The 59,592-nt window shown below is 35.0% G+C and overlaps 1 protein-coding gene across 1 annotated transcript; it reads left to right on the forward strand.

Moving 5' to 3' along the window:
- The first annotated feature begins 3,164 nt into the window (after positions 1–3,164).
- LOC123658617 lies at positions 3,165–58,813 on the forward strand. The gene is made up of 5 exons (XM_045593985.1): positions 3,165–3,248; positions 11,205–11,294; positions 46,431–46,581; positions 55,103–55,224; positions 57,369–58,813. Exons 1-5 carry the CDS (start codon positions 3,165–3,167, stop codon positions 58,482–58,484), a joined length of 1,563 nt encoding a protein of 520 aa, XP_045449941.1. The 3' UTR covers positions 58,485–58,813.
- The last annotated feature ends 779 nt before the right edge of the window (positions 58,814–59,592 follow it).

Raw genomic sequence — 59,592 nt, forward strand, 5'->3', positions numbered from 1 at the left:
ATACAATAGCTATAGTCTACTAGCTGACCCAGTGAACTTTGTACCACTTTTTTTGTAGAATTGCACGTTTCATTTTAATACACCGCGTATAACCTTAAATATTGAAGTTTTATACGTGATCGAGGTTGAGAGTGACAGCTTGGACACGTTTAATCATTGAGTTGAACAAGAATTATAATTTTTACGAACTTCCTGAATTCCAACTGTAAAGGAAAAAAATAAAAAATATTATCTAATTAATTCTATTAAAAACCTTGAAAAATGTAAATAAAGAGAGTCTAATCTATCAAAACAACGGTTCTGGTGTAGTGGTTCGTGTGGCGTGTAGCGCCTACACAACGGCTGGCAGGTTGGATTCTCTCTTTCTGGATGGATATTTGTATTTAAAAAAAATTATGTGGTGTCGTGGGACTCCAGGTAGGAACGAAGTTCCTTCGGAGAGCATAGAAGCAACACAATTTGAAAAAAAAATTGTTTAATTTTATATATATTTTCTAGTTCTTGATTTTTTTTTTTAAATTTTGTTGTTTGGTCTTTTATAGTAGTATTTTTTGTAAAGGTTTTATTTTATATTATGAATATTTCTAAATATCAGTTTCACCCTGAGCACTTTTAATGCCATCCCATTTAATATAAAATAACTTTGCCTTTCATAAATATGCTCGATTATTTATTTATTTTTTTCATAATTCAGTGCCTTTGCTAATTATTAACAAAAATATTCAATATATTATCATGTTTTGTAATAATTTCAATAATATTTGAATATAAAATGAATCTTACTCTCATCTATGGCTTATTAGTATTGTTCGCTATCTTATTTTCGGTGGTTGACTTCCGTACTTACGCCATATTTGTTTACCATTTAGGAGACTTCTAAAAAAATAATATACAAATAGACACTACACCCCAACGATAGCTATTTTAATTCATTATTTTACCAAAAAACGGTTTTACATACGTCATATTATACAGTTGTGTGACTGATATTACGTCACTGCCGTTATATATTTTTCTTACGGTTTAGTCTCACATTTTTCTCAGTTCGGTCGCCCAGCCAAATGTCAAGCCTGCCGTAAGGAACTTCGTTCCAATGTCTTTCTTGTTTAGGTGAATGTCCTAGTGGGTCTCCCCGCCGTGCCACGGAAAGCACGTTAAACTGTCGGTCCGGGTTGTTTACATTTTCATTTCGTTTAAACTACTATTATTTTAGAATTCCTTCTATTATTCTTATTTGTTACTTCTATGGTTTTTTGCCTTACGGGACACTGCTATCAAAGTATCCACAAGAATTCATCCAGAACGGTTTTACCTACCGCGTTGGTGTAGCGGCTACGCCTTGTCGGCACCTACACACCGGCGGTTACCGGGTTCGATTCCGCTCGGGAGGGATATTTGTATTGGTTAAAATATTTCTATCCAGTTTCAAAGTCTGTCCTTGTCGATCTCCCCACTGTGCCTCGGAGAGCACGTTAAGCCGTCGGTCCTGGTTGTTATCATAAATACTTGATAGCGATCGTTATTCATCGTAGTAAACATATCGCAGTGGACCAGCGTGATGAATTGAGCACCGATCCTTCTCCTACATGAGTAAAGAGACCTATGCCCAGCAGTGGGATGCTACAGACTAATGCGATTAAGACAGTAAAGTGGGTCGGTTATAGAGTTCACAAAATATTAAAAATACTTGTAACAGTGACTCATATAAAAGAAGCTATCGATTTCGTCTATGAAAATAGACATGTGACATAACACAATGTCCGTCTGGTCGCTGGAACGAGTTTTAGGCCGGTAACGAACTGTAAGATACTGTTTCGACTAGCCCGTTAAAGCAGTTTGCTGTGGTCCTGTATTGTTATTTAATAAATCTTTATAATAAATCTTTATTTCTTCAAACGTTAGTACATAATATTAACACATATTACATCAGTTATATTTAGTCACAAAAAGAACAGTATGTCTCTGGTCCGGTGGTCCCCACACTAGGATTCCCTGTGTCGTGGTTGATTTCAATTCCCGCCACGAGCCTAGGTGTAATATGTTTATTTATTTCTATATATGTATTACTTATATCTATACAACAAATAAATAAAATTGGAGTATCTGCTTGTAATACTAAAATAACCAGTTTGTACTAAATGCATATGGATGTATACACAGTACATATACCAAAATAACATTCTTTACAATTTTTGTCTGTCTGTCTGTCTGTTTGTTCCGGCTAATCTCTAAAACGGCTGGACCGATTTTGATAGGACTTTCACTGGCAGATAGCTGATATAGTAAGGAGTAACTTGGGCTACTTTTATTTTAGAATTGTATTTATTTTATAACTCTACGAACTGAACAATAACTATATTGTTATATTGTGGACGAAGTCGCGGGCACAGCTAGTGTTAATATATATACACAAAAAAATATCTGCATCAGCAGACTCTTTAAAAAAACCTTTTCAATTATTAATTGACTCATATCTTGCCTGAATCATGGTTTAATTGTCATTTTGATACGGTGCTTTTTAGAAATATTCTTACTACAAAATAGTCTGACACTTTGTAGCTAACCTTATATTCTAATTCGATTTTAAGGCAATTAAGTTTAATAGGCTTATTCTTAGACAATAAAAAACATGTCTTTGATTCACCGTAAAACCATTTTTGGTCATCTTCTATGTTTTACACTGTAAACGTAATCAACTTATTAATTTCAAGGTTATAACCAATTATGGATATTAAATTAATAGCTTTTATTCGCTGTGAGGTAATATGAGCCAGTGGGTTGAGACGGCTGATTTAGATCGACTTCAAAAAAGGAGTAGGTTCTCAATTCGACTGTATTTTAATGAACCTCAAAACAATTTACTGGTGGACCGATTTTGATGATTCTTTTTATAATCGAAATCTAGTGCTTGTAGTGTGGTTCCATTTAAATTCAATCGGGATCCTTTTGAGGTTTCTTTAATAATTCGTATTTACTTGACTATTTTTTCGTCTACCTACGTTTTTTTTTATTTCCGAGTAAATACAATTAAGGGGGTACTTAACATTTTTGGTTGGTATTATAAAATCTTATAATTATCGTAACACGTGGTAGGAAGTCCTTAAAATCGTATTTTAATCTCTACCGTGAGATTGATTTCCTTCGTGTCTTCTCATTTCAAAAAAATGGGGTCCTGGGATTTTGGCACCATTAATCCAGGAATTTGGAAACCTTTAATCCAGGATGATTCGTATGAATACATACACATGGTATACATATACGTAATGTTCGTTATAATTCCAACGGTTGTGGATTATGATTCATTCCATCTTATTATATATATATATATATATATATATATATATATATATATATATATATATATATATATATATATACAAAATAGGTCAACTTTCTGCTTTATGGAGAGAAGACATCTAAAGGTCGTGTCAAGTCAAGTGGGTAGAACATGTAAATGACAGTGACAGCAATAAATGTCATTCGTTTTAATTCGGACTTCGTTGTACTTTATCTGTTAATAATGTTGAAATGCTTTTTAAATTCATTGTGTACTTATTAGTTAATATAAATGGTCATCTTAATGTAGATCAGAAAGAAACTTTAAACATTTTTAATAAAACTTAACTGACTTAATTTATATTTGTTAAATAAAAAAAAAAAAAAAAAAAAAAAAACTATGCATAAGATCACATAATTAGTTCAAACGAACGCCTGCCAATTATTATTTTTATAACTAGCTGTGCCCCGTGGATTCACACGCGTTCAATTTGAGGAAAACATAGCCTCCCTCGGTAAATGGGCTGTCCAATACAAAAATATTTTTTCAATTTGGACCAGTAGCTCCTAGCGCGTTTAACCAAACAAACTTTTCAGCTTTATAATATTGGTATAAATCGATGGCTCCTAAGTATACTGAGTCAACTCTATTTTTAATAACATTATTTTCTTGTTACATAGGTAGATAGGAAGTCAAGTAAATGTTATTAATATCTTAAAAAATTAAATTATCTGAAGTTGTTAGTTGACTCAGTATACTTAGGAGCCATCGAAATAATCTTTGGTATCGCATAATGTCGTAGTAAAAGGTGAAACCAAAGCCTTTAAAAATGGCGCCGGGTGGCAGCTGCCTACTCTTTTACCGATGTAGGTGGTATATACGCCTACTTTGGCAAAACAATCTCATTTTACTAATATTATAAATAATAAAGTTTTACGCCAATATATTACGTAACTTGTATGAGGAAATTTAGTAGAATACTAGAACAGTGGTTCTCAACCAGCGGTCGGCGGACCACTGGTGGACTGGTAGTAGCACCTAGAGTGCGTAAAAGCGAGAAGCAGAATGAGCGAGTGTTACTAGGCTACAACTAAATCCTTCAAATTTTACCCCAAAATCAGTTGTTGGTCCGTCGCAAAACAAACATTTTGACAAATGTGCAAAACGTGATTGTTTTGAAAAAGAGTTAAAAAATTTCTGATCTAGAGTCATAGGTAGGTCATATTTTAGTCCGAAATTCTCGTCAAATCGGCTATGCTGGTGAAATCTCGAGATGATAATAATAATAATAATAAAAACTCTTTATTGTACACCAAGAGTGAGCAAAAATACAAAAATAAAAACAGGAGTTAAGTACAAAAGGCGGCCTTATCGCTAATGAGCGATGTCTTCCAGGCAACCTTTGGGTAAAGGAAATGGTATATATGTAGACAGTTTAGGTGTACAGTTTTACCTAAACATATACAATATATTTAGACAAATAAATAATGTAAAAAAAATGAGATGCTTTAACTTTTTAATATATCATAGTTATTTTTTTGTAGTTGGTGACCAATTTATGGCAATCATGTAGGCTTAACTTGTATTTATATGGTGGCAATTTACATATATCTTTTAACAAACAGTACAACAATATATTTAGGAAGCAAGTGATTTGTATGGAGTCGACATGTCGACAAAATCCGTGGAGTGTGTCATCTCGCAATTAATGTGTATTTGTTACATTGATGCCTTCCGGATTCCGTTTCCGGTGTTTATTTTGGTTTTGAAATTTAAAAAAAAATGCTATTTATATTGCAACGGAAATAGAAGATCTTAATATACATTTGAATATATTTTTAGCATTATTACAAAACTGAAAAGTCCGATTTTTTTGGGTTTAAAAGCTCTATCGACAAAAAAATTTGTTAGGCCGACGAAAAAAATATGTTAATATCGCTAAATGTGAGTGAGTTCATAGCTACTTGCAATAGTGCCAAAATATCGGGAACTCATCGGGGAATCTTTAACTGAGATAGAGCACAGCAGGGACTATCCTGATCAAAATCTGAAGCAACCCGACTGGGGAAGTACCTCTATCTTACAGAAGATCAAAGATCAAATAAATATCAATTAAAAATATAAACCATTGATGCGATTTCCTCAATGTATGATTGGCGAATTAATGGCGTCATATCTCTAGAAAAAAAGACATTTATTGTTTTAATTTGGATTAATTGCCTTTTATGTTGTTTCTATTTAATACGTATAATATTTTCGACGTTATTTATGAGACATCAGTAAATATAGATCTTACGACATGGCGCTGTGGTCAAAGTAAATTTTAGATTAAGTTCAAAGCTTTCAACATTTAAGATTTCTTCATACACAATTTTAATCTACAAAGCTTCTCAAACTTCAACAAAACTTAGTTAAAATATGAGAACGAAATGTAAATTGCATAATCGTTTTTTTAAATTTATTTCATAACTAGCTGTGCCCGCGATTTCATTCGCGTGGAATTTAACAAAAAGTTTAGTTCGTAGAGATATCAAATTAAATAAATGTCTAAAATAACAGTAGCCTAAATTACTCATTACATCAGCTATCTGATAGTGAAAGTCCTATCAAAATCAATCCAGCCGTTTCAAAGATTAGTCGGAACAAACAGACATACAAAAATCGTAAAAAAATGTTATTCTGGTATATGTATCTATCGTGTATTCATCCATATGGATTTAATACAAAGCGGTTATTTTAATATTATAAACAGACACTCCAATTTTATTTATTTGTATAGATAGACATTTAAAATGCATTAGAAATCGTCAATAAAATATGAACTTATAAATAACTGTCATATGCAACATAAAATATTATCATTGTTTTGTATGTAAAACAATGTGTGGGTGTCAACGAGAGCATTTTGTTACTAAATGTTAATTTATAGGTATTTATAAGTCAACATTCGTAATAATAAATGTTTAGATATATTTTTCAGAATAAATTTGGTCGAGTTTTGCTCGGTATTAATGGTAGCCAGATTTATTTATACTCTAGTGGTCGCCCAGTTGTCGTAATTCGACTTTAATTATAAAAAACTAAAGAGTACCTATTTGCGTGTGTTTGTCAAATACATGGTTGTGTTTGTTTTGTTTTTTATTGATTTAATGTTTTTTATATGCATAATTAAAAAAAGTTGCATTTTGCACTCCTTTTCTATATAAACTATAAGTATACGAAATTTCATGCTCCTCCGTCCGCCCAATTTTCATAAAAAGGTTACAAAGTTTTTGCTTCACGTATTAATATCGCTCAATTCAGCCTGTAATATCCCACTACTGGGCATAGGCCTCTTTCTCTATGTAGGAGAAGGATCAGAGCTTAATCCACCACGCTGCTCCAATGCGGGTTGGCGAATATATTGTCTACTATAGTAACGATCGCTATCAGGTGTACATGATAACAACCAGGAACGGCTTAACGTGCTCTCCGAGGCACGGTGGGGAGATCCACAAGGACTGCACAAACACCCAGACCACGGCAAACACGTGTATGGACAATACAAATGTAATGTGTAATATACATATAAATGTTATTGTATTAATCCTATATGTGATAGCTTGTTATTAGCTTTTTTTTATTCATATTCTGTATGAGGTATAGTTATAATAAGCTGTAAGCTATCCAAATAAAATAAAAATAAAAAAAAAATATATAAAGAAGATTATGTTATGATATCGTCGTAAATGTAAAAATTTAAATGAAAAATGTTTTTTGGAGATGGGTTGTTGCCTAATGCCTTATACTGATTAGAGGATATCGTTATAATTATAAAAATTTATTGAAAATAACATTGATTAAAATATCATGATGATGAGTGATGATGAACAACAATTGTGTTTGCTCGCAAACGAAAAAAAACCTTCCATACCTTTGGACATAGACCGCCGCGTGTGAATATTCAAAATACATAAAAAAGAGTCGATATTTTGATCAAAACTTACATAAACCAACTTTATATGGGAAAATGACCGTGCAGAAACAAATGTATATAGGTACAGTGTATATACAGATATTATTGAATCTGCAATCGTCATTTATGGAACTTCCGCCACAAAACCAGAACGGTTTAAAACATTTTAGTGTATCAAGCTACGTACCCCTTCATTCTCTAAATCTAGATGAGAAACAATGAAAGTACTAATGAAGGCTTCATACCGTTCATTATGAAGTACGATTGGGAAATTGACCATAATGAATAGGGCAGATGGACCTCGATCGAAAGATTGTTGGTTTTGTACTCCACATGCCGTCCATTGTTTGAAGATTGTTTCATCGCTCGTATGACTCGCCTTTCGTCACATCTGCGCCTAATTATGTGAAATTCATTTGCACTTATGTGTCGTTGGTAAATTCGTTCGCGTGATCTTGTCCGTTGTTTTAATTACGTGTATGTATTTATCATTGTTTTTTTTTTCTATTTGTTTTTTTGGGTAGTTTTCTCTGTTTTGCTGTTATTTGTAAATACTTCTTGTTTCGATATTTGTGTGAATTTTAAAATTTGTTTGTTACTTATGGATGTGTATTTTTTATTTAGTTTTTGTAAATCAGTAAAATTTACTTAAATTTTAAACATTTTAAATAATAGTTCAAAAAGAAACATTGTTAATTTAATTATGTGTATGTATTTATCATTGTTTCTTGTATTTGTTTTTTTTGGGTAGTTTTCTCTGTTTTGCTGTTATTTGTAAATACTTCTTGTTTAGATATTTATGTGAATTTTAAAATTTGTTTGTTACTTACAGATGGGTATTTTTTATTTAGTTTATGTAAATCAGTAAAATTTACTTAAATTTTAATCATTTTAAATAATAGTTCAAAAAGAAACATTAACAAACTTCAAAATGTTTCTAAGAATATCTATTTATATAGCATAAAAAATTCTCTGTTAGATATCAGTGCTCTATTTGCTAACTTGTAGCTATTGCTTAATAGGGTCTGGCTTCTATGTTTGTTTAACATAACGAATTATTTAATCAATCGCAAAATTAATGTCGCTTCCCGCTGTCTGTATGCTTAGATCTTTTAAGCTACCCAACGGATTTTGATGCGGTTTTCTTTAGTAAATAGAGTGATTCCAGAGAAAGATTTATACGTATAATACATTCATAATGTAGTAGAGGAACAATGATAGTTTATGCAAGCGTGCGAAGCCGAGCCGGGTCGCTAGTTTTAAAATATAACAATAATGACAAAAAGCGTAAAGAGGTCGTCACAATATCATCATACAATACAATACAATACAATAAAATACTCTTTATTGTACACTAGCTGTGTGGCTACGGCACCAAAGAATATAGCCACCCCCTCTCTTCCCGTGGGTGTCGTAAGAGGCGACTAAGGGATAACAAGGTTCCACTACCACCTTGGAACTTAAGAAGCCGGCCGATGGCGGGATAGCCATCTAACCGCTGGCTTTGAAACACACTGGCCGAAGACGGGCAGCAGAGTCTTAGGTGCGACAAAGCCAGCCCTGCGGTCACCAACCCGCCTGCCCAGCGTGGTGACTATGGGCAACGCACATGAGTTCACGCATTTTTGGCGCGAACTTGTGGAGGCCTATGTCCAGCAGTGGACTGCAATAGGCTGGAATGATGATGAATGATGTACACTATCAGAGAAAAAATTTTACACCGAAAAAGAAAATATAGACATGTATGTATCTTCCGTAAAGTTACTTCTCCAATTGGACTGTTCCGAATTTTAAGCAAAATAATTCCTACTGAAACATACCTCAATAAATATAGCCATATATGAATCTCGAAAAGATTGTCCAATTGCAAAAAAATACGTAACTATAGGTTGTATTGCATCCCATCTTAATTTAACTTTTACTTTAAAGTATTTAAGGAAACCTTGTACAATATTAACGTGGGAAAGTGACGACGGAAGCTGATTTCATTTTTTATTTCCGTTATTTATTATTTTTTATAATCAATCCGACAGAAATGCTTTAACCTTATTAAAAAAAAACAGAAAAATTGTGATTGTCTTTCGTTCGCCGACCTTAAATAAACATTTGGAAAATTTATAAGCTTCTATTATTATGTACAATTACACCTGAGATAACTGAGGTACAGCAGGAAATATGCTCAAAATCTGGAGCAGTCCGACTGGGGAAGTGCCTCGACCTTACAGAAGATCACAGCTAAATAATAATGCTTTCAAGCAGTGTTGTGTTCCTGTGGTGAGTAAGGTAACGGACCAGAGTTAATTGAGGGGAAGGGGAGTAGGGTCGGCACCGCGCTTGCGATGCTTCTGGTGTTGCAGGCGTCTATATAAGCTACGGTAGCCGCTCACTATCAGGTGAGTCGTAGGATTGTCGATCTAGGTGTACAAAAAAATGATAAGACGATTATCGGGAACGCACTCGTAATAGAGTAATATTGTTAATTACAATAATTGGACATGTGGAAGATATTTCATAAATCACGACAAACCTACTAAATAAACAGACGGCCCATCTTAAGCTGACGCACTTAATTAAAGGATTAGCAATCGCCAAGTCGCGGGAACAGCTAGTACTTGATTTACAATCTTTGTCAGTAATTTGACTTTCACAATTTTGCTTTAATTTTTTTTTTTTGGTTATTAAGTACACGACGCTCGCCAAAAATAATGATTAAACTAACGTAACATTAAAAAACGCAGATTCCGTGTTTCTGATATTTATTTATTGGGAAGTAGAACAGTTTCTGTTCTATATATTAATCGCCATTACTCATTCTTATCTTGGGTTCAAAGATCAGTTACGTCAGGATGTAACTAGACCGTTCACCATATAATTGAGACCTGACGTCTAATGTACCAATCACTGCCGTCCAGGCTCTGCAGTTCAGTCAGAATAGCTCTCGTGTTTACGTAACTATCTCGTGACTGTGTTACGAACGGAAGGCGTCACGGATAACACCGGTTACCGTTATATGGACCAGGTCGGTTGTGGCAAACTATCTTCCGTAAAGGATGGTTCTACTAGATTACCCAATACTTAAATAGTTGCTATTTAACTGATGTTTTAGTCTGTAAATCTTCGATATCTTGTGTTTTAATTATTAACTTTTTTATGCAGAACACTGCGCGCAAAAATATACCTTAAAATTTGAGCATTGCGTCGTTATTGTTATACAGCGGATACATACATATATATATACTAGCTGCCCTGACAGACTTCGTTCTGTCAAAAGTTAATAGTAAATTTTTTTTTATTTTTTTTAAGAAATAATACCTTCCATGGTGGGCCTGAGTAAAAAATAAATTAGCCGAATTAGTCGAGCCATTCTCGAGTTATGCGCAACAGTAATTTTTATTTATATAGATATATGTTTGATGTAACATTAAACATTAAAAAACAATATGTGAACCTCTTTCTTTTTTGGACGTCGGTTAAAAAGGCAAGAGCTAAAAACCTTGTAAATAACCACACGTGTCATACACCTGAATCTTATTTTAGTTTTATTAGTTAGGCGTTCGAATTTCGAATTTCCGTTTTGTACCTGCAAAATAACACTAAAAATTATACTTTTGGGATGCTTCGTAAGGTAGCAATAAGTAGATGTTTTTTTTTTTTATAATATTGGTGTAAATACAAACAAAATACGTTACTTTTACCTGTGAGTATCTTAACGATCCTCAAAAGCATGTACATTACCATGCATTAATACTACCCGGAACGGAACGGGACTGAAGTAATATCCTATTAATATTCCTAATAACTTCTGTTCCGGGGCCCCTAAGCTATGTGCATGCACAATTTCATGGTTATCAGTCAATCCGTTGAGACTTGGATATGTGACAAACAAACAAATTCACTTACAGATTTATAATATTATTTTGGATATTTAATTTACGATTTTTATTTTTATTTTGATGTTAATTTCTTTCGCAGACGGGCAGTCGGGTGAACAGTCCGACGACCAGGTTTACATGTCAAGGTCGAGTCTCCGGTTACTACGCAGACGTCGAGACCGGTTGTCAGGTGAGACCACATCTTTCTGCTTTTTATTGTTATTGATGTAAATCGAGATAAATTACAATGTCATCAATGGGTGACGGAGACATTTTTTTTTTCAGACAGGGTTTCTGAAGTTGTTTGACTTCAAAAAAGGGGGAGGTTCTTAATATGAGTTTTTATGTGTTACCTCATAATTTTTTACTAGGTTAGCAATTTTGATTATTCTTTTTTTATTCACACGCTGGTGCTTTTCGTGTAGTCCCATTTAAATTTGACAATATCTGACCCTAATAATGCGTATTTTGCCTACATTTAAATCAGTTTAGCGTTTATTATATTTAAATCAGTAAGTGAACAATTAATAATACCCTGTTTTCGTACCCTTGCGGTCGAATTTTTTTTATTCAAAATTTATACCCACTTTCAGGGTATAACCTATTCTATTTTTCTATTTAACTAGATCGGCAAACAAGCGTAGGGCTCACCTGATGGTTGAATAGTTACCGTAGCTTATACAGACGCCTGCAACACCAGAAGCATCGCAAGCGCATTGCCGTCCCTACCCCCAATCTGACAAGAGCTCTGTTTACGGCTACCTTACTCACGACAGGAACACAGCACCGCTTGAAAGCAGTATTATTTAGCTGTGATCTTCTGTAAGGTCGAGGTACTTCCTCAGTCGGGCTGCTCCATATTTCGATACGATATTTCCTGCTGTGCCCTACCTCAGTTAAAGAAGATTATTATTACTGAGGGACGGCACAGCAGGAATTTCTTGCTCAAAATCTTGAGCAGCCCAACTGAGGAAGTACCTCGACCTTACAGGAGATCACAACTAAATAATACTTGCTTTCAAGCAGTATTGTGTTCCTGCTGGTGAGTAAGGTGACCAGAGCTACCGGGGGGTATTGGGGATTGGGTCGGCAACGCGCTTGCGATGCTTCTGGTGTTGCAGGCGTCTATAAGCTACGGTAATCTCTTACCATCAGGTGAGCCGTACGCTTGTTTGCCGAACTAGTGATATATAAAAAAAAATATTATTAGTTTAATTAATTAAGGCGTGATTAAACATTCAAAAATATAAGCGTTGACTAGAGAACCTTCTCGGTTTTTTCATCAGTTGAAAATAAAAAGATCCGTCGTATTCTTTTTATCTTGAAAGTCATTAGTATAAATTAGTAAACAAGTGGTTCTGTGTTGTGAATTGTTGCATTACGAGTTATAAGGAAAATTCAATAAAACTTACTGTCTCAAAGGATTTAATGTCGCATTCAATACTTTATAATAATATTTATTGACAGAAACACCAGCTCATGCGAATGATTACTCAGTAGTGACTAAACGTCCACAAATGTAATTTTAATGTAAAGCTATTCAAATATACCAATATTATATGACACACGTGAAATGAAATATTATGACTTAAAGTTTATTTGGTAAATGGCATAAAATAACCATATTTTATTTTCTGACAATAGTTTTAATTTACATACAACTAGCGACCCGTCCCAGCTTTGCACGGGTGCAAGAACCATTAGTGTTCCTCTTCAATATTATGCATATATTGCATATAAACCTTCCCCTGGAATCACTCTATTTATTAAAGAAAACCGCATCAAAATCCGTTGCGTAGTTTTAAAGATCGAAGCATACAGACAGCGGGAAGCGACTTTGTTTTATAGTATGTAATGATGAGAAATTCAACGCACATTTTTACTGCACTAACTTTACTAGGTTTAATAGAAGGTTAGATTTAGCTTTTCGACTAAGTAGACTTCAAGACCAGCTTCATTCTTGGATGATGCATTCGGTGAAGGTCTGTCAATTTCTGAGATTTCTCTTTACTTTTCCCTACTTTCTACTCTCTGATATAAAAGATATAACAAAACTTTCTGATAGGTTATATATTTATATTTAACAGAAACATTAAAATATGTTGCTCAAGTTGGCCTTAAAAACACTTATTGTTAGTCGTCACTTGTCAGTCTGTTGAGAGCTATCTTCGAAAACTGACCAAAATACAAGAGTACTCTAAAAATTTTAAACACAAAATTTGTCACATGCCCTGCACGAAAGCTAAAGTTGCTGAACATTTTAGTCATACTTAGCGTTAATATTCGTCAGCCAAAAGGTTATTTCGTACTACGCTATGTAATTAAGCACTAAAACTTTAGTTGAGTTAGAGCCTTGTAAATTAAAAATTTAATTTTTGATGTCAAATAAATCAATACTATTAAAAATTTAGTTTATTTTGGTGATAAAATGAAAACTACAAAAAAAAGCAAAAAGGAACAAAAGCTATTTTAAAAAAAATTGTAAAAATTACGATAATAGTGCTAATATACGCTAATAGTCAAAATAATCACCAAGAAACGAAATAAATATCCAGATTTACATATAAATCAAAAGCGTACAACTTACTAAATAACAAACATCCTTATTCAATGCGCTACTAACTACTGCTAATTAGTGTATAGGAATAGAAAAAGATGGAAAGATAACGTACACTTCAAAAGCATCCTACAATTCCGTCATTGGATACGTAATTTTAAATCCACAACGAGACACAAATTGAGCATTTCCGCAATAAACTCAGATACACGCTATCATTCTATTGTTTGTTTTAAGGATTTTATTAATAGAAGCCTTGTCTAGAAATTGTCTTTTCACAAACAATTGTATGAAAACAGTTCTGACGAAGTTGTGCGAGTTTTTGTTTCAACCTGTAACATATATATCCCACGGCTGGGTTTAGGTATCTTTCTCCATATGCTGCTTTATTCGCCACGCTGTTCCATTGCTGGTACTCGTTTATTCTCTACTATGAGTATCGATTACTATCAAATGTTTAAAACCGATAGTTGTAATTGCAGCTCAGGGAAGTTGTTTGAGTTTGTGAAAATATACGTTTCTAGTCTGGGTAAATGTCTTTGTGGATTCCTTTCCTCGTGCCTCGGAGAGCATTCTAAGCTCTCGCTCCCTGTTGTAAAAAATCAAAATTTAAGTCAATAATTGTGTTTGCAGGCAAACGAAGAAAAACCGACTTCAATTATATCGACAACTAAATACGCATTATCAAAGATTACTCCAAAAGTTGTAATCAGATCTCGATGAAATTTAAATGTGACCACATGATAAACATCGGCTTTCGATTAAATTAAAAATCATCAAAATCGGTACACCCAGTATAAAGTTATGCAAATTTTCGAGAGTTTCCCTCGATTTCTCTGGGATCCCATCATCAGATCCTGGTTTCCTTATTATGGTACCACACCAGGGATATCTCCTTTCCAACAAAAAAAGAATCATCAAAATCTTTTAATAAACGACGGAGTTATTCCCGAACAGCAATAAAAAGAAAATACGGTCGAATTGAGTAACCTCCTCCTTTTTTTGAAGTCGGTTAAAAAGAACATTAAATAGGCTTCAAAATCATATTACTTATAATGAATTTTATTTATTGTTAAAAGTGAAGCTACCATCGATGCAGAATATAGTTTCAGCAGAGGAGAATCGGCAAGAAACTTCGCAGTCATTCTTTTGAAACAAATTGTGTTATAAAAACCTGATAGCGGTCATTCAATCAGTTTTATAATTTTTGTGGCAATCTTAAATACTTATATATATTAATGTTATCCGTTTAAAATAAAAAAATTATAGCCAATTATATCACTCACTCACTCACTTCAGCCTATCGCAGTCCACTGCTGGACATAGGCCTCCCCAAGTTCGCGCCACACATCCCGGTCTTCCGCAATCCTCATCCAGCCTACACCGGCAATCTTACGTAGATCGTCGGTCCAACGGGCCGGAGGACGTCCCACACTGCGTTTGCCAAGACGCGGTCTCCACTCTAGGACCCGTCTACTCCAACGGCCATCGGTCCTGCGACACAGATGACCAGCCCACTGCCACTTCAACTTGCTAATTCTGTGGGCTATGTCGGTTACTTTCGTTCTCTCGCGGATAGTCTCATTTCTAATCCTGTCTTTGAGAGAGACCCCAAGCATAGCCCGTTCCATTGCACGTTGAGCGACTTTAAACTTGTGGACCAGTCCCTTGGTCAGTGTCCACGTCTCGGCTCCGTATGTTAACACAGGCAGGACGCATTGCTCGAAAACTTTTGTCTTCAAGCATTGCGGAATCTTCGAAGTGAAGACTCGCCGGAGTCTGCCAAACGCCGCCCAGCCCAACCGAATCCTCCTATCGACCTCCTTCTCGAAGTTGTTGCGGCCTAGTTGGATAGTATGGCCTAGGTAAATATAATCCTGAACAACTTCGAGAAGGGTACCATCGACCGATACCGGTATCGGTATGACTTGGTTGTTAAACATAACTTTCGTCTTATCCAAGTTCATACAGAGACCGACACGTCGGGAGGACTCGTTTAGGCCGGCCAGCATTTGGCCTAACTCATCCAGCGTCTCCGCAAAGATGACAATATCGTCGGCGAAACGAAGGTGAGAGATGAATTCACCGTTGACGTTGATGCCCCGTTCCCCCCAATCCAAGGTCTTAAAAACATCCTCTAGCGCAGTGGTAAACAGTTTCGGTGATATTACATCCCCCTGTCTTACCCCGCGCCGGAGGGAAATAGGTCTTGTTCTTTGGTCATTGACATGAACGGTCATCGTCGCCGCGTCGTACATAGATTTTAGTACCTCTATATATCGCCAGTCGATATGACATCTCTGCAGAGAGTCCAGGACAGCCCAGGTCTCGACGGAGTCGAAGGCTTTCTCGTAGTCCACAAATGCCATACACAGCGGTTGATTATATTCTTCCGTCTTTTGGATAATCTGCCGAACAGTATGGATGTGGTCCACGGTGCTGTAGCCATTTCGAAACCCAGCCTGCTCTGGTGGTTGGAATTCGTCGAGTCTTCTGGCGAGACGATTCGTAACAACCCTCGAAAACAGCTTATAGACGTGGCTCAGAAGTGAGATCGGTCTGTAATTCTTTAACAGAGACTTATCGCCTCTCTTAAAGAACAGCACCACCACACTCCTGGACCACGCCTCCGGCGTGGTACCTCGGTGGATGACGGCGTTAAATAGTCTTGCCAAGGCTTTCAGGACAGGTCGCCCTGCGGCTTTAAGGAGTTCAGTGGTAACTCCGTCATCCCCCGGGGCCCTCCCGTTTTTAAGCTGCCCGAGCGCTGCACCAATCTCATCCTCTTCGAAGTCCGGAATACACTCCGAATAATGGCGCAACAATGGTGCCCGTGGATCTTCGGTGTCCCAAGTCGCAGGCTTGCGTGCGCTCGACGAGTACAGCTGTCCATAAAAATTCTCAACCTCTTCTCGGACCTGAGGGCGAGAGCAGGCGGTTCTGCCATCTGCTGTTTTAAGCTTCGCAAGAAGGCTTCTCCCCAATGGTCTTTGGAAAACTTTGGACCCCCTATTCTGCTCAATCAGAGTAGCAATCTCTCTCGTATTTGAGCAGCGGAGGTCTCGGCGAATAATTTTCCGTACCCTCTTGGAAAGAGCCCTCTGTTCTGGCGAAGCAGCCGGCAACTCGCGCCTCTGCCGCATCAGATCCAAGGCTTCGGGAGAAAGTTTGGACTGCTTCGTTGGCTTTGTTGGTGGAAAGTGCCTGCGACCCAGTGTACACACCGTCTTCACCACGTTGTCGGTTATCTCGTCCACGTCGCTAGTAGTTTCCAGCGAATCGAATCGGTTTTGGAGTTCCAACTGAAACTGCTCGGAGCCACATAGTATTTGGGGCAGCGTAGGTCGGAGAGTAGATTTCATCAAGCGGGTCCGCTCCTTTCGGAGACATATATTCAAAGTGCCCCGTACCAGCCGGTGGTCGCTGCCGGTGTTAAACCTGTTAACCACTGAGACATCTCTGAATATATGCCTTTTATCCAACCGTAGCGTGCGTCCATTATACGTAGCCAGGAATATTTTTCTATGGCAGCCTCCCGTACCCCGGTGATTCTTGGCACCCTCTACCCCACCGTTACCACGGCCGCTGCCGTAGCCGGGAATAGTGGGGCTGCCGGGAACTGAGGGCATTATTTTTAGGTTCGAACTCATGGGGGTTTTTGCCCATAGTCACCACGCTGGGCAGGCGGGTTGGTGACCGCAGGGCTGACTTTGTCGCACCGAAGACGCTGCTGCCCGTCCTCGGTCTGTGCATTTAAAAAGCCAGCAGTTGGATGGCTATCCCGCCATCGGTCGGCCTTTTAAGTTCCAAGGTGGTAGTGGAACTGTGCTATCCCTTAGTCGCCTCTTACGACACCCACGGGAAGAGATGGGGTGGCTAAATTCTTTAGTGCCGTAACCACACAGCACAACGCAGCTAATTATATATTCTAAAGATATTCAGTTATGTCCAGCGTTAACATGTTGTAAACTCAACAGGAAGTCACAGTCTTTAGTTACTTGTGAATATAAATAATTACAAATATTTATAAATCGGTTAAATTATTTTTTATAAAATGATTGTTTTAAATTTAAAATAATTATTATTATGCTAATAGTGTTAAGTAATTTGATATCTGAGAATGCGGAACCAAAGATGGTCGCTTATTTACTTCGATGTATTAATTTATAATTTTTATTATTAAACGTTTGAAATAAATAGCAAATTATAGATATCTAACTGTTAAAAGGTATGCGATAAAAACTCTTAAAGCGTTTTAATTATGAAGATGGATAAACAAGTCTATTAATAATAGTACTTTATTTATCCGGGAAATGAGTAATTAATTTTTATCATCTTGATAGTTATATAGATTCACTCTTATAAAATCATAAGTTAACGTTGACGCTTGGATGAGTCTTATGATGAGAAGTTATTGCTTTTTGTATTTGAATGAATGGAATACGTAAGTATTATACAACTACGTGAAGAAGATGCGTGGTTACGACAGTAATAATATAAAGCCACCCCCTCTTTTCCCGTGGGTGTCGTAAGAGGCGACTAAGGGATAACATAGTTTCAATGCCACATTGGAACTTAAAAAGCCGACCGATGGCGGGATAACCATCCAACTGCTGGCTTTGAAATACACAGGCCGAAGACGGGCAGCAGCGTCTTCGGTGCGACAAAGCCAGCCCTGCGGTCACCAACCCGCCTGACCAGCGTGGTGACTATGGACAAAACACATGAGTTCACGCCATTTTTGTCGCGAACTTGTTGAGGCCTATGACCAGCATTGGACTGCGATAGGCTGAACTGTGTGTGAAGAAGATATTGATCCGATGTTTTTGACAGATTATCGCGAATATCAATCGTGAGCGACTGAGGAATTGGAAAACTGTCAAAAATATCATTCATCATGCTAAAATTATTTATTAAACTTTTCATCAGAATGTCGTAAGTTACGCGCGAACTACTAAATTAGTTTCAAACACATCTAGATATCTATGTCAAATCGATCTAGCCTAAGTAAGTCCTCAAAGGTATCAAAATATTAACACAGACACTGACTGTTAAGATTCCGTTAACACCCTTCTTCACAAACTTTAGAACTACTTAAAGGCGGTAAAGATCTTATTTTATAAAAGTTGTAATCAGATCTCGGTGAAATTTAAATGTGATCACATGATAAACATCGGCTTTCGATTAAATTAAAAATCATTAAAATCTTAAGTTTTCCTCGATTTCTCTGGGATCACATCATCAGATCCTGGTTTCCTTATCATGGTACTAAACTAGGGATATCTCCTTTCCAACAAAAAAAGAATTATCAAAATCGGTACATCCAGTAGAAAGTTATGCGGTATAATACAACGTAGGTCGACGAAAAAAGCGTCAAGTAAAAACGCATTATTAGATATATCTCCAAAAGTAGTTGTTAGATCTCAAATAAATTTAAATGGGACCAATTGACACACACCACCTTTCGATTAAAAAAAAAAAATTGTCGAAATCGGTCCACATGGTCAAAAGTTCTGATGTAAGATACATAAAAAAAAACAGTCGAATTGAGAACCTCCTCCTTTTTTGGAAGTCGGTTAAAAAAACATATATACGGTCGAATTGAGTAACTTCCTCCTATTTTTGAAGTCGGTTAAAAAAAAATGTGTCAACTTTAGGTAGACCAGTTCACAACAAAATGGTCCGCTGGCTAGCAATATTATATAATATCTACTAGTCTCTTACCAGTTTTTCGATGTCTTAGACTTCCTTATGAAATTCGATGCGCTCCTTTTTCTCTGATCTTAAACAATCATCCGCTGCATTATCATTACATCAGTTAGCAGCATCTCATTATGTTAACTTAAGCTAGTGACGCAACACATCTTGCTGAAGGCGATCTTCTCTCCATAATCGGTAACAAGATTTTAATGAGACAACTCTTTAAAGAACAACTTACATTTTCATCGAATTTTATTTTTATCTGTATTTTGTTTACACTTTTTCTTTTACTTGCTTGGAAGAAAACGCTATTAAGCGATAAGCGCTTTTGTAATTTATTTTTTTATTATTAATTTATTTTTACTTGGCTTAACATTTTTTTAATTTTAGTTATTTATTTATTCGAAAGGCTGGTGTTTGTTATTCTCAACCTCCTCCTTTTTTGAATTTGCTTATTTTTTTCTATACAACTATGCCGGCAAACAAACTTACGGCACACCTGATAATAATCGAATACCGTAGCGTATAAGAAACCTGAAACACCAGAAGCATCACAAACGCGTTGCTCTGCTCACCTTACCACAGGATCACAACACTGCTTGAAAGCAAATTAATACAATTAGCTGTGATCTTCTGTAAGGTTTAGGAAATTTCCTACTGTATGTGAACACACGAACACTTTTCCATATAAAAGATATTTAAAATACTGTTCAAACAAGACATCTTACCTAACACATAATCGGCCGCAGTTGCAATGGCAAACAATTTGGTATTGCATATAATTTTGTAAGGTTTTATATCTTTCGTAAATTTCGACTGACAATGGCAATTCACACGGCAATACTCTTCACACGGAGATAGCATCACGTACAAACAAATGTTGCTGTGGTTATTGAGTGCTACGATAAACGGGTGCTTAATTATGTATTGACGCCGCGTTGGCGCAACGGTTACAGCCATGGATTGTACCTGTTGCGTTGGCGGTTGCGGGTTCGATCCCCGCTCATGACAAATATTTGTATTGGCCATACAGGTGTTTGCCGTGGTCTGGGTGTTTGTGCAGTCCTTGTGGGTCTCCCCACCGTGCCTCGGAGAGCACGTTAAGCCGTCGGTCCCGGTTGTTATCATGTACACCTGATAGCGATCGTTAGTCATAGTAGGGAATATATCCGCCAACCCGCATTGGAACAGCGTGGTGGATTAAGCTCTGTTCCTTCTCCTACATGGGGAAAGAGGCCTATGCCCAATAGTGGGATATTACAGGCTGAACGTTAATTATGTATTGACAATTTAATTTGTCTAGGTGAACTGTTACTCTACTGATGCCGTAATTTTAATGCAGATTTATCGGAGATACAATCAGTGTAATGACGAGGCTCAAGCAACCGGGATCAAAAGAAAGATAGATGGCGCTGTGCCAGTAACTCTTATCCACAGACTAAAGGTGGCGTTCGGAATATATTATTTTTTCATTATTATATTATTGAATAAATTACATGTTTTGAAGAATTGTTTTATCAACGTACGACAATGTACACCAATACTTATTTATTATATCGGCTACAATGTTCACATAGGTTTGTGGAGATCACGAACCTCATATTTTGGTGTATATTGTAAAACAGAACAAAAGTAATTTGTTACCAGCTATACATATAAACTAATATTAAAAAGCTTAAAAGTTTATTGTTTGTTTGTTTAAACTTGCTAATCTCAAGATCTATTGGTTCAAATTGAATTGTTCAAATTTTTGTTGGATAGCCCATTTACCAAGGAAGACTATATGCGCGGGGCACTGCTAGTGTATGTATATAATATAGTATACAAGTCTGTGGGCTTAACGCAGTATTAATAGGTACGAGTAGATACGAGACGTAAATACGCTTTGGAATTCAATTTGTTTTAATGAGGCATACCAGTTAGTTTTTGTGCTTAAATTATTAGAAAATATGAACAAAAATAATGGAGAAAAGAGAAAGCGTATATTTAAAGGAAACGCTAAGGGTTTGTTCTTGAATGAATCGGACATACGTTAGGGATTTTCATCTGGGTCAAAAAAAGGGGTGTGTCCTTGAATAAATAATAGCGCATAGTTGGTTACGTTATTTATTATTGATTTTTCCCCTTAATATGTGCACACTTCTAACCGCTGCTACTATATCGTGTCCAGTACCCAAAGGTTATCTGGAAGAAATTGCTATTTAGCGATAAGATCGCCTTTGTACATCTTGTATTGTAGCTATCTTTATATGTATCTGTATTTTGGAGTACATTAAGAATAAATAAATAAATAGCGCTCTAAGAAAGTACTCTAAAAATGGTTGTAACACATAAACTTTTCAGTTCATTGACCTTTTACTTTGTACATTTGTGTTTTAATAGTTGTCGCGTTTTGGTGTAAGTAATTCCTCTAAACCTGAGTCATTTCGGTACTTACTATAATATAATTAGTACCTTTCATAAAGATAAGAAACTATATTTAAATAAAGAAAAATTAAAAGTGCTACGGTAGTGTATAAAACTAAATTATTGACAAAGAAGTCCATAATAAATATTTAAACATCTCAAATTTAAAATTTTTTTACTTAATTCTCAGATATTTTTAGAAGTTATTTGTTTAAAAATACACTCTTTTAACAACGCATTTATTAACCATATTTTAATAAGACGAATTAAAACTTTTTAATATGCAATAAAAAACTAAAAATCGCTTGGTACAGCGGTTTATATCCACTGGGTAAGTAGTCTTACGTCACGAGTCAGTCGACCTTGACCTTACAACCACGCGCGCATTTTTCAAATAATCTCATTATCTAGTTCGGCGTCAGTTACAAATAAGATTAGTAATATTAGGACTTGATCTCTTACTACATACATAAATTTAATATTTATATATTTTTAATTTTCACATTAAGTTAATATAAATAAAATCGAATTAGTACATTTGCTGCTAAACGCAAAACTTAAGAACGGTTTGACTAATTACCGACCGATACCGATACCCGATTTGTTTAACCGCTTTGTTTAAAAGTTTTTTTTATACTTTGTATAAAAGGTTTACGGAATGAAAAATTTATAAAACTTTGCAGAAACTTAATTGCGGAATCAGTCAATCAACGTCATCTATGTCATACGATGTGAAGCTATTTTTAAGAAAAATGAAACTGTTTTAATACTGACATTACAATTTGTTAAATACATGTACTGTGTACTGTTTTATTGTTTAATTTATTGTTATTAAATGCGATCGTGAAGACATATTGTTATTTATGAGTACTAACGTCTTGTTAATGGATTCTTGACATTTTATATCGCGGCATCGAAGGTGCGTGCTGAGGAATGTAGGCATTAGATATTTACATATAATTATATTGACAATCGCTCTGGTGTAGTGGTGCCTGTCCCGTGTAGTCCACTAAACATCGGTTACGGGGTTGATTCCCCTTCAGGAGGGATACAATATTTGTTACCGGTCTGGGTGGGGTGGTGAGTCTCCCCATCGAGGCTTGCAGAGCAAGTTAAGCCGTTGGTCCCGGTTGTTATCTCATAGGCATCTAGTAGCGATCGTTACTTATTGTAGGGACTATATCTACCAAACCGCAGTGGAGCAACGTGGAGATGGACTGAGTTCCGACCCTTCTCCCACATAAAAACAGAAGCCTAAGCCCAGCTGTGGGATGTTACAGGCTGAATCAATTAAAAATACATTTATAATTTTCAGAGCTCCGCTCGATACTTCACGCTTGAGTTACACGATTTCAACTGTTTACACTCACACTCAGCGGTAACGTAGGATTAAAAATTCTAAAGAATAAACAAAATCGGTCCAGTATTAGAACAACATTCATGTTTAGTTTTGCTTTTTGTGACATGAAATTGACCTAAGTGTGACCTAAGTAAGAGATTGAGGTTAGTTTTTTTTTTGTGTATGAAAGTGAAACTTTTAATCTATGGCCCCAAAGTTTTTCGTTCATCTATCGCATGTCGCATGTCACCAGTGTTCCGCGGTATTTGTGTATTGTGTATTTTGATCTGTGTATTAATGTAAATATTTTTATTGACTAAATTTTCGCTTGCTTCGTAAATAAAATAAAACCACATAATTTTTTTTGTGTAACTTGTTTTATTGTTTTATTTCATAGACCATTGTGACGTTTTTGTTCAAACATATACGTAGTCGATGTTTTTGCGAAATTAAAAGTAATTTGGCGTAGACAATAATAATCGTATGACGTAAGGTCGCCGTTTGTTGTGGCCGTTATTTTCGAATGCCACGGATTCGCCTCACGTTAATAATTAAAATTACGTAGCATTTATGAGTCAGTTTATGATATTAAGATTTTGCTAAAATATCTACAATAATATATCTCAATGATTTTTAATAAATTAATTTGTAATGTAAGTCCTTTCTTGTGAATGTAACGAAGCTAAGAAGAAGGCCAAGTTAATAAAAATAACTTCTCTTTATTATTTTTAATCGTATTTTTATATTGATATTTAAATTTTTCCTATAAATCGTAAATATTACTTCGTGATTCGTGAGTAACGAGTCGGTACAAGATAACTGAAAACCCAGAATAACACAGGCCCTTTTTTCCGAAATTCCCATTAGATCAGAAATCACGCAAGTGTAAACGCGAAGCAAACCTAGTATTTTTTACCGAAGTCCAAAAAAGGAGGAGGTTCTCATTTATACAGTATTTTTTAAATGTTACCTCAGAACTTTTTACTGGGTGGAGCTGAGAGAGATTTTGATGATTTTTTTTTTCGAAATCGAATCGAAAGGTATTAATTTTAATTTTATTTGAGATCTGAGATTGAGAAACCAGGATCTGATAATGGGATACCAGAGAAATTGAGGGAAACTCTCAAAAATCCGCATAACTTTTTACTGGGTGTACCGATTTTGTGATTTTTAATTTAATCGAAAGCCGATGTTTTTCATCATTACATATCATCGAGAGCTGATTACAACTTTTGGAGTAATCTTTGATAATGCGTATTTACTTGACTATTCGTCTACCTACGTTGTATTACTTGTCGATATAATTGAAGTCGGTTTTTCTTCGTTTGCCTGCAAACACAATTATTATCTTGGTCACGTCTGTCATCCAGTTTCTCCAAACACCTGGACTATAAAGATTGTAATTAGAAACATCATTCGTGATAGGAAAATTATAAATGTTAAATTTCATTTGAAATTTTATCTCACTCCAATGACATTTTAATCGTCTCGTAATTATACAGATGTGTTGTCATATTTTGACATCGTTCACGAGATGTCAATTGAGGGTGTCATTAGAATAAGTCGTTACGTTATGTTGGGTTGTATTCCATAATAATCATGAGCCTTTTTAGCGGACTTCAATAAAAGTTAAACACGATTTCTTAGCTTAAGTACTGATTGTAGTGAATCTTGATACGTAGATAGATGTAGGTATGGAGATTGGAAGTTATACTAGTCAAAACTGAGAGGCAAGGCCTTTGTAAAAGATTTGTTTATAGAAGCTAAACAAAATTAGAATATTTTGCTATATATGTATTTATTGTCCTATCTCTGGATAGGAACATTGTTATTTGTTTGTGTATTGTTACAGTAATCTCGTGAGAACACATCCATAAATGTAAGATATTTTCATTTTGGATTTTTATTTATTTTTATTTCCTTAAAAGAAATATTTTTATGGTGACAGTGTCGTGTCGCAGTTATTGTTCAGGTGGAGATACAACTACCTAACTTTACTTAAATAGATAAGGTTATTGATTAAAATGTAATCATTTTAAATGTTAAATTTTTCACAAAGGCAGTATTAAACAAATGTTACGTGCGAAGACGGCACACGCCATTTTTGGCGCGAACTTGGGGAGGCCTATGTCCAGCAGTGGCTGTGCTAAGTGTGCACGTGCGAAAGTTCTGATACTACTCCTAAAGTAATTTTATAAATATAATAATAATCATTTATTTAAGGTGTATTTACACCCATACAAATTTTGTAACAATCTTATAACTTAAAAACTAATGTTAGTTTGACACACTGTGTAACAGGTGTGATTCTTATTTTGTGTGAATCTTTGTTTATTTTGTGTGAATGTTTGTTTATTTATTTATTTTGTGTGAATTACAATTAAAATTAAAATTAAAATCCAATCAAAATTTCAATTATAATCAAGTCAAACTTAAAAATACATCATAGTAAAGTAAATCAAAATATACGAAAAACGATTAATGAACTATTCGGCAAAGAACCACAAATTTCACCTAACATTAAGTAAACACAAAAACCGCAAGCGAAAACTTACTTTAGTCATAAGAATACGCCAATAAATCAGCTTCACGTATAAAATGTTACGCAAATTCATCAAAACGCATGCACATTGTAATGCAATGCATAATAATGTGTTTGCTCGGAAACGAAAAAAACCGTCTACAATTACATCTACAAGTAAATACAACGTAAGTAGACGAAAAAAATTAACAAACGTACTAATAGTCGTCACTACGATTTTTGAGTGTTTTCCTCGAGTTCTCTTGGATTCCATCATCCTGGTTTCCTTATCATATCACCGTTCCAACAAAAAAAGAATTATCAATATAACATCCATAAAAAAATATATACATTAGTATATACGGTCGAATTGAATAACCTCATCCATTTTCGAAGTCGGTTAAAAAAAGAAAATGGTCTACATATTGTCAATTTTTTTATACGATGGATACAAGCTAGGTGCAGAGTGCAGACAATTAAAAAACATAAATAATTAAATATCTAATGACATACACACGCTCGTCTGTTCCTATGGTAAGCAACTTAATGCTTGTGTTGTAGTTAACTGACTGATATAGCTAAATACTTTTTTTTTGATAAATATACGGTAAGGATAAAAAACGGTTTATCTCGATTTCCGGCTAAACTACAAGTCCAATGAAAAAAAGTTAAATGGCATAAGTTGTAGGTAGTAAAAAGATCTAAAACTTTTGTATGTATATACACTTTTTTCACATAACCTCGAAATTCATGTGAAAAATTAAATTTGGTGATAATTTACCTTTTTATGTCCAAACACACTGTAATTTTTTTGATTTAAAATATTGATTTTTTCATCTCTTTTGACTTCAATATCGAAAAATCACCCTAATATTCAATCGCAAATTCATACGTCAAAATATCAGCTTTTTTAAAAAAAATCGGTGGCCTGTTTGTTGAAATCTCCTTATTGATGGTGTGAAAAAAAAAATACATTACTATGGTAAATGTTCTCAGAAAATGCAAATTGAATGGATGAAAGAGAGAAAGAAAATGTGTGCTCGTACCTCTCTCTTGCTCCTTTCGCCTCGCCCGATCACACTTTTCGTAACGCTCTCGTCACGCATTCGCCAGCTTACTCCCCAAGTCAAGCATGGGTAATGAAATTTTACTTCCATAACCGAACCCGCGACCATCGGTATTTAGGCGTCTACAACACTACACAATACAAATCGTAAATATAAAAAGCCGCCGTTATTAATTTCAAATCGTTACCTCAATGTCACAAGTAAGTAGTTCAAGCGATTACCGCTGCTCTTAATACGTTTTGATGGATTACTAAGAGAGTGTTCACACGATGCAAATGGTATTTAATTTATTACTTTCAGTTTATTTATAAGAATAATTATATTTATTGACATAATTGTGTTTACTCGCAAACGAAAAAAAAAAATCGACAAAAATTATTATATCGACAAGTAATACAAAATAAATAGATATAAAAATAGATAAGTAAATACGCGTTATTAAATATTACTCAAAAAGTAGTCATCAGAACTCGATCGAATATAAATGAACTGCAAGCAACAAGCAGCAGCTTTCGATTGAAATAAGAATCACTAAAATCGGTACACCCAGTGAAAAGTTATGCGGTAACATACATTTAAAAAAATACATTCGAATTGAGAACGTCTACCGTTTTTTAAGTCCGTTAACGAAAATTATTCACATTTAATTACTGTTAATATTAAAAAATATATTTTCATTATAAAATAACTACGACGTGGTGGACAGTATCTAACAAAGCATGCATAATTTGAATAGCTAACAAATACCTGTACAGTGTGAACTTAGCAAGAAAGTGAGCGCGTCCGTCACCGGATCGGAGCTTCACCTTGAACTTTCGCTTCTCTTACGTAACCGACAGTACCCATTGCTGATCTTTTAAAGTAAGATTAACTCTCTGACAGACGAACACATTTCGTAAACGATTCACGAGATTAAATAAAATTAATGTGTCATAAACATATTTTGGAAGTCTTTAATTATTGTTGAGTATATTGGAATGAAGAATTTTTACGCAATTTTTATACAATTTAAAAAACTAGCTATACCCGTGCGAATAATTCGCACTAAGTAAAAAAAGTAAAAAATTTACCGAGCGTCAATCATGTTGACGTTGTTTCAAAATTAAAGTCTTCATATATATCATTTCAATAATTAATAAATTTACAAAAACAAAAGTAATAATATTTTTTTTTAGTTGTAGATGCCGGTAGAGCAAGCAGTTATCTATAAAATGATATATAAATTTATGTGGAGTAATTGTGAGGTTTTTTCTAAAAAGGGAGGCAAACATCTTCATTCGTCAACGTCACAGTTACTATAAACACTTTTTTGTATGGGACTTTACTGTGATTTAGGATTTTCAAATTTATTAAATTCCAAAAATCAAAATAGTTTTATTCAAATCGGCTTCAAAAGCACATTCGAATCATACTAAAAAATATAATTTTATCTATTGATAAAATTATGTAGATTCTGCAGAGAAGAATCGGCAAGAAACTAAGTTATTGTTTCCAAAAAAAATAAATTGGTATAAATACAGAATAAGTAATACTTTTTAATGAAATGTAGCGGTAATGAAATATTGCGATAAGTCGCGTCTCTGTTCACATTGGCATATCGTAATGTTATTCAAAAGGCACTTAGCACGTCAAATGTTTTAAGCGGAGTCATAACAATGATAGTTGAGTAAGTTGAATAGCAGGATATTCGTCCTAAAGCCTACGCTATCACCCATCGCTGGCTGTCGGGTCAAGGTGGAGCGCCTACCTGCAGTTCAAAGTATTGAACACGATTTGTTACGATTTCGATTGTTTGAAAGTTAGATTTTTAACGATACAGAAAAAGAGGTGTTGTGTTTTGATGACGTCTTCGTTTTATCCTTCGGCGTTGAGACGAATTCGATTGTTTGAAAGGTTTTAACCGACAGAAAAACGAGATTTTTCGATGTTAAATGCCTTATCTCCATTTTTATACATCGTCACGGAACCTGCATATTCCGTACAGGTATTTTTTTTAAATAAATGAACGAATGAAATCTTTTATTGTTCACCATAAAACAACAGATAACAGGTTATACAGATAATAAAATGCTTAGTATACAAACGGCGGCCTTATCGCCAACAGGGCGAACTCTTCCTGGCCTCCTTCCTCATGGTTCAGTTGGTCGGGAAGTATCACGTAGGAACATACGTTTCGGTGATTTATTTTTGTTTATAAATAATAGAAAAACTATATTTTCTAACACAATATAAGAATACTTAGTTACTACTAGTTATTACTAAGTATCGTTATATTATTACAATTTTTAATTTTGTAACACAATTGGAATGAGGAAGATGTCTGTGATCCAACAAACAGCGTTTAGAACCGTCAAAAATAATTGAAATTATTTTTTCAAGTTATTATCAACCATATAACAGTTTAAACAAAGTAAAAATTTCCGTGTCAAGTTCATAGCTTTTATCAATATTATGATGCGTTTGATCTGAATATTTCACTTATTTTTTGTGGCGTGACCTATACGCACTTCGTTCAGGAAGGTCAAATAAAAAAAAAACAATATGTAAATTTTTTTATTTCATTTTTAATACATTGTAATGGATTTAAGCAGTTTACTATTTGTTTTACTCAAGCGCTTTGTTGTTGTTTTGGTCTTTTTGAAGACGGGGACTAACCTGCAATCGCCAACGTCAGTCAGTTCTTATGATCAATGCGCCATGGCGTCGTTAATCTGAATATAGTTATCGGCACGCATAAAATGTAGATATTTAACGAATACTAAAAACATTCTATTTTTTATTTTTGTACCGGAAAAAAACTATTTTCTGCTTGCGATTCCTGCACGTTACGCAAAGCTATTTCAACTCTGTTGCCGAACCAGGCGTACATCCAGCTATTAAAAAAGGTTGTGTGGTCATAGCTACCAGAAAATCTATTGTAAGTTGTGACTGTCATTAGGTATAGAAATATATTAAAAAGTTAATAGATAAAGCGTAACTATTTGACTTAGTGATGCTGCATTTCATGCAAGATATTACTAATTTTGTGCTAAAACACTGTTACATATTATTTTCAAAAGAGTTAACTGAGGTAGGGCACAGCAGGAATTTCCTGCTCAAAATATGGAGCAGTCCGACTGGGGTAGTACCTCGACCTTACAGAAGATCGCAGCAAAATAATACTGTTTTCAAACAGTATGGTGTTCCTGTTGGTGAGTAAGGTGACCAGAGCTCCTGGGAGGATTGGGGATTGGGTCGGCAACGCGCTTGCGATGCTTCTGGGTGTTGCAGGCGTCTATAAGCTACGGTAATCGCTTACCATCAGGTGAGCCGTACGCTTGTTTGCCGACCTAGTGATATAAAAAAAAAAACAAGTAACTACGGAGTTTCTTGCTAATTAATCTCTGCGAATCTACATTCCGACTCCGTGGTAGCATCACTTTTAAAAATAATAATCACTTAAAAATTTCAATTTCTAAAATGACGATTCGAAGGTGCCTTTGAGGCTTATTTGAATAAAGTTTATTTTTGATTTTGATATTTCTTTTTCTAGTGGCCAATAAGCCAATGTTGTATATATATATATTTTTTTAATTTTATAATAAGCCTATCGATTTCAATAGACCGTGGAAATGTCGCGTTATAAGTACGTTAGGGTTGTGAGTATGCCCACAGTCCCTAACATGTCAATCCACATCCGCCCCTGCGCCGAACGGCCAATATTTATGCTGATTATTATTACATATTGATATATATTCCCATATATGATAGATATGGTCCAGAGGGTGGGGCCACTAGATATCTATCCGATAACTAGTTGGAACCGCTACGGGTACGCGACCCCGGACTACTCTAGCTGCTAGTGTCACACACCCCTCCCCGTGATCCGTGGCACTGGTATCCGTAACCCCAGATCCTTCTCTCACATAAATCCTTCTCACCTATCCTTCTTCTTACCTTAAATTTCCCAAGGAGGGTTGATGTCAGGCAGGCGGCCGGTCGTAAAATATACAAGCCAAATCACATTACAACATGGAAAACATGTTGTGCCGACCCTACATAAGTAGGATAAGGGCAGGAAGATGATGATGATATATTGATTATATTATTATATATTGATTATATTATTGTGATTTATTCAAATATAGGTATCGACCTATATATATCGATATTTGAATAAATCACACGTTGACTTGTCTAAGTTCAATAACCTTTTCATCTGTTAATAATAATAATAAGCCCTTTCAATCTGAACTTCAATGCATATCATATATGTTTTTCATCTGTTACTTGTCATTAAAAAGAAGTATTTATATGACAATATCGCATTCAAATCGTATGTATATTAGCTGTGCATTAATTAACATACGCCCTGAGAACCGATTACAATTCTGATTGCGGAAACTTTTTCAACATTAAACGTGTGTCTGCTCTGACACGCGACTTAAGTTTACTATACTCTTACATATATAACAAGCACATTTAACCTGTGATATTATAGTTGGTTGCTTTATACGTTTACATCTATACAAATAAATAAAATTGGAGTGTCTGTTTGTAATATTAAAATAACCGCTTTTTACTTAATTCATATAGACGGTATAATAGCGTGAACTCATAATATACCAAAATAACATTTTTTACAATTTTTCTCTGTCTATCGGTCTATCTGTCTGTTTGTTCCAGCTAATCTCTGAACTGATTTTGACTGGTCTTTCACTGGCAGATAGCTGATGTAGAAACTGTTAGAAATTTATTTATTTTCTAACTCTGCTAACTGAACAATAACTTTTGTGTTAAATTTCAAGTCGCGGGCGCAGCTAGTTGTAAATAAGTATCTACCATTTCGTTGTGACAATAACAATATCGTAACGTATAGTGATAATAATAAAAACGTAATAATGTAACTCTTAAAGATTTGCGTTAGTCCTAATTCTCACCGCATGTAACGGCTGATATTTATTGCGTGCGTTAATTACAATACTATTAACACATTGATTCACATTAAAAACTATGATTGAAGACTGTTTAAGTTGTAATGTTTGGATTTAATTAAAATGCAGATTGTGAGAGAACTGTCAAACAATTGCTTGCTTCAGTTTCTTAAGCAAAAACAATTTAACTGACGTAAATGTGTTAAATAATTTTGCTGTGTGGCTACGATTGCTGTGTGGCGACGGCATTAAAGAATATAGCCACCCCTCTCTTCCTGTGGGTGTCGTAAGAGGCGACTAAGGGATAACACAGTTCCGCGAACCGATGGCGGGCAACACACATGAGTACACGGCATTTTTAACCACATATTGATGGAATGTACCCGGAACAAAGACATCAGAGATACATGTCCTTTTATTAATGAGTTGGGAAAATGTAATACCATCCTGGCTGACCCACTCTCAGACTTGGCCCGAATTTTATATAAGTTAGTGGATAGGAGAACTTAAGTTGTGAATATGTAATAATTAAACTATGTCTCCTAACCAGGGCGACATAATCGCTCTTGCGATAAAGCCCTTAAACTTGATTAAAAAAAAAAAAAGGGATAACACAGTTCCACTACCACCATGGAACTTAAAAAGCCGACCGATGGCGGGATAACCATCCAACTGCTGGCTTTGAAATACACAGGCCGAAGATGGGCAGCAGCATCTTTGGTGCGAAAAAGCCAGCCCTGCGGTCACCAATGTGCCTACCCAGCGTGGTGACTATAGGCAAACACATGATTTTACGCCATTTTTGGCGCGAACTTGTGGAGGCCTATGTCCACCAGTGGACTGCAATAGGCTGAAATGATGATGATGATGAATTTTGATGAAGTGCGACAGTTCAGTTTATATATTTGTAATACTTGTTTTACGTTTAAGTTATTGCTACAACGACAAACAAACGTACGGCTTAACATCAGAAGCATCGCGTGTTGCCGACCCTACCCCGCATATTTTATACCATACGTACCCATTGTTTTATATTATTAAGATGGCAAACAATCATACGGTACGCATGATGGTAAACGGACACCGCAGCCTAAAACCACGAGTATTACAAATACATTGGCAACCCTATCCCCAATCCTTCAGCCTTACTCACCACAGAAACACAGCGCTACTTGTAATCAGTATTATTTAGCTGTGATCTTTCGTTAGGTTGAGATACTCACCTTTTCTTTGTAAGCACGCCTACCACAGTCCCAAAAACTTAAAGTTGTCCGTGTTGTCTGTTATCGTAGCCTCTAATTACGATCGTTACTCTTATTGTATTAGTAAGGAAATTTTTCTTCAGTTAAATGTGAACAACATTGGCTTGTTAAAAAAACATGAGTTTAGTTGATTTTCTCATTAAAGTTTATATATTATTTTCAAAAGAGTAACTGCGGAGTTTCTTGCCGATTCTTCTCTGCAGAATCTACATTCCGAATCGGTGGTAGATTCACTTTTACAAAAATAATAATTAATTTCTAAAGTTTTAATTTGTAAAATGACGATTCGAAAGTGCTCTTGGAGCCTATTTGAATAAAGCTATTTTTGATTTTGATTTTGAATGTATGTTTTTTACTTATGGTTTAAAAAAACGTCGTGTTGATATGAACACATACTAATCAGCCATTAATCATGATTGATCACCTAACCTTATAAAAAAGAGACCTTTGACATAGGATATTCAAAGAACATTAATCATTTAGTAGTAATTGAATATTGTACACATGTTGTCGTCTCGACGCACATACGTATGTATTTTTTGTACCATAAAGTTATAACAAGCATACGGCTTGCCCGATGGTACGCGGGTACCTTATAGCGGTAGCTTAGATACCTGCGATACCAGAAGCATTGCAAGCGCGTTGCCGACTCCATCCTCGATCCTTTCAAGCTCTAGCCAGTTTACTCACCACAGAACACAACACTACTATACAAATACACAGGCATACACACTCACAAAATTACACATACACATCTACGCATTATTGACCATGGATATTTTACATTTTATATATTTCTAATTTTTATTGTAACTGTGTTTTACTACCTCAACTCAACTTTGTCTACCTTAACTGTGTAACTTAAATAATGTAAAATCCGAAATTGGCTTTTGTTTGGATGATCTGTATTGCTTTAAGAAACATAAAATGTAGCTGTGGATTTTGTACAAATAAATAAATAAATACTTATAAGAACAGTATTATTTGGCGTTCATCTTCTGGTTGAGACACTCCCTTAGTCGGACTGCTCCAGATTTTAAGCAAGACATCTCCTACTGTGCCCTAACCGAAAATGTGATTATACGTAACAAGCGAACCGCCCCGGCTTCGCACGGGTACAATGCTGATACTAAATATAAAATATTTACAATTTAAGCGCAAAAAATGTGTTTATTTACGACATCAGATTAGAAACCTTTAAAACTATCGGTGTTCCTCTACTATATTATGCATGTATTATACATCTAAACCTTCCCCTGAAATCATTCTATTTAGTAAAGAAAACCGCATCAAAATCCGTTGCGTACTTTTAAAGATCTAAGCATATAGACAGCGGGAAGCGACTTTATTTTATTCTATGTAATTACGAGTATATATTACGTACTTCTGGAATTAACACTATAAAAGTCCCACACAATCGTAGAAGTGTATTTCTAACATTTTTATACAAAGTCATAAGTTCATTAAACTATTTAGAAGAAGTTTAATCCTGACATCTACAATCATTTCAGCCTATTGCAGTCCATTGCTGGACATAGGCCTTCACAAGTTCACACGCAGGGCACGCGGGTTGGTGACCGCAGGGCTGGCTTTGTCGCACCGAAAACGCTGCTGCCCGTCTTCGGTGTGTTATTTCAAAGCCAACAGTTGGATGGTTATCCCGCCATCGGTCAGTTTTTTAAGTTCCAAGGTAGTGCAACTGTCTTATCCCTTAGTCGCCTCTTACGACGCCCACGGGAAGAGAGGCGGTGGCTATATTCTTACTGCCGTAACCACACAGCAAACACACCAACACATCTACAAATTACAATTAATTATGGTCGTCATTACTTCGAGTTATTGCGCTTATTAATTTTTTTGCTTATTACACGCTTAATAAATTACTAAAATTAAGATTTGAATGAGTAGATAAGACTTTAAAACATTTTTTGAGATTTGGTTCGCGCGACTTCTTTTGTATAATCTATTTTTTTTTTGCTACCATTACACCAAATTACTGATATATGGAATGAGAATTCAACCAACTTGAAATCTTTAATTTGATCGACCTTCTATTGAATTATTACTTATTTTGTCTATATTTAAAAATGTAATGAACACTAAATTTAAAAGGAATACTAGTTGTCATGTCAAATTCATTGAGTGTTATCTTTTTACGAAAATTACGCGGACAGGAGTGCAGAATGCTAATATCTTTTTAAAATTATGCATAAAAATACATGAAATCAATAAATAAATAAAAAACTACACACACTACCATGTATTCGACACACACACGCATATATTATTATAGAAGTATAGTTTTTGACAACCTTAATAATGTTCAAACTTAGAATTTAAATTAATAAAATTATAGTCGAATTTCGACCACTGGCCGACCACTACATCAATTTATTGATTAATAAAAATAACACATTTCGATCGTGCCAAAATTGTCAAAATTCACTTTCGTCAATATCACGTAGAAAACAGACACGAAAAAAGTTGACTAGTGCGGTAGGAATTACAACATTTAGAACTTAGGTAATTATATTTTTGTTCCTTTTTTAAAATTCAGTTTGCAATAACAAACACGTTTAACAACTTTCACAATGGATTTATTAAACAAACGATGAATAGGTACACATTTATTCAATGTGTTACGAATCCATTTTAACATACCAATTGCTTTTTAACACGATTCACGATTCGATAACCTAATTACTCTTTAATTGTAGGCGCATCATCCGCGTATGATTATTATTACATTTACTTTATATTATGCCTTGTAAATATGTCGGAAGTTTGTCTGTTTCGATGCTGTTTAAAATGTAATTAAGTTGTAGGTAAATTGTGTAATTATCTTTATTTTGAAGGTTATGGTTCTGTTATGTGTGTTTATTACGTGTTATATTTGTTTGTAACATGTGTTATGTTGGTTTTATGTTATTAAGGTCCAGTTTAACCAGGTGTCGATAACGCTATTTGATCGGCGGTATCCGACAGTAAAAAGTTTTTGGTTCATCATTCTTTTTTAACCTTCGAATTCTAGTTTATCTCTGAGATATTTCTACTCGCATATATTAATCTTAAAATTGCAGGTTATTAATTGAGGAGAATTAGGTCCTACTGGCCTATTCTACCTCCCGCTGTCAAAGTCTATTTGTATCGCTTCAGCCTATAACATCCCCCTGCTGGGCATAGGCCTCTTTCCCCATGTAGGAGAAGGATCAGAGCTTAATCCACTACGCTGCTCCAATCCGGGTTGGCGGAATACTATATAGTACTAATAGTTTTTTTTGAGTTCATCATCATCATCATCATCATTCCAGCCTATTGCAGTCCACTGCTGGACATAGACCTCCACAAGTTCGCGCCAAAAATGCGTGAACTCATGTGTTTTGCCCATAGTCACCACGCTAGGCAGGCGGGTTGGTGACCGCAGCAGGCCTAGCATGCGCGCCACGACAAAATTTTGTCTACCCCTTTTCTCGTATTATCTCTCTATGTCTACACATTAGATAACATGCGTGCACGCGATACTCTTCTCGTTACGTCAATAGAAGAGATAATCATTAAATTTTAGTGATCTGTGATATTTATCTCTACGGAAGCTAACATGACATCGTAATTTTGTCGAATTTTGTCGTTTTAGGAAGAGAAACTTCTCGTTTTCAATATTATCGACGAGAAAGACGATAAATAAAAAATAAATAAAACCGGGTGCCTATTTTTTGTATACCATGGCGTTTCCCTATTATAATTATATAATTTCGGTATACGAAGAGCGGGAAATGCGAAAAGTCGAGTGAAGTGTGCCATATAATGACACAAAAAACGTATTTGCGCCCTGCAGGCCTAGCATGCACGCCACGACAAAATTTTGTCTACCCCTTTTCTCGTATTATCTCTCTATGTCTACAGTAGCTAACATGCGTGCACGTGATACTCTTCTCGTTACGTCAATAAAAGAGATAATCATTAAATTTTAGTGATCTGTGATATTTATCTCTACGGAAGCTAACATGACATCGTAATTTTGTCGAATTTTGCCGTTTTAGGAAGAGAAACTTCTCGTCTTCAATATTATCGACGAGAAAGACGATAAATAAAAAATAAATAAAACCGGGTGCCTATTTTTTGTATACCATGGCTTTTCCCTATTATAATTATATAATTTCGGTAATTTCTTCTTATTCTAAATAATAATAATAATAATACTTTATTTCAGACCAAAGTATAAGTCCATATTGGGTTAGTACAACAAGACAAGACAACATTCAGAATAAAAAACAAAACAAAATTATATTAAAAAAATCAATAACTAAAAATGAAATTAAATAGAATAAAAGTAAAATCAATAATCAAAAAAAAAATATTCAAAAATTCAAAAAATTTTAAAAATTAAAAAAAAAAAAAAAAAAACAATGCGTGATAGAATTACAATTATCTAATGTGCGACAAGATATAAAGCACAACACGAGCATATTGTTTTACATATATAATTAAATTCATTTACTTACGCCGTTTTATTTTCCATATTAGATTTTTTAAATTAGATATACACTTTTTATCTTAGCCAAAAGGCCGAGAACATTGTTAAATAAAACATGTGTCACTCGTTTGAAATTATACAAACGTTGGCTCATCCCGGTTTGGCACGATTGGTCAATAACCTTGTAAATTCAACTTTACGACATAAGAAATAAGAATGATATTCAGTTGTGATTATGGTTGATAATGTTTCTCTACTCGACAAGGCGAAGTCTTCGGAAGAGAATTTTGTCTCTCGTAGTGCGCATGGTAGGGTAATCGAGAAAATACTCGATGTAGACATTATCTCTCTCTCTCGTCAAGAGATATCTCGTTGTATGCATGCTAGGCCGGCAGGGCTGGCTTTGTCGCACCTAAAACGCTGCTGCCCGTCTTCGGCCTGTGTGTTTTAAAGCCAGCGGTTAGATGGTTATCCCGCCATCGGTCGGCTTTTTTTAAGTTCCAAGGTGATAGTGGAATTGTGTTATCCCTTAGTCACCTCTTACCACACCCACGGGAAGAGAGGGCGTGGCTATATTCTTTGGTGCCATAGCCACACAGCACAGTTTTTTGAGTTAACATAATGGATTTTCATTGATTTACCTTTATAAATATTTAATAATTACAAATGTATAATACGGCTAGAGAAAAATGGTATATTAAACCAACTAAAGACTTTATCTAAAGTAACTAGAAAATTAATTTCAGGATTTTTTAAGTGTAAAAATCTGTGAGTTCGTATCTTACGAAGCGGGGGCAATTTTGTCCCCCAGAACTCAAACTTGAGATTGGTTTACAATACTTTTTATTGTCATAACCGAGAAAATATCGAGGTAACAATATAATATTTTGAACAGATAAATTATATTTAATAATTGTGTTTGCAGGCAAACGAAAAAAAACCAACTTCAATTACATTGTCAAGTAATACAACGTAGATCGACGAAAAAATAGTCAAGTAACTACGCATTATCAAAGATTACTCCAAAAGTTGTAATCAGATCCCGATGAAAATTAAATGTGAAAAAATCGGTACATCCAGTAAAAAGTTATGCGGTATAATACAACGTAGGCCGACGAAAAAAGCGTCAAGTAAAAACGCATTATTAGATATAACTCGAAAAGTAGTTGTTAGATCTCAAATAAATTTAAATGGGACCAATTGACACACATCACCTTTCGATTTAAAAAAAATTGTCGAAATCGGTCCACCCGGTCAAAAGTTCTGATGTAACATACATAAAAAAAAAATATAGTCGAATTGAGAACCTCCTCCTTTTTTGAAAGTCGGTTAAAAATTGGGTAACGGACGATAGTTTAACGTGACAACGTAATAACAAAACATCTCCTCGGACGCATAGGCCAATCGAGTGGAAGAGAGATAGATGCGGCGCAAACGTCAATGAGCGTAACGGGACAAAGTGTCATCCTTTTTTGTGGATGCAGCCGTTGTCACGTCAAAAATAGTTTTAATAATAGGCAGTAATATCACTGAACACTCACGAAAAACGGTTCAATTCAGAAATACAAATATTTTTTAAATCATTTAAAAATATACAATTCAACTTTTTATAATGTGTATGTGTGTAATTGTTTATTAAATAAGTTTATCTAACAGTGAGTTCTAATAATAGACAATTTTAAACAATATTTGTATATTTTAATTAAAAAAAGGAAGGAAGTGCCTATACAACAGAATTAATTATTGTGTTAGATATTTTACGTAACATGTTTAGAAATATTTAAAAAAAAAATTTTTTCTCTAAAGAAAATATTGTGAAGTAAAACTTCCTCACGCACGCTTGACTTGAGGAGTATGCTGGTAAATGCGTGATGAGAGCGTTACGAAAAGTGTGATCGGGTGAGGCGAACGGAAGTCGAGAGGGATATACCTATAAGTTAGTAGAGATAAAAAGAGAGAGAGAGTTACGTTTCGTAATTTTTACTTCAGTCGTGTGGTCTAAAGCACGCGTTTTTTTTTAAAATTACAATATAATAAAAATAATTTTTAACAAAAAAAAAACCGACTTCAAACAGGAAACTAAAAAGTGAAAAATAAATTTACTTAGTACAAAGTAATTCGTATTTTGATTTAGTTAATCAGAAATGATTAAATAAATATTTTATAATTTTGAAGTCGGTGCCAAGTAAAACAATAACTACTCTAGTATCTACTCGTAAGTTGTACTCAGTTTTCTTTCATAATTTGTTTCATTGACTATTAGGTTGAATACTGTTATTACATATCTAATAATATTTTTTGTACTTGTTTGTTGTGTGTATGTTGTTTGTATTTGTTATTGTAGCCAGGTTGTATTTGTATTGTATTTACTTGGCACCAACTTCAAAATTATAAAATATTTATTTAATCATTTCTGATTAACTAAATCAAAATACGAATTACTTTGTACTAAGTAAATTTATTTTTCACTTTTTAGTTTCCTGTTTGAAGTCGGTTTTTTTTTTGTTAAAAATTATTTTATTTCACAATTTTTAGTGATGGGTAGACCTAACAAGGATGCTTTTTCTCTTGTGTCGGGGGACCGGAAACATACACAATACACAAGCACAAACACCCAGACAATGACAAACATCTATATGGCCAATTCAAATATCTGTCGTGCGCGGAGATTGAACCCACTAACGCCAGCGCAACAGCCGGTGCTGTGACCGCTGCGCTAACGCGTCGACATACTATGAGTAAAGTTCGCTATCAGGTTTACGTAATAACAACCGGGACTGACAGCCTAACGTGTTCTCTGAGGCTAGGTTGGGAGAACCACAAAGATTAACAACTAGACCGAAAATAAATATTTGTATAAACATAAATATCCACTCCGAGCGGGAATAGAACCCGCGACCGTCGGTGTTTAGGCGCCGCCGACACGGCACATGCACCATCATATCAAAGCAGTCGTCAAACAGCAAAAGGTATCTGCTGTAAATTGTTGAGAAATTCCCTCGAGTGTTTATGGGCTCCATCATCAAACCTGGTCCTGCGACACAGATGATCACACAGCAGGTAATTGCTATAAATCGTTGAAAAGTTCCCTCGACTATCTTTCGTCTCCATCATCAGACTGTAATGGCACTTTTAACTCATATAGGTGCAAAGTTCTCATCAATAGAAACGAATTAAGTTCAAACAGCAGGTAATTGCTATAAGTCGTTGAAGAGTTCCCTCGACTATCTTTCGTCTCCATCATCAGACTGAAATGGCACTTATAACTCATACATATGCAAAGTTCTCATCAATAGAAACGAATTAAGTTCAAACAGCAGGTAATTGCTATAAATCGTTAAAGAGTTCCCTCGACTATCTTTTGTCTCCATCATCAGACTGTAATGGCACTTATAACTCATACAAGTGCAAAGTTCTCATCAATAGAAACGAATTAAGTTCAAAAACCAGGTAATTGCTATAAATTGTTGAGGAGTTCCCTCTACTATCTTTCTTCTCCATCATCAGATCGACTCCAGACCTTTATTAAAAAGTAGTGCTTTATAGTACTTAATGAAAACATGATTAAATTTACTAGTCACCCTTACGATTTTTGAAAGTTTCCCTCGATTTCTCTGGGATCCCATCATCAGATCCTGGTTTCCTTATCATGGTACCAAATTATGGATATCTCCTTTCCAACAAAAAAAGAATTATCAAAATCGGTTCATAAACGAAGAAGTTATCCCCGAACATACATAAAAAAAAAAAAAAAAATATATACGGTCGAATTGAGTAACCTCCTCCTTTTTTTGAAGTCGGTTAAAAAATAGGTAAAAAAACTTTTTAAGTTAAACGGTTTTATGTTAAACATACATTGCAATGTTTAAGATAAATGTACTAAAAACCAAAAAATAATAAAATAGATACAGTCGTGGGAATTATAAACATATGCATAGACTAGACTAAAATAAAACCGTGGGGCACGTCAATTGTCTACAATCGTTGATTAAAATGTTTGTTTTGTAATGTTACACTATAATTAGGCAGTTGTTCAACCGACAAAGATGGACGTGTGATAAGTAGGGCTAGAATGTGGAAACAAGCTAGCAAGCTCGATTATAAGCGAGTTTTAGGGTTTCATAGTGGTGAGCGAGTAGTACTTTTATCATATGTTTTGTCGATTAAAGACAAACTACGAGCAGTGAAACGATTCCTCGCCAGCCAGCAGTGTGAATGTCCAACGATAAACTAGTTGAAACATCTCTTTTATTTACATGGAGTGTATAACTATTGGAATTTCCATGAGCAAGAAAATAGTAAGTAATTTCCTCACCGTCTGCGGGCCAACTGCCTATTTTAACGACGAATTAAACGATTCTTCTATCGCACATTAAGTCGATAATTTGTAGACAATTGACGTGCCCCACGGTTTTATTTTAGTCTAGTCTATGCATATGTTTATAATTCCCACGACTGTATCTATTTTATTATTTTTTGGTTTTTAGTACATTTATCTTAAACATTGCAATGTATGTTTAACATAAAACCGTTTAACTTAAAAAGTTTTTTTACCTATTTTTATTTTCTAGTTTTTAGTTTTTATTTCGCATTCTGTTTAATTCATTTAGTGCTTCATTATTGCAAGGCCCATCTTAAATATTGAGGTTGTATAGTGCACTGTATTCTTCTTGTCAAGCCCTTTTAGCCCGGGTGTCAAGCCATATTGGTGGGATTGATAAAAAATTGTTATCAGACAATTGGTAGCGGCGGCCAGCTTAGATTTCAATTTTGCATAGTAAATTGTATTCTACTTGTTGAGACCTTTCATTTGATACCCATGTTGATGGGATTGATAAAACCTAAGTTATCCGCCATTTTGTAGAGGCCGCCATCTTGGATTTTAATTTTATATAGTACATTGATTATACTGGTTGAGCACTTTCATTTGATACCCATATTGATGGGATCGATAAAACCTACGTTATCCGCCATTTTGTAGCGGCCGCCATCTTGTATTTCAATTTTTTATAGTATATTGTATTCTGCTTGTTGAGCCCTTTCATTTGATACCCATATTGATGGGATTGATAAAACCTACGTTATCCGCCATTTTGTAGCGGCCGCCATCTTGGATTTCAATTTTTTATAGTATATTGTATTCTGCTTGTTGAGCCCTTTCATATGATACCCATATTGATGGGATTAATAAAACATAAATTATCCGCCATTTTGTAGCGGCGGCCATCTTGAATTTATAATGATAATGAATAAACATAATTGTATTGTCACCAAAATCCAAAGAGTATACAAAATTTCAGATTAATCGGTTGACAGGAAGAGGGTGAAATTTGAATTACTAAATTTGACCCAAGAATAAATAATAAATAAAAAATAAAACAAACGGGGTGAGCTAAATAAAACCGTTTAATAAAATAATTATTAATTTAATTAGAATCATTTTTTAATAAAAACGTGAGTTGCGAGAATGTCTCCATTTTAGACAATTTATTTTTTATATACATACTAGCTGTGCCCGCGGCTTCGCCCGCGTTGAAATTAGTATTCAATAAAGTTTTCCCGGCAAACTTCCAGTGAAACTCTCATCAAAATCGGCTTAGCCGTTCCGTAAACCTTCCTCTTGCCAGTGGTGGAGCCCTCTCTCCAATGGTGGAACCGCATGAAAATCCGTTCAGTAGATTTTGAGCGAATAACACTCACTAACACTAACTGTTGTCCGCGACTACGTTTGCGTGGTTATGAAGATATGCATTACTATTAAGATGTTTCACGCAAATTATTTTTTTTATTTCAGTCAATCATTCAAGTTGAAATCAATCAGTTGAAATGCTTATCAAACTGAGTAACTTTTTAAAAAGCACAATTTAGTATAATTTAATAGAAATTTTTATATAAAACCTCTCTATACGCCACATTTTTAGTTTTGTTTTCAGGCTGTATATGTTTCATACAAACTATCAACCCCAATTAAATCCCCTTAGCGGTGGAATATCGTAAAATCCGTTCTTAGCGGATATCTACTAACTATAATCTACCTCCCTGCCAAATTTTATCTTTGTCCAACCTGGATGGATAGACCATCCAGTGGTTTTTGAGTTCTCGTGATGAGTGAGTTAGCTACCTTTCTCTTTTATATACATAGATTGCGATGCATTATTTGGACACCTCCTCACCATTCATAGAGCATAAATTTTAAATTTCAAGTCTCTTACTTCAAAAACAACACAAACTTTACTTTTTGACTTTCATACAAACTTCCGAACCCATTTTATCCCCTTAGGGGTCGATTTTCGTAAAATCAGTTCTTAGCGGATGTCTACGACCTATAAGGAACCTACCTGCCAAATTTCAAGTTTATAGCTGTTATAGTTTCGGAGGTTTCGTGATGAGTGAGTCAACCTACCATCCCCCGTTTTAACTCCAAAAGAGAGTTGATTTCTAAAGATACATTATTTGGTCACCTTTCTACCATCTACAGAGCATATATTTTAAATTTCAAGTTTCTTACTTCAAAAACATGAGACTTTCATACAAACTTCCAACCCCCCGTTTTACCCACTTAGGGATCGAATTTCGTAAAACCCGTTCTTAACGAATGTTTACGTCCTATAAGGAGCCTATCTGCCAAATTTCAAGTTTGTAAGTGTTATAGTTCCGGAGCTTTCGTGATGAGTGAGTAAACCTACCATCCCCGTTTTAACCCCAAAAGGGAGTTGATTTCTAAAGATATGTTATTTAGATACCTTCTTATCATCTATAAGGCATACATTTTAAATTTCAAGTCTCTTACTTCAAAAACATGGGACTTTCACACAAACTTCCAACCCCCGTTTTACCCCCTCAGGGGTCGAATTTCGTAAAATCCGTTCTTAGCGGGTGTCTACGCCCTATAAGGAACCAACGTGCCAAATGTCAAATTTGTAGCTGTTATAGTTTCGGAGATTTCGTGATGAGTGAGTCAAACTACCATCCCCCGTTTCAACCCCAAAAGGGGGGTGATTTCTAAAGATACATTATTTGAACACTTTCTCACCATCTACAGAGCATACATTTGAAATTTCAATCATCTTACTTCAAAACCATAGGACTTTCATACAAATTTCCAACCCCCGTTTTACCCCTTTAAGGGTCGAGTTTCGTAAAATGAGTTCGTAGTAGATGTCTACGCTTTATAAGGAACGTACCTGTCAAATGTCAAATTTGTAGTTCTTATAGTTTCGGAGATTTCGTGATGAATGAGTCAAAGTACCATCCCCCGTTTTAACCCCAAAAGGAAGTTTATTCCTAAAGATACATTATTAAGATACCTCTTCACCATCTATAGAGTATACATTTTAAATTTCAAGTAGCTTACTTCAAAAACATAGGACTTTCATAAAAACTTCCAACCCCCGTCTTACCCCCTTAGGGGTCGAGTTTCGTAAAATCCGTTCTTAGCGGATGTCCGCGACCTATAAAGAGCCTATCTGCCAAATTTCAAGTTTTTAGGTGTTATAGTTTCGGAGATTTCGTGGTGAGTGAGTAAACCTACCATCCCCCGTTTTAGCCCCAAAAGGGAGTTGATTTCTAAAGATAGATTATTTGGACACCTTCTCATTATCTATAAGGCATACATTTTAAATTTCAAGTCTCTTACTTCAAAATCATGGGACTTTCATACAAACTTCCAACCCCCTTTTTACCCCCTTAAGGGTCGAATTTTGTAAAATTCGTTCTTAGCGGATGTCTACGCCCTATAAGGAGCCTTTCTGCCAAATTTCAATTTTGTAACTGTTATAGTTTCGGAGATTTCGTGATCAGTGAGCCGACCTACTATCCCCTGTTTTAACCCAAAAAGGGGTTGATTTCTAAAAATACATTATTTGGACACCTTTTCACCATCTATCTATAGAGCTTATTTTAAATTTCAAGTCTCTTACGTCAAAAACATGGGACTCTCATTCAAACTTCCAACCCCCATTTTACCCCCTTAGGGGTTGAGTTTCGTAAAATCCGTTCTTAGCGGATGTCTACGTCCTATAAGGAGCCTACTTGCCAAATTTCAAGTTTGTAGGTGTTATAGTTTCGGAGATTTCGTGATGAATGACCTTTCGCGTTTATATATATTATAGATAACCTGCTCAAAGTTTATATGGATGAGACCACTCTATTAGCGATAAGACCGCCTTTCCTACATTTTTTTTGTTCATTTTATTTACTCGTTTTCTATATTACATTTAATAATATTTGTACAATAACATTAATGCTATAATAAATATTGCGTACATGTAACACATACAAGCTGTAGAACAAAAAAAAATCATACCGTTCTTAAAAAACGCAAAGGCCATAGAGGCGGAATTTCGTTCTTTCAATTTCAAAGATATGTTAAGCACTGTGTTACATGGCCTTGTTACATTTTATTTTTATTTTAAGGAAGCGTAGGTACTGTGTTGTTTTTTTTTGTTGTAAAAGATTTTATTCGAAGTGATTAAATTTTGAATTAAGATTTTTGACTATCTGCTGTTCAAATATTTATTTTTCGTTTCTTTGTTAGTTAAAAATGTATTAGGTATTAGTTTCTTGTCGATTCCTTTCTACGGAATCTATATTCCAAAACGATAGTTGCTTCTTTCTTTTGACTACAAACTGTAATTATATAGTGTTATATCATTTATTATCTCGTAAAACTTTTAGTTAAAAATTTACTAGCTTGCTTCTTTCTTACCGATTTTTTGCAGAATCTGCATTCCGAATTGGTGGTAGCTTCACTTTTAACTTTAATTCATTTATTAAAAACCAATACAATTGAATCGACATTTCATACAAAATTACCCTTAAAGCCTACTTGATAGAAGAAGGTTCACACACGCAAGAAGTAAAACTTCTGAAAAGTCGTAGGAAGGTAGGCCGTTGCGATTTATTCTATCGACGATGATCTTGTCTCGTGAATAAAGTCGTAAGCGCCATGCATAACGCGTCGCTTACGCCTTTTGGCCGGTAATGTATTCTGTCTCATTCTCTCTCATACATTTATGTCTTTGTTTCTTTATCTTGATGCATTTATCGTTTCTTTCTAGTTTTAAATTGTCCTCTATCACTTCCCAGGTGTACCACATGTGCGATGGCCTGGGCCGGCAGTTCAGCTACTCCTGTCCGAACACCACGCTGTTCCAACAGCGCATGCTCATCTGTGACCACTGGTATATGGTCAACTGCAGCAATTCAGAGAATGACTATGACGCAAACCTTCTCATAGGTAAGGGTTTATTCACATTTATTATTTTTCAACACTATTTGCAAATATAATTCATTGTTAAAATGTAAGTAATTTTGCAGCCTTCATATTCAATAGGCTTCTTCAGTAATAGTTTTCTGACATAAAAAAAAAAACAGCTAAGCATCCGTACGTCCAAAATATTGTCAGTCAGTTAGTCAGTTCAGCCTATTACAGTCCACAGCTGGACATAGGCCTCCCCAAGTTCGCGCCAAAATGTTGACGTCCAACATATTTATTTGACCGATTCTTTTTATTAAAATAGTATTCAAAAATACACCAAAAGACATTTAATTTATAGTTTTAATTATAAATTTAATTTATATTTTATAGCATATTCATGCATTGTTCCACATCCCACTGCTATATAGGCCTCTTTCCCCATGAAGGAGAATGATCAGAACATAATCCTCCTGCTCCACTGCGGGTTGGCAGATATGTTTCCTACTATGAGTAACGATCGCTATCGGGTATTTATGATAACAACCGGGACTGACGGCTTAACGTGCTCTTTGAGGCACGGTGAAAAGACCCACAAAGACAAACGTCCAAACCGGAAAGAAATATTTGTACAAATATATATATCTATCCCGAGCGGGAATCGAAACCGAAAACTGTCGGTGATTTAGGCGGCTACTCCCACCACTAAACTTTTTTTTTTTTATTATTATTTTTTTTATGTCACTAGGTCGGCAAACAAGCGTACGGCTCACCTGATGGTAAGCGATTACCGTAGCTTATAGACACCTGCAACACCAGAAGCATCGCAAGCGCGTTGCCGACCCAATCCCCAATCCCCCCAGGAGCTCTGGTCACCTTACTCACCAACAGGAACACAATACTGCTTGAAAACAGTATTATTTAGCTGTGATCTTCTGTAAGGTCGAGGTACTACCCCAATCGGGCTGCTCCATATTTTGAGGAGGCAATTCCTGCTGTGCCCTACCTCAGTTAAAGGAGTGGTTATTAATTAATTTTAATACCCATCCCTAATTAGGATAATGAGATTTTTTAATTTGTTTCTCTATATCACGTCAAGATTTTTTTTCGAAAAATGGTAGTCTCAGAATATTTCATTAGTAAGAAGTATTCTACTCGGCCGGCACCACACTGCATTTACCACCACACCCCCTTTACCACCACACCCCCTTTCTTCCCGTGGGGGTCGTAAAAGGGAGGGATAAACCTGGCTCAAAATCATCTAGAGAAGGAAAACTTCATTTGAAACCCGGAATGGGGTCTCTGTCAAGTATTCGTGGCATAGCTCTAAAATGCGAAAGACTCCTACAGCCGAACTGGCTCCACACGTATCGAATCGTCGTTCCTGTGGGCCTAGCCGGTGAGGTCGAGAGGGTGCCGCAGAGCTTAGGCAACTCTGCGTTTTCCTGAAGAGTGTTCTAGGCGACACAGTGACCGTCTGACACTATCTAAATCGTTTGCAATAGACGGACGGCCAATGAAGAAGTATGTATTTTAAAAAAGTCGTTTATTTATTTCCATACAAAGTAGTATAAACAGTAGTACACGAAGCCTCCTTTTAAACACATTATGTCTGTGTTTAGAGAATTTTAAACTATTGCAGTTAGTTATTTAGTTGCATTACTTTGTATTATAAAGGTGTAACGGGAAGTTCCTCCTGTATTACAATTATAACCGAACCAAAATTAATTACTTTAGAGATAAAACGACCAAGTGTGAACGAATTAATAAGATAACGTCTAAGATATAAAGTGAAAACGTAGCATAACAAAATATATATAAAATTGATAAAGTCCTATTTCACGTTCCTCAAAGTATAATTTACAACTTTTTCATCTTAAATTGCTAATATACATTTATCGTCCAAGATGTTTTTGTCGGTTTTTTTTTCGTAGAGATACAAAATTGATCTCGGTAAGGTTCTTTATAAATAATTTTATAATGAAACTTGGAACTTTGTCATTTTAACCGTAATAGCTTATATTATCAGTCAATAGGATTGAGTGAATGTTGCAGATGCATTTTAAGGTCGCGCTTGAATCTCGAGGAACTTTAAACTATTTCAAGGGCTTGACTTGTACTATTAGGAAACTTGTACTTAAATACAGGAACTGGGAATTAAAACGGAAAAATTGTAATCAAAATCGGTCACGCTTATTTTGTAATTCTAAAATTAAATTTTGTATATATTTGAGTAGCGCTCAAAAAGCACTTTTTTTATCATCATACAACTTAAAATTCATTTTTAATAAATTAATTATAGTTAAACGGAAGACGCTGTTTCGGAATGTAGATTCTGATGAGAAGGATCACCAACAAACTGCACAAATAATCTTTTGAAATCACACAAAGCATACATTTAGTAGTAATGAAAAAAAAAAAAACTAGTGTGCTTTAGACCACATGACTGAAGTAAACCAGCACAATATGCCTGTACTGTGTCTTAGACAAAACAAACACACTTATCAGGTACACTTATCAGGTACTTTAGTACAAAACGTAACTGGCTACGAGAGAAAGAGAGAAAGAAAATGTGTGCTCGCACCTCACTCTTGCTCCATTCGCTCGCCCAATCACACTTTTCGTAACGCTCTCGTTACTCATTCACCAGCCTATACTCCAAGTCAAGCGTGCGTAAAAAAGTTTTACTTCAAAAAGCGCATCAAATGACGCAATACAAATTATTCCTTAAGATTTTGTAAGTCCACTCCTCAGTAATCCTTCCATGGCAGGAGTTAATTACTTTTCCAAAACAAAAGCATAATTTGGTAAGGTAGCAATTAATTATAAGAGCTATGGAAATTGGGACCGTATCGTATCAATTGCAAAATATTTGTGGGCGAACAACGTTGGCGTTCATTTTGAAGAAGGTTAAATTTAACGAGTGCTTACGAGATGGTAAAGTTGAAACTATATCGCATGCAAATTTCAACAACGAAATCTTACACCCAAATTTGTATCTTATTAGAATTAAAACATAGGTATTGCATTGAAATATTTAAATTGTTTTTAAATGACTCGACACCTCGTCTCGTGTATAGCTGTGGATGTTTTAATACATGGTATGTTTGGGATTAAAAGAAGCATGTGTCTTTTCAAATCTCCAGCTACGTATTAATTTTTATTATCATCGATGCAGTAGTTTAGCATTCATCCTGACAAATTTTCGTAGTTATGCTTGTAATACACTACAAAGAAACAATCCAAAATGGATACATACAAAGAAAAATTTTACAAAGTTTATCTCATCGCTAAGAGCGATCGCCTTTAGAAAATCCTTGGGCATAGGACTCTGTGTAGAAAAAGAAAGGCGGCAAGCAATAAAAGCCTTTAAATATTTTTTGAATATCATATCAAAAATTGACCGCTCCAGCGGGATTCGAACCCGCGTCTCCGACTGACCGTGTCGGCGCTCTAGCCAATTAAGCTATGGAACGATGTACCCGCCAGAGCGAAATTCTTGATATGATGATTTTTATTTTCGGTTTAAGCGAACCGTGGCGCCGTCTAAAGCCTTTAAATAGTCTTCTTTATTATATATATTTTGTTCTTATTTAGATATAGTTCTATTAATGGAGTATTGGTTTTTTAAGTATTGTATCAAGTAAATTATATATATAGGTAATTGCTTGCTCTACCGGTATCCGCTACTAAAAATGTATTATTGCTTTTGTTTATGTAAATTAATTAATTATTAAAATTATATATATGTCGGCTTTAATTTTGAAACGTCAACATGATTGACGTTCGGTAAATTTTTTACTTATTTAGTGCGAATTATACGCGCGGGTATAGCTAGTATTCAATAAACATTTATTGAATAGCTCGTTAATATAAACGTACTAGCTGACTCGGCAAACGTTGTCTTGCCGCTAAACGCAATTTTAAAATAGGGGTTGGTGGTAGAAGGGTGAAAATTTAGGGTTGTATGTATTTTTCAGACCTCAGACCTACCCAATATGCACACAAAATTTCATGAGAATCGGTCAAGCCGTTTCTCAGGAGTTTAACCACAAACACCGCGACACGAGAATTTTATATATTAGATTAAGCTTCAGTTGGGCAAGTCTTTTGTTGGTAGGTAAACTGTACCTAATACTTATTATTCTAGTTGTCCTGATAAGTGCGACACGATAGCTATAATTTGTTGAAAGATAAATAAGCTAGTGTTACGCAAACCTTTGACTTTCACTGGTCAAAATACTCGTAATTATGATATCTATAATGGAACGCAACTGTGGGTATTGTTGAGGTGGGGCACAGTAATATCTTGCCCTAAATCTGGAGCAGCCCGAATGGGGAAGTATTTAAACAGTAAATCACAGCTAAATAATACTGCTCTCAAATACTGTTCCCAACTTGTGGTTGGGAACACGGTGGGCAAAAGATCGCGCGGTCGTTCACCAACGAGATGGACAGACCAAGTCAAAAACTCACCTGCCACTAAGTTTTACACTGTCGTAAGAGACGCCATGGACAGAGACCGGTGAAGGCAAATCATCCGCTCCAGATGCAACCCTGATGCTGACCACGATCCTCAGACACGAGGGACCGATAAGAGAGAAAGAGAAATAGTGTTCCTGTGATGAATAGGGTAGGGGAGTTGAAAGAGTTTGCGGAAACTTCGACGCGTTTGCGATGCTTCAAGCGTTGTAGGTTTCCGGCTACGGTAACCGCTTAATTTCAGGTGGACCGTACCTACCCTCGTTTGCCCTAATCGTCTTAAAAATGTCTATATAAACGTGATACAAAAACTTTGTAGCCTCTTTTATGAAAATTGCGCGGACGGAAGATTTCATACACTTATAGTTTATATAGATAGAGAAGGGGTGCAGAATGTCAATATTTTTTTTTAAATTATGCATAAAAAATATTAAATTAACAAAAAAAACATTACACACATTACCATGTATTTGACACACACACACATATATACTCTTTTGTTGATTGTCAAAGTCTGTAGTCAAATTGACATTTTTTAAAAAAGGTTCTTTATTTTCATAACTTTTTTTTTAATTTAAATTTTTAATTATGGTCGAATCTCGACCACTGGGCAACTAACTAGTCACAATAATTCGATGCCGTCTTAAGTAACCTTTGTATGATATAGCTCAAATGTAAAATAATCACATGTATATTATCCTTGAGTGTGTCCTTATGCACTACATTTTTATGTACCAATATTGTTATATATACAATCGATTATTTAATTTTAAGTATGAACCAATTCGAGCAATATGAGATTAACAAAATCATCGTTACCTTCGAGTAAAGGTCGGCACATACATTAACCAACCTTGTAGGTCCTCAATTGCAACTGTGATACAAACTTAATTTGGAGCTATTTTTAACGTACTCAAATATAATACAGTGACTTATTAATATGTATGTTAACTAGCTGTGCCCGCGACTTCGTCCGCCTGGAATTAAAAAAAAATATTGTTCAGTTCGCGGAGTTACAAAATAAATAAATTTCTAAAATAAAAGTAGCTTAAGTTACTCCTTATTACATCAGCTATCAGACAGTGAAATACCCGTCAAAGTCGGTCCAGCCGTATCAGAGATTGCAGCCGGAACAAACAGAGAGACATCAGAAGAAAATTGTAAAAAATGTTGTTTTGGTATATGTACCGTGTATACATATGCATTTAGTAAAAAGCGTTTTATTTAATATTACAAACACACACTGCAATTTTATTTATTTGTATATACATATAAACAAATCCCTAATAGACTGAATAACATTCCCAATATTTTCTTTTATTTTGAGATACAAATTTTTATTATTTTGATAACTGTTGCATTGTTGTTTTAGTTATCTTGCTTTTTACTGTTTCTATTTGTAAAAGGGTAAACTGTATCTACCAGTTTACTTCTTTTTTTGTGAAGAATAAAATGCCATTTTAGTGTTTAGATAGCTGTTTCATATACTTTTACCAACTACTAATTCATATAGATTTTAAATAAACAAAAAAATAATAAACACTATTTGGGTACAGGGGTTTACCCCTGTACCCCTATAACAAATCAGCCTTTTCGTCACGCAATCACCAGCTTACTTCCCAAAAGTTAAACGCGCGTAAAATACTTTTACTTCAAAAATATTTCATAAAATGCTTTATTTATAAAGGCGTTATTCCGTTGTTAAAAGAAGCCTAATGGATATTCAATTATTACCACTATTATGCTTTTTACAAGTGTTTTGATTTTAAAATAACCATCAATCATCATCTAGGAACGTAAATTGAAATCCCAGCAATGACATCAATGTCAACCCGCAAAACATATTAAATTACAGAATTAGCAAAAACTCGTATGAATTACTAGTCCTTATGTAATAATTACGTATATGATTATATCCGAGAATAATTTGCCATTGATTCAATGATTACAAGCATCAAGACAAGTCATTGCCCTTGATCTTTCCCGTAACATACCCTTTGTACGCTTTACATGGAGTTCTCTAATTAGTTATAATTTTACTTACGCTTATGGGCTGGTAATGGATTGCATGCTGATAATTGTAATGTTGAGATTTAACTAAATCATAAGCAGATTGTGAATTTAATATTAGACGTTATTTTGGTGCATTTGGAGTAATAAATAAGGAGCTTTAGTCTGCTTTATTGCCGTTTTATCCGATGTAAAACAGGCCTATATTTTAATTGAGAGTACTGTAAATTTAAATAATTTTTTGTTATTAATCGACGCTGTCAATGTATTTATTATTATGTATTATTATTATGTATTATGTATTTATTAGCCATTATATGTATAATGACTATGATACTCATATATATACAGATACAAAAATGGGTCACCATTTTTGTTATCTGTCTGTGGTCTCTGATTCACTAACATATTAGTCAATTTATTCTTATATTTTTGTATTTCTCATGATTTGAAGGTTTTTTTTTTTGGAAAAACGTAGTAGCAGTAGTAGCAGCAAAAATATCTTTATTTTGAAATCTGACTCAACTATTTATTGCAAAAAAAGTTTTTGAAGTCGTGCTTTATGACCCATCAAAGAAATTACTTTACAGAATTTACGTGCTGAATTTAACAAATTATTATTAATTATTTTTTATGGGGGTTTGAATGAAAAAAAAAATATTCCGGAAAACCGGGATGTCTGGCGCGAACTTGGGGAGGCCTATGTCCAGCAGTGGACTGCAATATGCTAAACTGATGATGATGATTTTTTCATTTTTCTAAATTGAACCATTATAACTAAATTATATTTCAGAATTTTACAAAATCTTGACAATAACCTAATTTATATTTCGACGTAAATGCATCTTTTGTTGTCATTAATTTATAAAAAATTACAAAATACGCAAGAAACATAAAATACATTTATAGTATGATACGATTTTTTTTTTATGTCACTAGGTCGGCAAACAAGCGTACAAGCTCAACTGATGGTAAGCGATTACCGTAGCTTAAAGACGTCTGCAACAGGAACACAATACTGCTTGAAAACAGTATTATTTTGCTGTGATCTTCTGTAAGGTCGAGGTCGTCGATTTACGATGTTTAATTATGCGCATTACATATATAAAATGTTAGTAAATCATAATAAATTATATTATAAGTATAATAAACATAAATTATTGTTATATTGTTTGAGTAACTAGATTCTATCTTACATAATTTGCATTAATACCTATATTCTATTAGAAAAAAATAATAATTGAGAAGTTTTAGTTAGATATTCATATTGTATGTTTATTTATTTTTATTTTATGTTACAACGACCGCTCCGGTGTAATGGTGCGTGTGCCGTGTTGGCGGCGCCTAAAACATCGACGGTTGCGGGTTCGATTCCCGCTTGGAGTGGATATTTGTTTTTATACAAATATTTTTTTCCGGTCTGGTTTTTACTTCTTTTGGGTCTCCCCACCGTGCGTCGGAGAGTACGTTGAGCTGTCGGTTCCGGTCGTTATCATGTACACCTGATAGCGATCGTTACTCATAGTATATCCGCCAACCCGCATTGGAGCAGCTGGGTGGATTAAGCTCTGATCCTTCTCCTACATGGGGAAAGAGGCCTATTCCCTGCAGTGGGATATTATCGTCTGAAGCGAAGCGAACTGACTATGAGTGAAAGAGGAGGACTAGGAAAACAGACAGGTGTCATGTCATTGTCTGTAGAAGTATGTAAGATTTATGAGTAATCACAGATAAAAATATTACAGGAGTTCCAGTAAACTATCAATAATTATATGTACGACAAATTATATACCGGTATAACTTTTCGTGAATGTATAATTTCCTGACAATACCAAACATAAAGAAATAAATTATTTCATTTGCTCCGGCCGTTTTTAAATTTTGCACTTAACCTTACCTTCACCATCATCATCATCATTACTTCAGCTTAATACAGTCCACTGCTGGACATAGGCCTTCACAAGTTTGCGCCAAAAATGGAGTGAAATCATGTGTTTTGCCCATAGTCACCACGCTGGGTAACCTTACCTACTCTCTACCTACTAACCTAAATCCATGATTTCGTCTTCAGGTCAAAGAGACAAGCCGTTTGTATCAGAGGCGGAGATGCGGCTTCGTACTCCTCGGCCTGACATCCTGTCGGTTCCACCTAACGAGAAGTACTACGATGGGCTGAGGGAAGCTGAATCAAAGGTAATTAAATTAACACAGTCATATCATTCCATTGGGAATAACTTACTGGGGCTAACTTTATGCGGGAGAAAAATATGGCTAAAGAATCATTGTCATTGTGGTCTCAGTTCCTTTTGTCGAGCTTGCTGATTTCCGCAATAAAATGGTTTTCCGCAATAAATGGAAATCTAGAAGACTATTTCCAACACAGTAAAACTACCGATGATCGTGACGACTGCTTAAAAAAATAATTTTATCGATTAGTCTTCACTATTATACGGATCTTATTTTTAAAACTGTCGCAGAAATTCCTTTGCCTTATAAATAACTATTTTTAAAACATGCGCTCGCTACTAGTTATAATTTTTTGTTAATTAGTCGACGTTCTTGTATTTTTTTTTGTGAGAACTAATTACTTGTACATATGCTCTTATCAGCTATCTTATCAGCTGTGTGGCTACGGCAATAAAGAATATAGCCACCCCCTCTCTTCCCGCGGGTGTCGTAAGAGGCGACTAAGGGATAACACAGTTCTACTACCACCTTGAAACTTATAAAGCCGACCGATGGCGAGATGACCATCCAACTGCTGGCTTTGAAATACACAGGCCGAAGACGGGCAGCAGCGTCTTCGGTGCGACAAAGCCAGCCCTGCGGTCACCAACCCGCCTGCCCAGCGTGGTGATTATGGGCAACACACATGAGTTCTCGCCGTTTGTTGGCGCGAACTTGTGGATGGAGGCCTATGTCCAGAAGTGGACTACGATAGGCTGAAGTGATGGTCTTATATTGCAAAGCTATTAGCTTTAGTTTTATAGAAAAAAACACATAGTCTCTTGATGAAAAAAGGTGTTAAGCTCAGATTTTTATTTCAAACTAGCTGACCCGGCAAACTTCGTATCGCCTAACAGTGACTTTTAAGTATTATCACAAATCTTTTGTATGGAAGTATAGAAAAGTGTTGTCTTTAGACTTTTTCAGGAAATTTAAAAAATTTTTTTTAGAATTTTTCTCTCCGTAAGAACCATCCTCGTACTTCAAGGAATATTTAAAAAAAAGAATTAGCGAAATCGGTCCAACCGTTCTCGAGTTTTGCGCTTAGCAACACATTCAGCGACTCATTTTTATATTATAGATCAACAATTTAGTTTCATTCAAATACATTTAAATAATTGGGTCGTATTCGTGACCCAAGTTTTCGACATGTTTACTGTCGATATTTTCGAATTATTATTGGTATCTAAACATAATTAATGCATATAATATCCGAAGATCCTGTGATTAAGTTTCTCAAGTTGGAATACGTATTAAAATACATTGAACCGTTGCACATATTCAAATCAAATTCTATCAATGTAACGTTTTTAATTAGCAACTTGATTAATGGCTTCTCATCGAAATAAGCCTCATGGGAGAATGTTTCAACATATTGCGAATAAATTACATTAAAATTTATTTTATTAACTAGTTGCCCAGACAAACTTCGTTCTGTCAAAAGTTAATAGTATTTTTTTTCTCTTAGTATTAAAACCTTCCGTGGGCCTTAAGGAACATACAAAAAAAAAAAAAAAACAAATTAGCTGAATTGGTCGAGCCATTCTCGAGTTATGCGCTTAGCAACATTCATTTTTGATTTATATACTTGTAGAAGATGTATTAACATTTTCTTTATAAATTTTTTACATTTAGTGATTAATATGACTATTTTTACCGACCGATGGCGTGATAACCGTGTAACAGCTGGCTTTGAAAGATACAGGCCGAAGGCGGGCAGCAGCGTCTTAGGTGCAACAAAGCCAGCCCTGCGGTCACCAACCCGCCTGCCCAGCGTGGTGACTATGGGCAACACAAATGAGTTCACGCATTTTTGGCGCGAACTTGTGAAGGCCTATGTCCAGCAGTGGACCGCAATAGGCTAGAATGATGACTATTTCTATTGTTTTAGTTGATTTTATTCAACTAACGATTGTAATAAAATAATAAAAAATATTTTTCTGCAATTTAAATTTTATGACGTCCTTGACAATATTCGTAATCTTTTCAGTCTATATCAACATCTAATAATTCACTTGGTAGTCTAATTGCACAATAAAAATTTTAGGATAAACATGTATAACAGTTCTTATGTGATTCTACTAATATAAATTTTCTTTTTTCTTTTTCAGTTTCCCATTCATCCAGACAACAGCATAGTTGGACTATCGGATTCAATCCTAAATTCGAATGACAATGATTTGGACAGTGACAAAAGAAACTACAGACCACCGTCGTCATGGTCGACGACCTCTACGAAGAAGCGTCCAACAAATGTTGACAGTGGAAGTTCAAATACAAACTATTTCAACAAAGTTAAAGTAAACTTAAATGAGGATAATAACATAAGGAAAGCAACAACGCAAAATCCAAATAAGTCTTCAAGTGTAACTAATCGCCCAACTAAGAAAGTAAATCCACCATCTAAGGAATTAGTACCACCGCTTTTACCACCAACGACAACCGAAAGTAGCGATTTTGAAATTGACATTAGAATGAATACGACACCAGATCCCGTTTACAATTTCATAAAACGCTTCGATCCAAACTCGCCTGATTCAATTAAGACTACGATGACTAAAACTGAAATAATTGAGCTCAATCAACATTTACCAGACGGCCAAGTCAGTTCAGAGGAAGATAGGACACCGAGAAAGAACAAGAACTTCGGAAACAATTTCAATGCCCTCCAAGGCGATGAGAAGAAAGGAACCAGTGTTAGTTCACGGTTTGATTCGGTAAATAAAAAACCGAATCCTGATTCGAATATCGAATCTTCCAATGTTCAAATAGCACAACCATCTAAGGAGCTCCAACCCCCAAAGTTCGATATAACGCCCATAGCATCAACAACCATGGGCCCGCCTATTTACTATGAATGGAAGTGGGCTGTACCAGCATTTGACTTAGCACCACCCAAATTCAGGAATGAAACTAACACGACGACGGCCAAACCAGTGAAGCCAGGAAAGAGACCATTTAGTGTCATAACTAGATCGACACCTAAAGTTATAGAGCCTACCCCGACTAACACGGAGTATAATATTAGTACGTACTTCGTCCCAGACTACGTGTTCCCTCTAGATGGAGCCCATCCAGGGTACAATGATGAAGACGCTGAGACTTCATTCCAGGTCAAGGTAAATAGACCAGGAAGGGCTAGCTATGGTGAAAACCCAGCGTGTCCACACTGTCACCCAGCATACCTTAAGCCTGGTAGCTGTGAACCTTGCATTGTAAAGCGGTAACAAATATGTGCAATGACTTTCGTCAATTTAGGTTTTGTGTATACAAAACAATTGTCATTTACAATAAATATAATTAAGGACAAATTTTCATCAAAATCGTTTAGCAAAATAAAATACTGTATAAAATGATTTTACACTTTATCCTGTACTTTATTTTGTATTTTTTTCTTCGTATATCTATAATACTCTTTAGAGAGGCACAGCATCGCATATGATATGTTTTTCAAGATAACCTTACAAGTCACCAGAGATTTATCCTGGACAGCTTTAATCTTCTTTCATTGATAATATATTTAAAAAAAAATACTTGGACGAAGGAACTTTGTTAAGTTGAAAAAAGAAAAAAATAGAGTTAGAGACATTAGTAAACGCATAGAGTTGTAAAAATATATCGTGTATAATATCTACGTAATATTTGTAGCAATTTTTTTTGCGCAAAATTTTGAATATTTCTAGGTATGAAGTCTATCTAGTTATCTAGCTAGACTTCACAAAGCCACATCCCATCCTACTAGCGATATTCACCCTCTTAATTCCTTATATTGCAAATTTCATCAAAATCGTTCCAACGAGTTTCGAAGCGATTAAAACAATCTAATCCATATATTGTATACAAATATTGCTAGTTTAACACTATGGGATGAAAAAATCGTATTCATTTAGGTAAAAGAACTATAATAATACTTATCTATATTGCGTTCCGTAGAATCAAATGTTCATTAGACTGGGAAAGTTTAAAAACTTGTAATTGTTTTTTTTATTATAGGTCTATTTTTTGTTTGATAAAAGATCACTAACAAGGTCTTTTTTCTTATAAAATAAAAAAGTAGACGTCATGTTAGTTGAATTTATATAATTTTATTTAAACACGTTAATGTGTTAACATTAATTCAGAATTGATTTTCCTGTAGCTTCGTAAAGCTTTTTTTAAAGAACGAAATTATCTTAAGTATATTTTTTTGCTTTGTTTTATGTTAATGATATCTAAAGTTCATGTTACATGGTCAGATAAAATACAATTGTAAATTTAATCTTGACTAAAACTTTCTGAACTGAAAACTAACTTTTTTCACATATTTGACAAATGTATTTGGCGCGAAAAATTTAT

The sequence above is a fragment of the Melitaea cinxia genome, chromosome 12 (assembly GCF_905220565.1).
Source record: "Melitaea cinxia chromosome 12, ilMelCinx1.1, whole genome shotgun sequence".
NCBI lineage: Eukaryota > Metazoa > Arthropoda > Insecta > Lepidoptera > Nymphalidae > Melitaea > Melitaea cinxia.

Bases quoted from the DNA above. Each gene is read 5' to 3' on its own strand.
- LOC123658617 (XM_045593985.1), top strand. From the start codon at position 3,165: ATGGGGTCCTGGGATTTTGGCACCATTAATCCAGGAATTTGGAAACCT. The intron at 3,249-11,204 runs GTATACATATAC...TTTCTTTCGCAG, and splicing joins CGTATGAATACATACACATG to ACGGGCAGTCGGGTGAACAG. The intron at 55,225-57,368 runs GTAATTAAATTA...TTTCTTTTTCAG, and splicing joins TGAGGGAAGCTGAATCAAAG to TTTCCCATTCATCCAGACAA.